The sequence below is a fragment of the Myodes glareolus genome, chromosome 21, assembly GCF_982192425.1.
Source record: "Myodes glareolus chromosome 21, mMyoGla1.1, whole genome shotgun sequence".
Taxonomy (NCBI): Eukaryota; Metazoa; Chordata; class Mammalia; order Rodentia; family Cricetidae; genus Myodes; species Myodes glareolus.
In genome coordinates, this window is record NC_142046.1 from 1,092,784 (window position 1) to 1,164,269 (window position 71,486).

Consider the following 71,486-nt stretch of genomic DNA (forward strand, 5'->3'; position numbering starts at 1 on the left):
ACGCATGTGAGTTTCTTCCTAATGCTTGCAAGTAGCTTAAGGCACTTTCAAAGGAAAGTGATTTTCTCTGAAAGGACAGCATTTAGAAAGTGAAGCAACACTCCATTCACTTCGCACAGTGAATTGAAGTGTTGGAACAGACTGCTTCTCTTTCAGAGAAACGCATGTGAGTTTCTTCCTAATGCTTGCAAGTAGCTCAAGGAACTTTCAAAGGAAAGTGATTTTCTCTGAAAGGACAGCATTTAGAAAGTGAAGCAACACTCCATTCATTTCGAGCAGTGAATTGAAGTGTTGGAACAGACTGCTTCTCTTTCAGAGAAACGCATGTGAGTTTCTGGTGAATGCTTGTAAATAGCTTAAGGCACTTTCAAAGGAAAGTGATTTTCTCTGAAAGGACAGCATTTAGAAAGTGAAGCAACACTCCATTCACTTCGCACAGTGAATTGAAGTGTTGGAACAGACTGCTTCTCTTTCAGAGAAATGCATGTGAGTTTCTGTTGAATGCTTGTAAGTAGCTTAAGGCACTTTCAAAGGAAAGTGATTTTCTCTGAAAGGACAGCATTTAGAAAGTGAAGCATCACTCCATTCACTTCGCACAGTGAATTGAAGTGTTGGAACAGACTGCTTCTCTTTCAGATAAACGCATGTGAGTTTCTTCCTAATGCTTGCAAGTAGCTTAAGGCACTTTCAAAGGAAAGTGATTTTCTCTGAAAGAACAGCATTTAGAAAGTGAAGCAACACTCCATTCACTTAGCAAGAGAATTGAAGTGTTGGAACAGATTGCTTCTCTTTCAGAGAAATGCATGTGAGTTTCTGTTGAATGCTTGTAAGTAGCTTAAGGCACTTTCAAAGGAAAGAGATTTTCTCTGAAAGGACAGCTGTTAGAAAGTGAAGCAACACTCCATTCACTTCGCACAGTGAATTGAAGTATTGGAACAGACTGCTTCTCTTTCAGAGAAACTCATGTGAGTTTCTGGTGAATGCTTGTAAGTATCTTAAGGCACTTTCAAAGGAAAGTGATTTTCTCTGAAAGGACAGCATTTAGAAAGTGAAGCATCACTCCATTCACTTCGCACAGTGAATTGAAGTGTTGGAACAGACTGCTTCTCTTTCATAGAAACGCATTAGTGTTTCTTGTGAATGCTTGCAAGTAGCTTAAGGCACTTTCAAAGGAAAGTGATTTTCTCTGAAATGACAGCATTTAGAAAGTGAAGCAACACTCCATTCACATCGCATGGTGAATTGAAGTGTTGGAACAGACTGCTTCTCTTTCAGAAAAACGCATGTGAGTTTCTGATGAATGCTTGTAAGTAGCTTAAGGCACTTTCAAAGGAAAGTGATTTTCTCTGAAAGGACAGCATTTAGAAAGTGAAGCAACACTCCATTCACTTCGCACATTGAATTGAAGTGGTGGAACAGACTTCTTCTCTTTCAGAGAAACGCATGTGAGTTTCTGTTGAATGCTTGTAAGTAGCTTAAGGCACTTTCAAAGGAAAGTGATTTTCTCTGAAAGGACAGCATTTAGAAAGTGAAACAACACTCCATTCACTTCGCACAGTGAATTGAAGTGTTGGAACAGACTGCTTCTATTTCAGAGAAACGCATGTATGTTTCCTGTGAATGCTTGAAAGTAGCTTAAGGCACTTTCAAAGGAAAGTGATTTTCTCTGAAAGGACAGCATTTAGAAAGTGAAGCAACACTCCATTCACTTCGCACAGAGAATTGAAGTGTTGTAACAGACTGCTTCTCTTTCAGAGAAATGCATGTGAGTTTCTGTTGAATGCTTGTAAGTAGCTTAAGGCACTTTCAAAGGAAAGTGATTTTCTCTGAAAGGACAGCATTTAGAAAGTGAAGCAACACTCCATTCACTTCGCACAGTGAATTGAAGTGTTGGAACAGACTGCTTCTCTTTCAGAGAAACGCATGTGAGTTTCTGTTGAATGCTTTTAAGTAGCTTAAGGCACTTTCAAAGAAAAGTGATTTTCTCTGAAAGGACAGCATTTAGAAAGTGAAGCAACACTCCATTCACTTCGCACATTGAATTGAAGTGTTGGAACAGACTGATTCTCTTTCAGAGAAACGCATGTGAGTTTCTTCCTAATGCTTGCAAGTAGCTTAAGGCACTTTCAAAGGAAAGTGATTTTCTCTGAAAGGACAGCATTTAGAAAGTGAAGCAACACTCCATTCACTTCGCACAGTGAATTGAAGTGTTGGAACAGACTGCTTCTCTTTCAGAGAAACGCATGTGAGTTTCTTCCTAATGCTTGCAAGTAGCTCAAGGAACTTTCAAAGGAAAGTGATTTTCTCTGAAAGGACAGCATTTAGAAAGTGAAGCAACACTCCATTCATTTCGAGCAGTGAATTGAAGTGTTGGAACAGACTGCTTCTCTTTCAGAGAAACGCATGTGAGTTTCTGGTGAATGCTTGTAAGTAGCTTAAGGCACTTTCAAAGGAAAGTGATTTTCTCTGAAAGGACAGCATTTAGAAAGTGAAGCAACACTCCATTCACTTCGCACAGTGAATTGAAGTGTTGGAACAGACTGCTTCTCTTTCAGAGAAATGCATGTGAGTTTCTGTTGAATGCTTGTAAGTAGCTTAAGGCACTTTCAAAGGAAAGTGATTTTCTCTGAAAGGACAGCATTTAGAAAGTGAAGCAACACTCCATTCACTTCGCACAGTGAATTGAAGTATTGGAACAGACTGCTTCTCTTTCAGAGAAACTCATGTGAGTTTCTGGTGAATGCTTGTAAGTATCTTAAGGCACTTTCAAAGGAAAGTGATTTTCTCTGAAAGGACAGCATTTAGAAAGTGAAGCATCACTCCATTCACTTCGCACAGTGAATTGAAGTGTTGGAACAGACTGCTTCTCTTTCATAGAAACGCATTAGTGTTTCTTGTGAATGCTTGCAAGTAGCTTAAGGCACTTTCAAAGGAAAGTGATTTTCTCTGAAAGGACAGCATTTAGAAAGTGAAGCAACACTCCATTCACATCGCATGGTGAATTGAAGTGTTGGAACAGACTGCTTCTCTTTCAGAGAAACGCATGTGAGTTTCTGATGAATGCTTGTAAGTAGCTTAAGGCACTTTCAAAGGAAAGTGATTTTCTCTGAAAGGACAGCATTTAGAAAGTGAAGCAACACTCCATTCACTTCGCACATTGAATTGAAGTGGTGGAACAGACTTCTTCTCTTTCAGAGAAACGCATGTGAGTTTCTGTTGAATGCTTGTAAGTAGCTTAAGGCACTTTCAAAAGAAAGTGATTTTCTCTGAAAGGACAGCATTTAGAAAGTGAAACAACACTCCATTCACTTCGCACAGTGAATTGAAGTGTTGGAACACACTGCTTCTATTTCAGAGAAACGCATGTATGTTTCCTGTGAATGCTTGAAAGTAGCTTAAGGCACTTTCAAAGGAAAGTGATTTTCTCTGAAAGGACAGCATTTAGAAAGTGAAGTAACATTCCATTCACTTCGGACAGTGAATTGAAGTGTTGGAACAGACTGCTTCTCTTTCAGAGAAATGCATGTGAGTTTCTGTTGAATGCTTGTAAGTAGCTCAAGGCTCTTTCAAAGGAAAGTGATTTTCTCTGAAAGGACAGCATTTAGAAAGTAAAGCAACACTCCATTCCCTTCGTGCAATGAATTGAAGTGTTGGAACAGACTGCTTCTCTTTCATAGAAACGCATTAGTGTTTCTTGTGAATGCTTGCAAGTAGCTTAAGGCACTTTCAAAGGAAAGTGATTTTCTCTGAAAGGACAGCATTTAGAAAGTGAAACAAACACTCCATTCACTTCGCACAGAGAATTGGAGTGTTGTAACAGACTGCTTCTCTTTCAGAGAAATGCATGTGAGTTTCTGTTGAATGCTTGTAAGTAGCTTAAGACACTTTCAAAGGAAAGTGATTTTCTCTGAAAGGACAGCATTTAGAAAGTGAAGCAACACTCCATTCACTTCGCACAGTGAATTGAAGTGTTGGAACAGACTGCTTCTCTTTCAGAGAAACGCATGTGCGTTTCTTCCTAATGCTTGCAAGTAGCTTAAGGCACTTTCAAAGGAAAGTGATTTTCTCTGAAAGGACAGCATTTAGAAAGTGAAGCAACACTCCATTCACTTCGCATAGTGAATTGAAGTGTTGGAACAGACTGCTTCTCTTTCAGAGAAACGCATGTGAATTTCTGGTGAATGCTTGTAAGTAGCTTAAGGCACTTTCAAAGGAAAGTGATTTTCTCTGAAAGGACAGCATTTAGAAAGTGAAGCAACACTCCATTCAGTTCGTGCAGTGAATTGAAGTGTTGGAACAGAGTGCTTCTCTTTCATATAAACGCATTATTGTTTCTTGTGAATGCTTGCAAGTTGCTTAAGGCACTTTCAAAGTAAAGTGATTTTCTCTGAAAGGACAGCATTTAGAAAGTGAAGCAACACTCCATTCACTTCGCACAGTGAATTGAAGTGTTGGAACAGACTGCTTCTCTTTCAGAGAAATGCATATGAGTTTCTGTTGAATGCTTGTAAGTAGCTTAAGGCACTTTCAAAGGAAAGTGATTTTCTCTGAAAGGACAGCATTTAGAAAGTGAAGCAACACTCCATTCACTTCGCACATTGAATTGAAGTGGTGGAACAGACTGCTTCTCTTTCAGAGAAACGCATGTGAGTTTCTGTTGAATGCTTGTAAGTAGCTTAAGGCACTTTCAAAGGAAAGTGATTTTCTCTGAAAGGACAGCATTTAGAAAGTAAGGCAACACTCCATTCATTTCACACAGTGAATTGAAGTGTTCGAACAGATTGCTTCTCTTTCAGAGAAACGCATGTGAGTTTCTGTTGAATGCTTGCAAGTAGCTTAAGGCACTTTCAAAGTAAAGTGATTTTCTCTGAAAGGACAGCATTTAGAAAGTGAAGCAACACTCCATTCACTTCGCACAGCGAATTGAGGTGTTGGAACAGACTGCTTCTCTTTCAGAGAAACGCATGTGAGTTTCTTCCTAATGCTTGCAAGTAGCTTAAGGCACTTTCAAAGGAAAGTGATTTTCTCTGAAAGGACAGCATTTAGAAAGTGAAGCAACACTCCATTCACTTCGCACAGTGAATTGAAGTGTTGGAACAGACTGCTTCTCTTTCAGAGAAACGCATGTGAGTTTCTTCCTAATGCTTGCAAGTAGCTTAAGGCACTTTCAAAGGAAAGTGATTTTCTCTGAAAGAACAGCATTTAGAAAGTGAAGCAACACTCCATTCACTTAGCAAGAGAATTGATGTGTTGGAACAGATTGCTTCTCTTTCAGAGAAATGCATGTGAGTTTCTGTTGAATGCTTGTAAGTAGCTTAAGGCACTTTCAAAGGAAAGAGATTTTCTCTGAAAGGACAGCATTTAGAAAGTGAAGCAACACTCCATTCACTTCGCACAGTGAATTGAAGTATTGGAACAGACTGCTTCTCTTTCAGAGAAACTCATGTGAGTTTCTGGTGAATGCTTGTAAGTATCTTAAGGCACTTTCAAAGGAAAGTGATTTTCTCTGAAAGGACAGCATTTAGAAAGTGAAGCAACACTCCCTTCACTTCGCAGAGTGAATTGAAGTGTTGGAACAGACTGCTTTTCTTTCAGAGAAACGCATGTGAGTTTCTGGTGAATGCTTGTAAGTAGCTTAAGGCACTTTCAAAGGAAAGTGATTTTCTCTGAAAGGACAGCATTTAGAAAGTGAAGCAACACTCCATTCCGTTCGTGCAGTGAATTGAAGTGTTGGAACAGAGTGCTTCTCTTTCATATAAACGCATTAGTGTTTCTTGTGAATGCTTACAAGTTGCTTAAGGCACTTTCAAAGGAAAGTTTTTTCTCTGAAAGGACAGCATTTAGAAAGTGAGGTAACACTCCATTCACTTCGCACAGTGAATTGAAGTGTTGGAACAGACTGCTTCTCTTTCAGAGAAACGCATGTGAGTTAATTCCTAATGCTTGTAAGTAGCTTAAGGCACTTTCAAAGGAAAGTGATTTTCTCTGAAAGGACAGCATTTAGAAAGTGAAGCAACACTCCATTCACTTCGCACAGTGAATTGAAGTGTTGGAACAGACTGCTTCTCGTTCAGAAAAACGCATGTGAGTTTCTTCCTAATGCTTGCAAGTAGCTTAAGGCACTTTCAAAGGAAAGTGATTTTCTCTGAAAGAACAGCATTTAGAAAGTGAAGCAACACTCCATTCACTTCGCAAGAGAATTGAAGTGTTGGAACAGACTGCTTCTCTTTCAGAGAAATGCATGTGAGTTTCTGTTGAATGCTTGTAAGTAGCTCAAGGCTCTTTCAAAGGAAAGTGATTTTCTCTGAAAGGACAGCATTTAGAAAGTAAAGCAACACTCCATTCCCTTCGTGCAATGAATTGAAGTGTTGGAACAGACTGCTTCTCTTTCATAGAAACGCGTTAGTGTTTCTTGTGAATGCTTGCAAGTAGCTTAAGGCACTTTCAAAGGAAAGTGATTTTCTCTGAAAGGACAGCATTTAGAAAGTGAAACAACAATCCATTCACTTCGCACAGAGAATTGAAGTGTTGGAACAGACTGCTTCTCTTTCAGAGAAATGCATGTGAGTTTCTGTTGAATGCTTGTAAGTAGCTTAAGGCACTTTCAAAGGAAAGTGATTTTCTCTGAAAGGACAGCATTTAGAAAGTGAAGCAACACTCCATTCACTTCGCACAGTGAATTGAAGTGTTGGAACAGACTGCTTCTCTTTCAGAGAAACGCATGTGAGTTTCTTCCTAATGCTTGCAAGTAGCTTAAGGCACTTTCAAAGGAAAGTGATTTTCTCTGAAAGGACAGCATTTAGAAAGTGAAGAAACACTCCATTCACTTCGCACAGTGAATTGAAGTGTTGGAACAGACTGCTTCTCTTTCAGAGAAACGCATGTGAGTTTCTTCCTAATGCTTGCAAGTAGCTTAAGGCACTTTCAAAGGAAAGTGATTTTCTCTGAAAGAACAGCATTTAGAAAGTGGAGCAACACTCCATTCACTTAGCAAGAGAATTGAAGTGTTGGAACAGACTGCTTCTCTTTCAGAGAAACTCAGGTGAGTTTCTGGTGAATGCTTGTAAGTATCTTAAGGCACTTTCAAAGGAAAGTGATTTTCTCTGAAAGGACAGCATTTAGAAAGTGAAGCATCACTCCATTCACTTCGCACAGTGAATTGAAGTGTTGGAACAGACTGCTTCTCTTTCAGAGAAACGCATGTGAGTTTCTGATGAATGCTTGTAAGTAGCTTAAGGCACTTTCAAAGGAAAGTGATTTTCTCTGAAAGGACAGCATTTAGAAAGTGAAGCAACACTCCATTCACTTCGCACATTGAATTGAAGTGGTGGAACAGACTTCTTCTCTTTCAGAGAAACGCATGTGAGTTTCTGTTGAATGCTTGTAAGTAGCTTAAGGCACTTTCAAAAGAAAGTGATTTTCTCTGAAAGGACAGCATTTAGAAAGTGAAACAACACTCCATTCACTTCGCACAGTGAATTGAAGTGTTGGAACAGACTGCTTCTATTTCAGAGAAACGCATGTATGTTTCCTGTGAATGCTTGAAAGTAGCTTAAGGCACTTTCAAAGGAAAGTGATTTTCTCTGAAAGGACAGCATTTAGAAAGTGAAGTAACATTCCATTCACTTCGGACAGTGAATTGAAGTGTTGGAACAGACTGCTTCTCTTTCAGAGAAATGCATGTGAGTTTCTGTTGAATGCTTGTAAGTAGCTCAAGGCTCTTTCAAAGGAAAGTGATTTTCTCTGAAAGGACAGCATTTAGAAAGTAAAGCAACACTCCATTCCCTTCGTGCAATGAATTGAAGTGTTGGAACAGACTGCTTCTCTTTCATAGAAATGCATTAGTGTTTCTTGTGAATGCTTGCAAGTAGCTTAAGGCACTTTCAAAGGAAAGTGATTTTCTCTGAAAGGACAGCATTTAGAAAGTGAAACAAACACTCCATTCTCTTCGCACAGAGAATTGAAGTGTTGTAACAGACTGCTTCTCTTTCAGAGAAATGCATGTGAGTTTCTGTTGAATGCTTGTAAGTATCTTAAGGCACTTTCAAAGGAAAGTGATTTTCTCTGAAAGGACAGCATTTAGAAAGTGAAGCAACACTCCATTCACTTCGCACAGTGAATTGAAGTGTTGGAACAGACTGCTTCTCTTTCAGAGAAACGCATGTGCGTTTCTTCCTAATGCTTGCAAGTAGCTTAAGGCACTTTCAAAGGAAAGTGATTTTCTCTGAAAGGACAGCATTTAGAAAGTGAAGCAACACTCCATTCACTTCGCATAGTGAATTGAAGTGTTGGAACAGACTGCTTCTCTTTCAGAGAAACGCATGTGAATTTCTGGTGAATGCTTGTAAGTAGCTTAAGGCACTTTCAAAGGAAAGTGATTTTCTCTGAAAGGACAGCATTTAGAAAGTGAAGCAACACTCCATTCAGTTCGTGCAGTGAATTGAAGTGTTGGAACAGAGTGCTTCTCTTTCATATAAACGCATTAGTGTTTCTTGTGAATGCTTGCAAGTTGCTTAAGGCACTTTCAAAGTAAAGTGATTTTCTCTGAAAGGACAGCATTTAGAAAGTGAAGCAACACTCCATTCACTTCGCACATTGAATTGAAGTGGTGGAACAGACTGCTTCTCTTTCAGAGAAACGCATGTGAGTTTCTGTTGAATGCTTGTAAGTAGCTTAAGGCACTTTCAAAGGAAAGTGATTTTCTCTGAAAGGACAGCATTTAGAAAGTAAGGCAACACTCCATTCATTTCACACAGTGAATTGAAGTGTTCGAACAGATTGCTTCTCTTTCAGAGAAACGCATGTGAGTTTCTGTTGAATGCTTGCAAGTAGCTTAAGGCACTTTCAAAGTAAAGTGATTTTCTCTGAAAGGACAGCATTTAGAAAGTGAAGCAACACTCCATTCACTTCGCACAGCGAATTGAAGTGTTGGAACAGACTGCTTCTCTTTCAGAGAAACGCATGTGAGTTTCTTCCTAATGCTTGCAAGTAGCTTAAGGCACTTTCAAAGGAAAGTGATTTTCTCTGAAAGGACAGCATTTAGAAAGTGAAGCAACACTCCATTCACTTCGCACAGTGAATTGAAGTGTTGGAACAGACTGCTTCTCTTTCAGAGAAACGCATGTGAGTTTCTTCCTAATGCTTGCAAGTAGCTTAAGGCACTTTCAAAGGAAAGTGATTTTCTCTGAAAGAACAGCATTTAGAAAGTGAAGCAACACTCCATTCACTTAGCAAGAGAATTGATGTGTTGGAACAGATTGCTTCTCTTTCAGAGAAATGCATGTGAGTTTCTGTTGAATGCTTGTAAGTAGCTTAAGGCACTTTCAAAGGAAAGAGATTTTCTCTGAAAGGACAGCTGTTAGAGAGTGAAGCAACACTCCATTCACTTCGCACAGTGAATTGAAGTATTGGAACAGACTGCTTCTCTTTCAGAGAAACTCATGTGAGTTTCTGGTGAATGCTTGTAAGTATCTTAAGGCACTTTCAAAGGAAAGTGATTTTCTCTGAAAGGACAGCATTTAGAAAGTGAAGCAACACTTCCTTCACTTCGCAGAGTGAATTGAAGTGTTGGAACAGACTGCTTTTCTTTCAGAGAAACGCATGTGAGTTTCTGGTGAATGCTTGTAAGTAGCTTAAGGCACTTTCAAAGGAAAGTGATTTTCTCTGAAAGGACAGCATTTAGAAAGTGAAGCAACACTCCATTCCCTTCGTGCAGTGAATTGAAGTGTTGGAACAGAGTGCTTCTCTTTCATATAAACGCATTAGTGTTTCTTGTGAATGCTTACAAGTTGCTTAAGGCACTTTCAAAGGAAAGTTTTTTCTCTGAAAGGACAGCATTTAGAAAGTGAGGTAACACTCCATTCACTTCGCACAGTGAATTGAAGTGTTGGAACAGACTGCTTCTCTTTCAGAGAAACGCATGTGAGTTAATTCCTAATGCTTGTAAGTAGCTTAAGGCACTTTCAAAGGAAAGTGATTTTCTCTGAAAGGACAGCATTTAGAAAGTGAAGCAACACTCCATTCACTTCGCACAGTGAATTGAAGTGTTGGAACAGACTGCTTCTCGTTCAGAAAAACGCATGTGAGTTTCTTCCTAATGCTTGCAAGTAGCTTAAGGCACTTTCAAAGGAAAGTGATTTTCTCTGAAAGAACAGCATTTAGAAAGTGAAGCAACACTCCATTCACTTCGCAAGAGAATTGAAGTGTTGGAACAGACTGCTTCTCTTTCAGAGAAATGCATGTGAGTTTCTGTTGAATGCTTGTAAGTAGCTCAAGGCTCTTTCAAAGGAAAGTGATTTTCTCTGAAAGGACAGCATTTAGAAAGTAAAGCAACACTCCATTCCCTTCGTGCAATGAATTGAAGTGTTGGAACAGACTGCTTCTCTTTCATAGAAACGCGTTAGTCTTTCTTGTGAATGCTTGCAAGTAGCTTAAGGCACTTTCAAAGGAAAGTGATTTTCTCTGAAAGGACAGCATTTAGAAAGTGAAACAACAATCCATTCACTTCGCACAGAGAATTGAAGTATTGGAACAGAGTGCTTCTCTTTCAGAGAAATGCATGTGAGTTTCTGTTGAATGCTTGTAAGTAGCTTAAGGCACTTTCAAAGGAAAGTGATTTTCTCTGAAAGGACAGCATTTAGAAAGTGAAGCAACACTCCATTCACTTCGCACAGTGAATTGAAGTGTTGGAACAGACTGCTTCTCTTTCAGAGAAACGCATGTGAGTTTCTTCCTAATGCTTGCAAGTAGCTTAAGGCACTTTCAAAGGAAAGTGATTTTCTCTGAAAGGACAGCATTTAGAAAGTGAAGAAACACTCCATTCACTTCGCACAGTGAATTGAAGTGTTGGAACAGACTGCTTCTCTTTCAGAGAAACGCATGTGAGTTTCTTCCTAATGCTTGCAAGTAGCTTAAGGCACTTTCAAAGGAAAGTGATTTTCTCTGAAAGAACAGCATTTAGAAAGTGGAGCAACACTCCATTCACTTAGCAAGAGAATTGAAGTGTTGGAACAGACTGCTTCTCTTTCAGAGAAACTCATGTGAGTTTCTGGTGAATGCTTGTAAGTATCTTAAGGCACTTTCAAAGGAAAGTGATTTTCTCTGAAAGGACAGCATTTAGAAAGTGAAGCATCACTCCATTCACTTCGCACAGTGAATTGAAGTGTTGGAACAGACTGCTTCTCTTTCATAGAAACGCATTAGTGTTTCTTGTGAATGCTTGCAAGTAGCTTAAGGCACTTTCAAAGGAAAGTGATTTTCTCTGAAAGGACAGCATTTAGAAAGTGAAGCAACACTCCATTCACATCGCATGGTGAATTGAAGTGTTGGAACAGACTGCTTCTCTTTCAGAGAAACGCATGTGAGTTTCTGATGAATGCTTGTAAGTAGCTTAAGGCACTTTCAAAGGAAAGTGATTTTCTCTGAAAGGACAGCATTTAGAAAGTGAAGCAACACTCCATTCACTTCGCACATTGAATTGAAGTGGTGGAACAGACTTCTTCTCTTTCAGAGAAACGCATGTGAGTTTCTGTTGAATGCTTGTAAGTAGCTTAAGGCACTTTCAAAGGAAAGTGATTTTCTCTGAAAGGACAGCATTTAGAAAGTGAAACAACACTCCATTCACTTCGCACAGTGAATTGAAGTGTTGGAACAGACTGCTTCTATTTCAGAGAAACGCATGTATGTTTCCTGTGAATGCTTGAAAGTAGCTTAAGGCACTTTCAAAGGAAAGTGATTTTCTCTGAAAGGACAGCATTTAGAAAGTGAAGTAACATTCCATTCACTTCGGACAGTGAATTTAAGTGTTCGAACAGACTGCTTCTCTTTCAGAGAAATGCATGTGAGTTTCTGTTGAATGCTTGTAAGTAGCTCAAGGCTCTTTCAAAGGAAAGTGATTTTCTCTGAAAGGACAGCATTTAGAAAGTAAAGCAACACTCCATTCCCTTCGTGCAATGAATTGAAGTGTTGGAACAGACTGCTTCTCTTTCATAGAAACGCATTAGTGTTTCTTGTGAATGCTTGCAAGTAGCTTAAGGCACTTTCAAAGGAAAGTGATTTTCTCTGAAAGGACAGCATTTAGAAAGTGAAACAAACACTCCATTCACTTCGCACAGAGAATTGAAGTGTTGTAACAGACTGCTTCTCTTTCAGAAAAATGCATGTGAGTTTCTGTTGAATGCTTGTAAGTAGCTTAAGGCACTTTCAAAGGAAAGTGATTTTCTCTGAAAGGACAGCATTTAGAAAGTGAAGCAACACTCCATTCACTTCGCACAGTGAATTGAAGTGTTGGATCAGACTGCTTCTCTTTCAGAGAAACGCATGTGCGTTTCTTCCTAATGCTTGCAAGTAGCTTAAGGCACTTTCAAAGGAAAGTGATTTTCTCTGAAAGGACAGCATTTAGAAAGTGAAGCAACACTCCATTCACTTCGCATAGTGAATTGAAGTGTTGGAACAGACTGCTTCTCTTTCAGAGAAACGCATGTGAATTTCTGGTGAATGCTTGTAAGTAGCTTAAGGCACTTTCAAAGGAAAGTGATTTTCTCTGAAAGGACAGCATTTAGAAAGTGAAGCAACACTCCATTCAGTTCGTGCAGTGAATTGAAGTGTTGGAACAGAGTGCTTCTCTTTCATATAAACGCATTAGTGTTTCTTGTGAATGCTTGCAAGTTGCTTAAGGCACTTTCAAAGTAAAGTGATTTTCTCTGAAAGGACAGCATTTAGAAAGTGAAGCAACACTCCATTCACTTCGCACAGTGAATTGAAGTGTTGGAACAGACTGCTTCTCTTTCAGAGAAATGCATATGAGTTTCTGTTGAATGCTTGTAAGTAGCTTAAGGCACTTTCAAAGGAAAGTGATTTTCTCTGAAAGGACAGCATTTAGAAAGTGAAGCAACACTCCATTCACTTCGCACATTGAATTGAAGTGTTGGAACAGACTGCTTCTCTTTCAGAGAAACGCATGTGAGTTTCTGTTGAATGCTTGTAAGTAGCTTAAGGCACTTTCAAAGGAAAGTGATTTTCTCTGAAAGGACAGCATTTAGAAAGTAAGGCAACACTCCATTCATTTCACACAGTGAATTGAAGTGTTCGAACAGATTGCTTCTCTTTCAGAGAAACGCATGTGAGTTTCTGTTGAATGCTTGCAAGTAGCTTAAGGCAATTTCAAAGGAAAGTGATTTTCTCTGAAAGGACAGCATTTAGAAAGTGAAGCAACACTCCATTCACTTCGCACAGCGAATTGAAGTGTTGGAACAGACTGCTTCTCTTTCAGAGAAACGCATGTGAGTTTCTTCCTAATGCTTGCAAGTAGCTTAAGGCACTTTCAAAGGAAAGTGATTTTCTCTGAAAGGACAGCATTTAGAAAGTGAAGCAACACTCCATTCACTTCGCACAGTGAATTGAAGTATTGGAACAGACTGCTTCTCTTTCAGAGAAACGCATGTGAGTTTCTGGTGAATGCTTGTAAGTATCTTAAGGCACTTTCAAAGGAAAGTGATTTTCTCTGAAAGGACAGCATTTAGAAAGTGAAGCAACACTCCATTCACTTCGCAGAGTGAATTGAAGTGTTGGAACAGACTGCTTTTCTTTCAGAGAAACGCATGTGAGTTTCTGGTGAATGCTTGTAAGTAGCTTAAGGCACTTTCAAAGGAAAGTGATTTTCTCTGAAAGGACAGCATTTAGAAAGTGAAGCAACACTCCATTCCCTTCGTGCAGTGAATTGAAGTGTTGGAACAGAGTGCGTCTCTTTCATATAAACGCATTAGTGTTTCTTGTGAATGCTTACAAGTTGCTTAAGGCACTTTCAAAGGAAAGTTTTTTCTCTGAAAGGACAGCATTTAGAAAGTGAGGTAACACTCCATTCACTTCGCACAGTGAATTGAAGTGTTGGAACAGACTGCTTCTCTTTCAGAGAAACGCATGTGAGTTTCTTCCTAATGCTTGTAAGTAGCTTAAGGCACTTTCAAAGGAAAGTGATTTTCTCTGAAAGGACAGCATTTAGAAAGTGAAGCAACACTCCATTCACTTCGCACAGTGAATTGAAGTGTTGGAACAGACTGCTTCTCGTTCAGAAAAACGCATGTGAGTTTCTTCCTAATGCTTGCAAGTAGCTTAAGGCACTTTCAAAGGAAAGTGATTTTCTCTGAAAGAACAGCATTTAGAAAGTGAAGCAACACTCCATTCACTTCGCAAGAGAATTGAAGTGTTGGAACAGACTGCTTCTCTTTCAGAGAAATGCATGTGAGTTTCTGTTGAATGCTTGTAAGTAGCTCAAGGCTCTTTCAAAGGAAAGTGATTTTCTCTGAAAGGACAGCATTTAGAAAGTAAAGCAACACTCCATTCCCTTCGTGCAATGAATTGAAGTGTTGGAACAGACTGCTTCTCTTTCATAGAAACGCATTAGTGTTTCTTGTGAATGCTTGCAAGTAGCTTAAGGCACTTTCAAAGGAAAGTGATTTTCTCTGAAAGGACAGCATTTAGAAAGTGAAACAACAATCCATTCACTTCGCACAGAGAATTGAAGTGTTGGAACAGACTGCTTCTCTTTCAGAGAAATGCATGTGAGTTTCTGTTGAATGTTTGTAAGTAGCTTAAGGCACTTTCAAAGGAAAGTGATTTTCTCTAAAGGACAGCATTTAGAAAGTGAAGCAACACTCAATTCACTTCGCACAGTGAATTGAAGTGTTGGAACAGACTGCTTCTCTTTCAGAGAAACGCATGTGAGTTTCTTCCTAATGCTTGCAAGTAGCTTAAGGCACTTTCAAAGGAAAGTGATTTTCTCTGAAAGGACAGCATTTAGAAAGTGAAGAAACACTCCATTCACTTCGCACAGTGAATTGAAGTGTTGGAACAGACTGATTCTCTTTCAGAGAAACGCATGTGAGTTTCTTCCTAATGCTTGCAAGTAGCTTAAGGCACTTTCAAAGGAAAGTGATTTTCTCTGAAAGAACAGCATTTAGAAAGTGAAGCAACGCTCCATTCACTTCGCAATGGAATTGAAGTGTTGGAACAGATTGCTTCTCTTTCAGAGAAATGCATGTGAGTTTCTGTTGAATGCTTGTAAGTAGCTTAAGGCACATTCAAAGGAAAGGGATTTTCTCTGAAAGGACAGCATTTAGAAAGTGAAGCAACACTCCATTCACTTCACACAGTGAATTGAAGTGTTGGAACAGACTGCTTCTCTTTCAGAGAAATGCATGTGAGTTTCTGTTGAATGCTTGTAAGTAGCTCAAGGCTCTTTCAAAGGAAAGTGATTTTCTCTGAAAGGACAGCATTTAGAAAGTAAGCAACACTCCATTCCCTTCGCGCAATGAATTGAAGTGTTGGAACAGACTGCTTCTCTTTCATAGAAACGCATTAGTGTTTCTTGTGAATGCTTGCAAGTAGCTTAAGGCACTTTCAAAGGAAAGTGATTTTCTCTGAAAGGACAGCATTTAGAAAGTGAAGCAACACTCCATTCACATCGCATGGTGAATTGAAGTGTTGGAACAGACTGCTTCTCTTTCAGAGAAACGCATGTGAGTTTCTGATGAATGCTTGTAAGTAGCTTAAGGCACTTTCAAAGGAAAGTGATTTTCTCTGAAAGGACAGCATTTAGAAAGTGAAGCAACACTCCATTCACTTCGCACATTGAATTGAAGTAGTGGAACAGACTGCTTCTCTTTCAGAGAAACGCATGTGAGTTTCTGTTGAATGCTTGTAAGTAGCTTAAGGCACTTTCAAAGGAAAGTGATTTTCTCTGAAAAGACAGCATTTAGAAAGTGAGGCAACACTCCATTCACTTCACACAGTGAACTGAAGTGTTGGAACAGATTGCTTCTCTTTCAAAGAAACGCATGTGAGTTTCTTCCTAATGCTTGCAAGTAGCTTAAGGCACTTTCAAAGGAAAGTGATTTTCTCTGAAAGGACAGCATTTAGAAAGTGAAACAACACTCCATTCACTTCGCACAGTGAATTGAAGTGTTGAAACAGACTGCTTCTATTTCAGAGAAACGCATGTATTTTTCCTGTGAATGCTTGAAAGTAGCTTAAGGCACTTTCAAAGGAAAGTGATTTTCTCTGAAAGGACAGCATTTAGAAAGTGAAGTAACATTCCATTCACTTCGGACAGTGAATTGAAGTGTTGGAACAGACTGCTTCTCTTTCAGAGAAATGCATGTGAGTTTCTGGTGAATGCTTGTAAGTAGCTCAAGGTTCTTTCAAAGGAAAGTGATTTTCTCTGAAAGGACAGCATTTAGAAAGTAAAGCAACACTCCATTCTCTTCGTGCAATGAATTGAAGTGTTGGAACAGACTGCTTCTCTTTCATAGAAACGCATTAGTGTTTCTTGTGAATGCTTGCAAGTAGCTTAAGGCACTTTCAAAGGAAAGTGATTTTCTCTGAAAGGACAGCATTTAGAAAGTGAAACAAACACTCCATTCACTTCGCACAGAGAATTGAAGTGTTGTAACAGACTGCTTCTCTTTCAGAGAAATGCATGTGAGTTTCTGTTGAATGTTTGTAAGTAGCTTAAGGCACTTTCAAAGGAAAGTGATTTTCTCTGAAAGGACAGCATTTAGAAAGTGAAGCAACACTCAATTCACTTCGCACAGAGAATTGAAGTGTTGGAACAGACTGCTTCTCTTTCAGAGAAACGCATGTGCCTTTCTTCCTAATGCTTGCAAGTAGCTTAAGGCACTTTCAAAGGAAAGTGATTTTCTCTGAAAGGACAGCATTTAGAAAGTGAAGCAACACTCCATTCACTTCGCATAGTGAATTGAAGTGTTGGAACAGACTGCTTCTCTTTCAGAGAAACGCATGTGAATTTCTGGTGAATGCTTGTAAGTAGCTTAAGGCACTTTCAAAGGAAAGTGATTTTCTCTGAAAGGACAGCATTTAGAAAGTGAAGCAACACTCCATTCAGTTCGTGCAGTGAATTGAAGTGTTGGAACAGAGTGCTTCTCTTTCATATAAACGCATTAGTGTTTCTTGTGAATGCTTGCAAGTTGCTTAAGGCACTTTCAAAGTAAAGTGATTTTCTCTGAAAGGACATAATTTAGAAAGTGAAGCAACACTCCATTCACTTCGCACAGTGAATTGAAGTGTTGGAACAGACTGCTTCTCTTTCAGAGAAATGCATATGAGTTTCTGTTGAATGCTTGTAAGTAGCTAAAGGCACTTTCAAAGGAAAGTGATTTTCTCTGAAAGGACAGCATTTAGAAAGTGAAGCAACACTCCATTCACTTCGCACATTGAATTGAATTGGTGGAACAGACTGCTTCTCTTTCAGAGAAACGCATGTGAGTTTCTGTTGAATGCTTGTAAGTAGCTTAAGGCACTTTCAAAGGAAAGTGATTTTTTCTCAAAGGACAGCATTATAAAGTGAGGCAACACTCCATTCATTTCACACAGTGAAATGAAGTGTTCAAACAGATTGCTTCTCTTTCAGAGAAACGCATGTGAGTTTCTGTTGAATGCTTGCAAGTAGCTTAAGGCACTTTCAAAGGAAAGTGATTTTCTCTGAAAGGACAGCATTTAGAAAGTGAAGCAACACTCCATTCACTTCGCACAGCGAATTGAAGTGTTGGAACAGACTGCTTCTCTTTCAGAGAAACGCATGTGAGTTTCTTCCTAACGCTTGCAAGTAGCTTAAGGCACTTTCAAAGGAAAGTGATTTTCTCTGAAAGGACAGCATTTAGAAAGTGAAGCAACACTCCATTCATTTCGAACAGTGAATTGAAGTGTTGGAACAGACTGCTTCTCTTTCAGAGAAACGCATGTGAGTTTCTGGTGAATGCTTGTAAGTAGCTTAAGGCACTTTCAAAGGAAAGTGATTTTCTCTGAAAGGACAGCATTTAGAAAGTGAAGCAACACTCCATTCACTTCGCACAGTGAATTGAAGTGTTGGAACAGACTGCTTCTCTTTCAGAGAAATGCATGTGAGTTTCTGTTGAATGCTTGTAAGTAGCTTAAGGCACTTTCAAAGGAAAGTGATTTTCTCTGAAAGGACAGCATTTAGAAAGTGAAGCAACACTCCATTCACTTCGCAGAGTGAATTGAAGTATTGGAACAGACTGCTTCTCTTTCAGAGAAACTCATGTGAGTTTCTGGTGAATGCTTGTAAGTAGCTTAAGGCACTTTCAAAGGAAAGTGATTTTCTCTGAAAGGACAGCATTTAGAAAGTGAAGCAACACTCCATTCCCTTCGTGCAGTGAATTGAAGTGTTGGAACAGAGTGCTTCTCTTTCATATAAACCCATTAGTGTTTCTTGTGAATGCTTACAAGTTGATTAAGGCACTTTCAAAGGAAAGTTTTTTTCTCTGAAAGGACAGCATTTAGAAAGTGAAGCAACACTCCATTCACTTCGCACATTGAATTGAAGTGTTGGAACAGACTGCTTCTCTTTCAGAGAAACGCATATGAGTTTCTGTTGAATGCTTGTAAGTAGCTTAAGGCACTTTCAAAGGAAAGTGATTTTCTCTGAAAGGACAGCATTTAGAAAGTGAAGCAACACTCCATTCACTTCGCACAGTGAATTGAAGTGTTGGAACAGACTGCTTCTCTTTCAGAGAAACGCATGTGAGTTTCATGCTAATGCTTGAAAGTATCTTAAGGCACTTTCAAAGGAAAGTGATTTTCTCTGAAAGGACAGCATTTAGAAAGTGAAGCAACACTCCATTCCCTTCGTGCAGTGAATTGAAGTGTTGGAACAGAGTTCTTCTCTTTCATATAAACGCATTAGTGTTTCTTGTGAATGCTTGCAAGTAGCTTAAGGCACTTTCAAAGGAAAGTGATTTTCTCTGAAAGGACAGCATTTAGAAAGTGAAGCAACACTCCATTCACTTCGCACAGTGAATTGAAGTGTTGGAACAGACTGCTTCTCTTTCAGAGAAACGCATGTGAGTTTCTATTGAATGCTTGTAAGTAGCTTAAGGCACTTTCAAAGGAAAGTGATTTTCTCTGAAAGGACAGCATTTAGAAAGTGAAGCAACACTCCATTCACTTCGCACAGTGAATTGAAGTGTTGGAACAGACTGCTTCTCTTTCAGAGAAACGCATGTGAGTTTCTATTGAATGCTTGTAAGTAGCTTAAGGCACTATCAAAGAAAAGTGATTTTCTCTGAAAGGACAGCATTTAGAAAGTGAAGCAACACTCCATTCACTTCGCACAGTGAATTGAAGTGTTGGAACAGACTGCTTCTTTTTCAGAGAAATGCATGTGAGTTTCTGTTGAATGCTTGTAAGTAGCTCAAGGCTCTTTCAAAGGAAAGTGATTTTCTCTGAAAGGACAGCATTTAGAAAGTAAAGCAACACTCCATTCCCTTCGTGCAATGAATTGAAGTGTTGGAAGAGACTGCTTCTCTTTCAGAGAAACGCATGTGAGTTTCTGTTGAATGCTTGTAAGTTGCTTAAGGCACTTTCAAAGGAAAGTGATTTTCTCTGATAGGACAGCATTTAGAAAGTGAGGCAACACTCCATTCACTTTTCACAGTGAATTGAAGTGTTCGAACAGATTGCTTCTCTTTCAGAGAAACGCATGTGAGTTTCTGTTGAGTGCTTGCAAGTAGTTTAAGGCACTTTCAAAGGAAAGTGATTTTCTCTGAAAGGACAGCATTTAGAAAGTGAAGCAACACTCCATTCACTTCGCACAGTGAATTGAAGTGTTGGAACAGACTGCTTCTCTTTCAGAGAAACGTATGTGAGTTTCTTCCTAATGCTTGCAAGTAGCTTAAGGCACTTTCAAAGGAAAGTGATTTTCTCTGAAAGGACAGCATTTAGAAAGTGAAGCAACACTCCATTCATTTCGCACAGTGAATTGAAGTGTTGGAACAGACTGCTTTTCTTTCAGAAAAACGCATGTGAGTTTCTGGTGAATGCTTGTAAGTAGCTTAAGGCACTTTCAAAGGAAAGTGATTTTCTCTGAAAGGACAGCATTTAGAAAGTGACGCAACACTCCATTCACTTCGCACAGTGAATTGAAGTGTTGGAACAGACTGCTTCTCTTTCAGAGAAATGCAAGTGAGTTTCTGTTGAATGCTTGTAAGTAGCTTAAGGCACTTTCAAAGGAAAGTGATTTTCTCTGAAAGGACAGCATTTAGAAAGTGAAGCAACACTCCATTCACTTCGCAGAGTGAATTGAAGTATTGGAGCAGACTGCTTCTCTTTCAGAGAAACTCATGTGAGTTTCTGGTGAATGCTTGTAAGTATCTTAAGGCACTTTCAAAGGAAAGTGATTTTCTCTGAAAGGACAGCATTTAGAAAGTGAAGCAACACTCCATTCACTTCGCACAGTGAATTGAAGTGTTGGAACAGACTGCTTCTCCTTCAGAGAAACGCATGTGAGTTTCTGGTGAATGCTTGTAAGTAGCTTAAGGCACATTCAAAGGAAAGTGATTTTCTCTGAAAGGACAGCATTTAGAAAGTGAAGCAACACTCCATTCCCTTCGTGCAGTGAATTGAAGTGTTGGAACAGAGTGCTTCTCTTTCATATAAACGCATTAGTGTTTCTTGTGAATGCTTACAAGTTGCTTAAGGCACTTTCAAAGGAAAGTTTTTTTCTCTGAAAGGACATCATTTAGAAAGTGAGGTAACACTCCATTCACTTCGCACAGTAAAATGAAGTGTTGGAACAGACTGCATCTCTTTCAGAAAAACGCATGTGAGTTTCTTCCTAATGCTTGCAAGTAGCTTAAGGCACTTTCAAAGGAAAGTGATTTTCTCTGACAGGACAGCATTTAGAAAGTGAAGCAACACTCCATTCACTTCGCACCGTGAATTGAAGTGTTGGAACAGACTGCTTCTATTTCAGAGAAACGCATGTGAGTTTCTTCCTAATGCTTGCAAGTAGCTTAAGGCACATTCAAAGGAAAGTGATTTTCTCTGAAAGAACAGTATTTAGAAAGTGAAGCAACACTCCATTCCCTTCGTGCAGTGAATTGAAGTGTTGGAACAGAGTGCGTCTCTTTCATATAAACGCATTAGTGTTTCTTGTGAATGCTTACAAGTTGCTTAAGGCACTTTCAAAGGAAAGTTTTTTCTCTGAAAGGACAGCATTTAGAAAGTGAGGTAACACTCCATTCACTTCGCACAGTGAATTGAAGTGTTGGAACAGACTGCTTCTCTTTCAGAGAAACGCATGTGAGTTTCTTCCTAATGCTTGTAAGTAGCTTAAGGCACTTTCAAAGGAAAGTGATTTTCTCTGAAAGGACAGCATTTAGAAAGTGAATCAACACTCCATTCACTTCGCACAGTGAATTGAAGTGTTGGAACAGACTGCTTCTCGTTCAGAAAAACGCATGTGAGTTTCTTCCTAATGCTTGCAAGTAGCTTAAGGCACTTTCAAAGGAAAGTGATTTTCTCTGAAAGAACAGCATTTAGAAAGTGAAGCAACACTCCATTCACTTCGCAAGAGTATTGAAGTGTTGGAACAGACTGCTTCTCTTTCAGAGAAATGCATGTGAGTTTCTGTTGAATGCTTGTAAGTAGCTCAAGGCTCTTTCAAAGGAAAGTGATTTTCTCTGAAAGGACAGCATTTAGAAAGTAAAGCAACACTCCATTCCCTTCGTGCAATGAATTGAAGTGTTGGAACACACTGCTTCTCTTTCATAGAAACGCATTAGTGTTTCTTGTGAATGCTTGCAAGTAGCTTAAGGCACTTTCAAAGGAAAGTGATTTTCTCTGAAAGGACAGCATTTAGAAAGTGAAACAACAATCCATTCACTTCGCACAGAGAATTGAAGTGTTGGAACAGACTGCTTCTCTTTCAGAGAAATGCATGTGAGTTTCTGTTGAATGTTTGTAAGTAGCTTAAGGCACTTTCAAAGGAAAGTGATTTTCTCTAAAGGACAGCATTTAGAAAGTGAAGCAACACTCCATTCACTTCGCACAGTGAATTGAAGTGTTGGAACAGACTGCTTCTCTTTCAGAGAAATGCATGTGAGTTTCTGTTGAATGCTTGTAAGTAGCTTAAGGCACTTTCAAAGGAAAGTGATTTTCTCTGAAAGGACAGCATTTAGAAAGTGAAGCAACACTCCATTCACTTCGCAGAGTGAATTGAAGTATTGGAACAGACTGCTTCTCTTTCAGAGAAACTCATGTGAGTTTCTGGTGAATGCTTGTAAGTAGCTTAAGGCACTTTCAAAGGAAAGTGATTTTCTCTGAAAGGACAGCATTTAGAAAGTGAAGCAACACTCCATTCCCTTCGTGCAGTGAATTGAAGTGTTGGAACAGAGTGCTTCTCTTTCATATAAACCCATTAGTGTTTCTTGTGAATGCTTACAAGTTGATTAAGGCACTTTCAAAGGAAAGTTTTTTTCTCTGAAAGGACAGCATTTAGAAAGTGAAGCAACACTCCATTCACTTCGCACATTGAATTGAAGTGTTGGAACAGACTGCTTCTCTTTCAGAGAAACGCATATGAGTTTCTGTTGAATGCTTGTAAGTAGCTTAAGGCACTTTCAAAGGAAAGTGATTTTCTCTGAAAGGACAGCATTTAGAAAGTGAAGCAACACTCCATTCACTTCGCACAGTGAATTGAAGTGTTGGAACAGACTGCTTCTCTTTCAGAGAAACGCATGTGAGTTTCATGCTAATGCTTGAAAGTATCTTAAGGCACTTTCAAAGGAAAGTGATTTTCTCTGAAAGGACAGCATTTAGAAAGTGAAGCAACACTCCATTCCCTTCGTGCAGTGAATTGAAGTGTTGGAACAGAGTTCTTCTCTTTCATATAAACGCATTAGTGTTTCTTGTGAATGCTTGCAAGTAGCTTAAGGCACTTTCAAAGGAAAGTGATTTTCTCTGAAAGGACAGCATTTAGAAAGTGAAGCAACACTCCATTCACTTCGCACAGTGAATTGAAGTGTTGGAACAGACTGCTTCTCTTTCAGAGAAACGCATGTGAGTTTCTATTGAATGCTTGTAAGTAGCTTAAGGCACTTTCAAAGGAAAGTGATTTTCTCTGAAAGGACAGCATTTAGAAAGTGAAGCAACACTCCATTCACTTCGCACAGTGAATTGAAGTGTTGGAACAGACTGCTTCTCTTTCAGAGAAACGCATGTGAGTTTCTATTGAATGCTTGTAAGTAGCTTAAGGCACTATCAAAGAAAAGTGATTTTCTCTGAAAGGACAGCATTTAGAAAGTGAAGCAACACTCCATTCACTTCGCACAGTGAATTGAAGTGTTGGAACAGACTGCTTCTTTTTCAGAGAAATGCATGTGAGTTTCTGTTGAATGCTTGTAAGTAGCTCAAGGCTCTTTCAAAGGAAAGTGATTTTCTCTGAAAGGACAGCATTTAGAAAGTAAAGCAACACTCCATTCCCTTCGTGCAATGAATTGAAGTGTTGGAAGAGACTGCTTCTCTTTCAGAGAAACGCATGTGAGTTTCTGTTGAATGCTTGTAAGTTGCTTAAGGCACTTTCAAAGGAAAGTGATTTTCTCTGATAGGACAGCATTTAGAAAGTGAGGCAACACTCCATTCACTTTTCACAGTGAATTGAAGTGTTCGAACAGATTGCTTCTCTTTCAGAGAAACGCATGTGAGTTTCTGTTGAGTGCTTGCAAGTAGTTTAAGGCACTTTCAAAGGAAAGTGATTTTCTCTGAAAGGACAGCATTTAGAAAGTGAAGCAACACTCCATTCACTTCGCACAGTGAATTGAAGTGTTGGAACAGACTGCTTCTCTTTCAGAGAAACGTATGTGAGTTTCTTCCTAATGCTTGCAAGTAGCTTAAGGCACTTTCAAAGGAAAGTGATTTTCTCTGAAAGGACAGCATTTAGAAAGTGAAGCAACACTCCATTCATTTCGCACAGTGAATTGAAGTGTTGGAACAGACTGCTTTTCTTTCAGAAAAACGCATGTGAGTTTCTGGTGAATGCTTGTAAGTAGCTTAAGGCACTTTCAAAGGAAAGTGATTTTCTCTGAAAGGACAGCATTTAGAAAGTGACGCAACACTCCATTCACTTCGCACAGTGAATTGAAGTGTTGGAACAGACTGCTTCTCTTTCAGAGAAATGCAAGTGAGTTTCTGTTGAATGCTTGTAAGTAGCTTAAGGCACTTTCAAAGGAAAGTGATTTTCTCTGAAAGGACAGCATTTAGAAAGTGAAGCAACACTCCATTCACTTCGCAGAGTGAATTGAAGTATTGGAGCAGACTGCTTCTCTTTCAGAGAAACTCATGTGAGTTTCTGGTGAATGCTTGTAAGTATCTTAAGGCACTTTCAAAGGAAAGTGATTTTCTCTGAAAGGACAGCATTTAGAAAGTGAAGCAACACTCCATTCACTTCGCACAGTGAATTGAAGTGTTGGAACAGACTGCTTCTCCTTCAGAGAAACGCATGTGAGTTTCTGGTGAATGCTTGTAAGTAGCTTAAGGCACATTCAAAGGAAAGTGATTTTCTCTGAAAGGACAGCATTTAGAAAGTGAAGCAACACTCCATTCCCTTCGTGCAGTGAATTGAAGTGTTGGAACAGAGTGCTTCTCTTTCATATAAACGCATTAGTGTTTCTTGTGAATGCTTACAAGTTGCTTAAGGCACTTTCAAAGGAAAGTTTTTTTCTCTGAAAGGACATCATTTAGAAAGTGAGGTAACACTCCATTCACTTCGCACAGTAAAATGAAGTGTTGGAACAGACTGCATCTCTTTCAGAAAAACGCATGTGAGTTTCTTCCTAATGCTTGCAAGTAGCTTAAGGCACTTTCAAAGGAAAGTGATTTTCTCTGACAGGACAGCATTTAGAAAGTGAAGCAACACTCCATTCACTTCGCACCGTGAATTGAAGTGTTGGAACAGACTGCTTCTATTTCAGAGAAACGCATGTGAGTTTCTTCCTAATGCTTGCAAGTAGCTTAAGGCACATTCAAAGGAAAGTGATTTTCTCTGAAAGAACAGTATTTAGAAAGTGAAGCAACACTCCATTCCCTTCGTGCAGTGAATTGAAGTGTTGGAACAGAGTGCGTCTCTTTCATATAAACGCATTAGTGTTTCTTGTGAATGCTTACAAGTTGCTTAAGGCACTTTCAAAGGAAAGTTTTTTCTCTGAAAGGACAGCATTTAGAAAGTGAGGTAACACTCCATTCACTTCGCACAGTGAATTGAAGTGTTGGAACAGACTGCTTCTCTTTCAGAGAAACGCATGTGAGTTTCTTCCTAATGCTTGTAAGTAGCTTAAGGCACTTTCAAAGGAAAGTGATTTTCTCTGAAAGGACAGCATTTAGAAAGTGAATCAACACTCCATTCACTTCGCACAGTGAATTGAAGTGTTGGAACAGACTGCTTCTCGTTCAGAAAAACGCATGTGAGTTTCTTCCTAATGCTTGCAAGTAGCTTAAGGCACTTTCAAAGGAAAGTGATTTTCTCTGAAAGAACAGCATTTAGAAAGTGAAGCAACACTCCATTCACTTCGCAAGAGTATTGAAGTGTTGGAACAGACTGCTTCTCTTTCAGAGAAATGCATGTGAGTTTCTGTTGAATGCTTGTAAGTAGCTCAAGGCTCTTTCAAAGGAAAGTGATTTTCTCTGAAAGGACAGCATTTAGAAAGTAAAGCAACACTCCATTCCCTTCGTGCAATGAATTGAAGTGTTGGAACACACTGCTTCTCTTTCATAGAAACGCATTAGTGTTTCTTGTGAATGCTTGCAAGTAGCTTAAGGCACTTTCAAAGGAAAGTGATTTTCTCTGAAAGGACAGCATTTAGAAAGTGAAACAACAATCCATTCACTTCGCACAGAGAATTGAAGTGTTGGAACAGACTGCTTCTCTTTCAGAGAAATGCATGTGAGTTTCTGTTGAATGTTTGTAAGTAGCTTAAGGCACTTTCAAAGGAAAGTGATTTTCTCTAAAGGACAGCATTTAGAAAGTGAAGCAACACTCAATTCACTTCGCACAGTGAATTGAAGTGTTGGAACAGACTGCTTCTCTTTCAGAGAAACGCATGTGAGTTTCTTCCTAATGCTTGCAAGTAGCTTAAGGCACTTTCAAAGGAAAGTGATTTTCTCTGAAAGGACAGCATTTAGAAAGTGAAGAAACACTCCATTCACTTCGCACAGTGAATTGAAGTGTTGGAACAGACTGATTCTCTTTCTGAGAAACGCATGTGAGTTTCTTCCTAATGCTTGCAAGTAGCTTAAGGCACTTTCAAAGGAAAGTGATTTTCTCTGAAAGAACAGCATTTAGAAAGTGAAGCAACGCTCCATTCACTTCGCAATGGAATTGAAGTGTTGGAACAGATTGCTTCTCTTTCAGAGAAATGCATGTGAGTTTCTGTTGAATGCTTGTAAGTAGCTTAAGGCACATTCAAAGGAAAGGGATTTTCTCTGAAAGGACAGCATTTAGAAAGTGAAGCAACACTCCATTCACTTCACACAGTGAATTGAAGTGTTGGAACAGACTGCTTCTCTTTCAGAGAAATGCATGTGAGTTTCTGTTGAATGCTTGTAAGTAGCTCAAGGCTCTTTCAAAGGAAAGTGATTTTCTCTGAAAGGACAGCATTTAGAAAGTAAGCAACACTCCATTCCCTTCGCGCAATGAATTGAAGTGTTGGAACAGACTGCTTCTCTTTCATAGAAACGCATTAGTGTTTCTTGTGAATGCTTGCAAGTAGCTTAAGGCACTTTCAAAGGAAAGTGATTTTCTCTGAAAGGACAGCATTTAGAAAGTGAAGCAACACTCCATTCACATCGCATGGTGAATTGAAGTGTTGGAACAGACTGCTTCTCTTTCAGAGAAACGCATGTGAGTTTCTGATGAATGCTTGTAAGTAGCTTAAGGCACTTTCAAAGGAAAGTGATTTTCTCTGAAAGGACAGCATTTAGAAAGTGAAGCAACACTCCATTCACTTCGCACATTGAATTGAAGTGGTGGAACAGACTGCTTCTCTTTCAGAGAAACGCATGTGAGTTTCTGTTGAATGCTTGTAAGTAGCTTAAGGCACTTTCAAAGGAAAGTGATTTTCTCTGAAAAGACAGCATTTAGAAAGTGAGGCAACACTCCATTCACTTCACACAGTGAACTGAAGTGTTGGAACAGATTGCTTCTCTTTCAAAGAAACGCATGTGAGTTTCTTCCTAATGCTTGCAAGTAGCTTAAGGCACTTTCAAAGGAAAGTGATTTTCTCTGAAAGGACAGCATTTAGAAAGTGAAACAACACTCCATTCACTTCGCACAGTGAATTGAAGTGTTGAAACAGACTGCTTCTATTTCAGAGAAACGCATGTATTTTTCCTGTGAATGCTTGAAAGTAGCTTAAGGCACTTTCAAAGGAAAGTGATTTTCTCTGAAAGGACAGCATTTAGAAAGTGAAGTAACATTCCATTCACTTCGGACAGTGAATTGAAGTGTTGGAACAGACTGCTTCTCTTTCAGAGAAATGCATGTGAGTTTCTGGTGAATGCTTGTAAGTAGCTCAAGGCTCTTTCAAAGGAAAGTGATTTTCTCTGAAAGGACAGCATTTAGAAAGTAAAGCAACACTCCATTCTCTTCGTGCAATGAATTGAAGTGTTGGAACAGACTGCTTCTCTTTCATAGAAACGCATTAGTGTTTCTTGTGAATGCTTGCAAGTAGCTTAAGGCACTTTCAAAGGAAAGTGATTTTCTCTGAAAGGACAGCATTTAGAAAGTGAAACAAACACTCCATTCACTTCGCACAGAGAATTGAAGTGTTGTAACAGACTGCTTCTCTTTCAGAGAAATGCATGTGTGTTTCTGTTGAATGTTTGTAAGTAGCTTAAGGCACTTTCAAAGGAAAGTGATTTTCTCTGAAAGGACAGCATTTAGAAAGTGAAGCAACACTCAATTCACTTTGCACAGTGAATTGAAGTGTTGGAACAGACTGCTTCTCTTTCAGAGAAACGCATGTGCCTTTCTTCCTAATGCTTGCAAGTAGCTTAAGGCACTTTCAAAGGAAAGTGATTTTCTCTGAAAGGACAGCATTTAGAAAGTGAAGCAACACTCCATTCACTTCGCATAGTGAATTGAAGTGTTGGAACAGACTGCTTCTCTTTCAGAGAAACGCATGTGAATTTCTGGTGAATGCTTGTAAGTAGCTTAAGGCACTTTCAAAGGAAAGTGATTTTCTCTGAAAGGACAGCATTTAGAAAGTGAAGCAACACTCCATTCAGTTCGTGCAGTGAATTGAAGTGTTGGAACAGAGTGCTTCTCTTTCATATAAACGCATTAGTGTTTCTTGTGAATGCTTGCAAGTTGCTTAAGGCACTTTCAAAGTAAAGTGATTTTCTCTGAAAGGACATAATTTAGAAAGTGAAGCAACACTCCATTCACTTCGCACAGTGAATTGAAGTGTTGGAACAGACTGCTTCTCTTTCAGAGAAATGCATATGAGTTTCTGTTGAATGCTTGTAAGTAGCTTAAGGCACTTTCAAAGGAAAGTGATTTTCTCTGAAAGGACAGCATTTAGAAAGTGAAACAACACTCCATTCACTTCGCACAGTGAATTGAAGTGTTGAAACAGACTGCTTCTATTTCAGAGAAACGCATGTATTTTTCCTGTGAATGCTTGAAAGTAGCTTAAGGCACTTTCAAAGGAAAGTGATTTTCTCTGAAAGGACAGCATTTAGAAAGTGAAGTAACATTCCATTCACTTCGGACAGTGAATTGAAGTGTTGGAACAGACTGCTTCTCTTTCAGAGAAATGCATGTGAGTTTCTGGTGAATGCTTGTAAGTAGCTCAAGGCTCTTTCAAAGGAAAGTGATTTTCTCTGAAAGGACAGCATTTAGAAAGTAAAGCAACACTCCATTCTCTTCGTGCAATGAATTGAAGTGTTGGAACAGACTGCTTCTCTTTCATAGAAACGCATTAGTGTTTCTTGTGAATGCTTGCAAGTAGCTTAAGGCACTTTCAAAGGAAAGTGATTTTCTCTGAAAGGACAGCATTTAGAAAGTGAAACAAACACTCCATTCACTTCGCACAGAGAATTGAAGTGTTGTAACAGACTGCTTCTCTTTCAGAGAAATGCATGTGTGTTTCTGTTGAATGTTTGTAAGTAGCTTAAGGCACTTTCAAAGGAAAGTGATTTTCTCTGAAAGGACAGCATTTAGAAAGTGAAGCAACACTCAATTCACTTTGCACAGTGAATTGAAGTGTTGGAACAGACTGCTTCTCTTTCAGAGAAACGCATGTGCCTTTCTTCCTAATGCTTGCAAGTAGCTTAAGGCACTTTCAAAGGAAAGTGATTTTCTCTGAAAGGACAGCATTTAGAAAGTGAAGCAACACTCCATTCACTTCGCATAGTGAATTGAAGTGTTGGAACAGACTGCTTCTCTTTCAGAGAAACGCATGTGAATTTCTGGTGAATGCTTGTAAGTAGCTTAAGGCACTTTCAAAGGAAAGTGATTTTCTCTGAAAGGACAGCATTTAGAAAGTGAAGCAACACTCCATTCAGTTCGTGCAGTGAATTGAAGTGTTGGAACAGAGTGCTTCTCTTTCATATAAACGCATTAGTGTTTCTTGTGAATGCTTGCAAGTTGCTTAAGGCACTTTCAAAGTAAAGTGATTTTCTCTGAAAGGACATAATTTAGAAAGTGAAGCAACACTCCATTCACTTCGCACAGTGAATTGAAGTGTTGGAACAGACTGCTTCTCTTTCAGAGAAATGCATATGAGTTTCTGTTGAATGCTTGTAAGTAGCTAAAGGCACTTTCAAAGGAAAGTGATTTTCTCTGAAAGGACAGCATTTAGAAAGTGAAGCAACACTCCATTCACTTCGCACATTGAATTGAATTGGTGGAACAGACTGCTTCTCTTTCAGAGAAACGCATGTGAGTTTCTGTTGAATGCTTGTAAGTAGCTTAAGGCACTTTCAAAGGAAAGTGATTTTTTCTCAAAGGACAGCATTATAAAGTGAGGCAACACTCCATTCATTTCACACAGTGAAATGAAGTGTTCAAACAGATTGCTTCTCTTTCAGAGAAACGCATGTGAGTTTCTGTTGAATGCTTGCAAGTAGCTTAAGGCACTTTCAAAGGAAAGTGATTTTCTCTGAAAGGACAGCATTTAGAAAGTGAAGCAACACTCCATTCACTTCGCACAGCGAATTGAAGTGTTGGAAAAGACTGCTTCTCTTTCAGAGAAACGCATGTGAGTTTCTTCCTAACGCTTGCAAGTAGCTTAAGGCACTTTCAAAGGAAAGTGATTTTCTCTGAAAGGACAGCATTTAGAAAGTGAAGCAACACTCCATTCATTTCGAACAGTGAATTGAAGTGTTGGAACAGACTGCTTCTCTTTCAGAGAAACGCATGTGAGTTTCTGGTGAATGCTTGTAAGTAGCTTAAGGCACTTTCAAAGGAAAGTGATTTTCTCTGAAAGGACAGCATTTAGAAAGTGAAGCAACACTCCATTCACTTCGCACAGTGAATTGAAGTGTTGGAACAGACTGCTTCTCTTTCAGAGAAATGCATGTGAGTTTCTGTTGAATGCTTGTAAGTAGCTTAAGGCACTTTCAAAGGAAAGTGATTTTCTCTGAAAGGACAGCATTTAGAAAGTGAAGCAACACTCCATTCACTTCGCAGAGTGAATTGAAGTATTGGAACAGACTGCTTCTCTTTCAGAGAAACTCATGTGAGTTTCTGGTGAATGCTTGTAAGTAGCTTAAGGCACTTTCAAAGGAAAGTGATTTTCTCTGAAAGGACAGCATTTAGAAAGTGAAGCAACACTCCATTCCCTTCGTGCAGTGAATTGAAGTGTTGGAACAGAGTGCTTCTCTTTCATATAAACCCATTAGTGTTTCTTGTGAATGCTTACATGTTGCTTAAGGCACTTTCAAAGGAAAGTTTTTTTCTCTGAAAGGACAGCATTTAGAAAGTGAAGCAACACTCAATTCACTTTGCACAGTGAATTGAAGTGTTGGAACAGACTGCTTCTCTTTCAGAGAAACGCATGTGCCTTTCTTCCTAATGCTTGCAAGTAGCTTAAGGCACTTTCAAAGGAAAGTGATTTTCTCTGAAAGGACAGCATTTAGAAAGTGAAGCAACACTCCATTCACTTCGCATAGTGAATTGAAGTGTTGGAACAGACTGCTTCTCTTTCAGAGAAACGCATGTGAATTTCTGGTGAATGCTTGTAAGTAGCTTAAGGCACTTTCAAAGGAAAGTGATTTTCTCTGAAAGGACAGCATTTAGAAAGTGAAGCAACACTCCATTCAGTTCGTGCAGTGAATTGAAGTGTTGGAACAGAGTGCTTCTCTTTCATATAAACGCATTAGTGTTTCTTGTGAATGCTTGCAAGTTGCTTAAGGCACTTTCAAAGTAAAGTGATTTTCTCTGAAAGGACATAATTTAGAAAGTGAAGCAACACTCCATTCACTTCGCACAGTGAATTGAAGTGTTGGAACAGACTGCTTCTCTTTCAGAGAAATGCATATGAGTTTCTGTTGAATGCTTGTAAGTAGCTAAAGGCACTTTCAAAGGAAAGTGATTTTCTCTGAAAGGACAGCATTTAGAAAGTGAAGCAACACTCCATTCACTTCGCACATTGAATTGAATTGGTGGAACAGACTGCTTCTCTTTCAGAGAAACGCATGTGAGTTTCTGTTGAATGCTTGTAAGTAGCTTAAGGCACTTTCAAAGGAAAGTGATTTTTTCTCAAAGGACAGCATTATAAAGTGAGGCAACACTCCATTCATTTCACACAGTGAAATGAAGTGTTCAAACAGATTGCTTCTCTTTCAGAGAAACGCATGTGAGTTTCTGTTGAATGCTTGCAAGTAGCTTAAGGCACTTTCAAAGGAAAGTGATTTTCTCTGAAAGGACAGCATTTAGAAAGTGAAGCAACACTCCATTCACTTCGCACAGCGAATTGAAGTGTTGGAAAAGACTGCTTCTCTTTCAGAGAAACGCATGTGAGTTTCTTCCTAACGCTTGCAAGTAGCTTAAGGCACTTTCAAAGGAAAGTGATTTTCTCTGAAAGGACAGCATTTAGAAAGTGAAGCAACACTCCATTCATTTCGAACAGTGAATTGAAGTGTTGGAACAGACTGCTTCTCTTTCAGAGAAACGCATGTGAGTTTCTGGTGAATGCTTGTAAGTAGCTTAAGGCACTTTCAAAGGAAAGTGATTTTCTCTGAAAGGACAGCATTTAGAAAGTGAAGCAACACTCCATTCACTTCGCACAGTGAATTGAAGTGTTGGAACAGACTGCTTCTCTTTCAGAGAAATGCATGTGAGTTTCTGTTGAATGCTTGTAAGTAGCTTAAGGCACTTTCAAAGGAAAGTGATTTTCTCTGAAAGGACAGCATTTAGAAAGTGAAGCAACACTCCATTCACTTCGCAGAGTGAATTGAAGTATTGGAACAGACTGCTTCTCTTTCAGAGAAACTCATGTGAGTTTCTGGTGAATGCTTGTAAGTAGCTTAAGGCACTTTCAAAGGAAAGTGATTTTCTCTGAAAGGACAGCATTTAGAAAGTGAAGCAACACTCCATTCCCTTCGTGCAGTGAATTGAAGTGTTGGAACAGAGTGCTTCTCTTTCATATAAACCCATTAGTGTTTCTTGTGAATGCTTACAAGTTGCTTAAGGCACTTTCAAAGGAAAGTTTTTTTCTCTGAAAGGACAGCATTTAGAAAGTGAAGCAACACTCCATTCACTTCGCACATTGAATTGAAGTGTTGGAACAGACTGCTTCTCTTTCAGAGAAACGCATATGAGTTTCTGTTGAATGCTTGTAAGTAGCTTAAGGCACTTTCAAAGGAAAGTGATTTTCTCTGAAAGGACAGCATTTAGAAAGTGAAGCAACACTCCATTCACTTCGCACAGTGAATTGAAGTGTTGGAACAGACTGCTTCTCTTTCAGAGAAACGCATGTGAGTTTCATCCTAATGCTTGAAAGTATCTTAAGGCACTTTCAAAGGAAAGTGATTTTCTCTGAAAGGACAGCATTTAGAAAGTGAAGCAACACTCCATTCCCTTCGTGCAGTGAATTGAAGTGTTGGAACAGAGTTCTTCTCTTTCATATAAACGCATTAGTGTTTCTTGTGAATGCTTGCAAGTAGCTTAAGGCACTTTCAAAGGAAAGTGATTTTCTCTGAAAGGACAGCATTTAGAAAGTGAAGCAACACTCCATTCACTTCGCACAGTGAATTGAAGTGTTGGAACAGACTGCTTCTCTTTCAGAGAAACGCATGTGAGTTTCTATTGAATGCTTGTAAGTAGCTTAAGGCACTTTCAAAGGAAAGTGATTTTCTCTGAAAGGACAGCATTTAGAAAGTGACGCAACACTCCATTCACTTCGCACAGTGAATTGAAGTGTTGGAACAGACTGCTTCTCTTTCAGAGAAACGCATGTGAGTTTCTTCCTAATGCTTGCAAGTAGCTTAAGGCACTATCAAAGAAAAGTGATTTTCTCTGAAAGGACAGCATTTAGAAAGTGAAGCAACACTCCATTCACTTCGCACAGTGAATTGAAGTGTTGGAACAGACTGCTTCTTTTTCAGAGAAATGCATGTGAGTTTCTGTTGAATGCTTGTAAGTAGCTCAAGGCTCTTTCAAAGGAAAGTGATTTTCTCTGAAAGGACAGCATTTAGAAAGTAAAGCAACACTCCATTCCCTTCGTGCAATGAATTGAAGTGTTGGAAGAGACTGCTTCTCTTTCAGAGAAACGCATGTGAGTTTCTGTTGAATGCTTGTAAGTTGCTTAAGGCACTTTCAAAGGAAAGTGATTTTCTCTGATAGGACAGCATTTAGAAAGTGAGGCAACACTCCATTCACTTTTCACAGTGAATTGAAGTGTTCGAACAGATTGCTTCTCTTTCAGAGAAACGCATGTGAGTTTCTGTTGAGTGCTTGCAAGTAGTTTAAGGCACTTTCAAAGGAAAGTGATTTTCTCTGAAAGGACAGCATTTAGAAAGTGAAGCAACACTCCATTCACTTCGCACAGTGAATTGAAGTGTTGGAACAGACTGCTTCTCTTTCAGAGAAACGTATGTGAGTTTCTTCCTAATGCTTGCAAGTAGCTTAAGGCACTTTCAAAGGAAAGTGATTTTCTCTGAAAGGACAGCATTTAGAAAGTGAAGCAACACTCCATTCATTTCGCACAGTGAATTGAAGTGTTGGAACAGACTGCTTCTCTTTCAGAAAAACGCATGTGAGTTTCTGGTGAATGCTTGTAAGTAGCTTAAGGCACTTTCAAAGGAAAGTGATTTTCTCTGAAAGGACAGCATTTAGAAAGTGAAGCAACACTCCATTCACTTCGCACAGTGAATTGAAGTGTTGGAACAGACTGCTTCTCTTTCAGAGAAATGCATGTGAGTTTCTGTTGAATGCTTGTAAGTAGCTTAAGGCACTTTCAAAGGAAAGTGATTTTCTCTGAAAGGACAGCATTTAGAAAGTGAAGCAACACTCCATTCACTTCGCAGAGTGAATTGAAGTATTGGAACAAACTGCTTCTCTTTCAGAGAAACTCATGTGAGTTTCTGGTGAATGCTTGTAAGTATCTTAAGGCACTTTCAAAGGAAAGTGATTTTCTCTGAAAGGACAGCATTTAGAAAGTGAAGCAACACTCCATTCACTTCGCACAGTGAATTGAAGTGTTGGAACAGACTGCTTCTCCTTCAGAGAAACGCATGTGAGTTTCTGGTGAATGCTTGTAAGTAGCTTAAGGCACATTCAAAGGAAAGTGATTTTCTCTGAAAGGACAGCATTTAGAAAGTGAAGCAACACTCATTCCCTTCGTGCAGTGAATTGAAGTGTTGGAACAGAGTGCTTCTCTTTCATATAAACGCATTAGTGTTTCTTGTGAATGCTTACAAGTTGCTTAAGGCACTTTCAAAGGAAAGTTTTTTTCTCTGAAAGGACATCATTTAGAAAGTGAGGTAGCACTCCATTCACTTCGCACAGTAAAATGAAGTGTTGGAACAGACTGCATCTCTTTCAGAAAAACGCATGTGAGTTTCTTCCTAATGCTTGCAAGTAGCTTAAGGCACTTTCAAAGGAAAGTGATTTTCTCTGACAGGACAGCATTTAGAAAGTGAAGCAACACTCCATTCACTTCGCACCGTGAATTGAAGTGTTGGAACAGACTGCTTCTATTTCAGAGAAACGCATGTGAGTTTCTTCCTAATGCTTGCAAGTAGCTTAAGGCACATTCAAAGGAAAGTTATTTTCTCTGAAAGAACAGTATTTAGAAAGTGAAGCAACACTCCATTCACTTCTCAAGAGAATTGAAGTGTTGGAACAGATTGCTTCTCTTTCAGAGAAATGCATGTGAGTTTCTGTTGAATGCTTGTAAGTAGCTTAAGGCACATTCAAAGGAAAGGGATTTTCTCTGAAAGGACAGCATTTAGAAAGTGAAGCAACACTCCATTCTCTTCACACAGTGAATTGAAGTGTTGGAACAGACTGCTTCTCTTTCAGAGAAATGCATGTGAGTTTCTGTTGAATGCTTGCAAGTAGCTCAAGGCTCTTTCAAAGGAAAGTGATTTTCTCTGAAAGGACAGCATTTAGAAAGTAAAGCAACACTCCATTCCCTTCGCGCAATGAATTGAAGTGTTGGAACAGACTGCTTCTCTTTCATAGAAACGCATTAGTGTTTCTTGTGAATGCTTGCAAGTAGCTTAAGGCACTTTCAAAGGAAAGTGATTTTCTCTGAAAGGACAGCATTTAGAAAGTGAAGCAACACTCCATTCACTTCGCACAGTTAATTGAAGTGTTGGAACAGACTGCTTCTCTTTCAGAGAAACGCATGTGAGTTTCTTCCTAATGCTTGCAAGTAGCTTAAGGCACTTTCAAAGGAAAGTGATTTTCTCTGAAAGGACAGCATTTAGAAAGTGAAGCAACACTCCATTCACTTCGCACAGAGAATTGAAGTGTTGGAACAGATTTCTTCACTTTCAGAGAAATGCATGTGAGTTTCTGTTGAATGCTTGTAAGTAGCTTAAGGCACATTCAAAGGAAAGGGATTTTCTTTGAAAGGGACAGCATTTAGAAAGTGAAGCAACACTCCATTCACTTCTCACAGGGAATTGAAGTGTTGGAACAGACTGCTTCTCTTTCAGAGAAACGCATGTGAGTTTTTTGTGAATGCTTGAAAGTAGTTTAAGGCACTTTCAATGGAAAGTGATTTTCTCTGAAAGGACAGCATTTAGAAAGTGAGGCAACACTCCATTCACTTCGCACAGTGAATTGAAGTGTTGGAACAGACTGCTTCTCTTTCAGAGAAACGCATGTGAGTTTCATCCTAATGCTTGCAAGTAGCTTAAGGCACTTTCAAAGGAAAGTGATTTTCTCTGAAAGGACAGCATTTAGAAAGTGAAGCAACACTCCATTAACTTTGCACAGTGAATTGAAGTGTTGGAACAGACTGCTTCTATTTCAGAGAAACGCATGTGTGTTTCCTGTGAATGCTTGAAAGTAGCTTAAGGCACTTTCAAAGGAAAGTGATTTTCTCTGAAAGGATAGAATTTAGAAAGTGAGGTAACACTCCATTCACTTCGCACAGTGAATTGAAGTGTTGGAACAGACTGCTTCTCTTTCAGAAAAACGCACGTGAGTTTCTTCCTAATGCTTGCAAGTAGCTTAAGGCACTTTCAAAGGAAAGTGATTTTCTCTGAAAGGACAGCATTTAGAAAGTGAAGCAACACTCCATTCACTTCGCACAGTGAATTGAAGTGTTGGAACAGACTGCTTCTCTTTCAGAGAAACGCATGTGAGTTTCTTCCTAATGCTTGCAAGTAGCTTAAGGCACTTTCAAAGCAAAGTGATTTTCTCTGAAAGGACAGCATTTAGAAAGTGAAGCAACACTCCATTCACTTCGCACAGAGAATTGAAGTGTTGGAACAGATTGCTTCTCTTTCAGAGAAATGCATGTGAGTTTCTGTTGAATGCTTGTAAGTAGCTTAAGGCACATTCAAAGGAAAGGGATTTTCTCTGAAAGGACAGCATTTAGAAAGTGAAGCAACACTCCATTCCCTTCGTGCAGTAAATTGAAGTGTTGGAACAGAGTGCTTCTCTTTCATAGAAACGCATTAGTGTTTCTTGTGAATGCTTGCAAGTTGCTTAAGGCACTTTCAAAGGAAAGTGATTTTCTCTGAAAGGACAGCATTTAGAAAGTGAAGCAACACTCCATTCAGTTTATACAGTGAATTGAAGTGTTGGAACAGACTGCTTCTCTTTCAGAGAAATGCATGTGAGTTTCTGTTGAATGCTTGTAAGTACCTTAAGGCTCTTTCAAAGGAAAGTGATTTTCTCTGAAAGGACAGCATTTAGAAAGTGAAGCAACACTCCATTCACTTCGCACAGTGAATTGAAGTGTTGGAACAGACTGCTTCTCTTTCAGAGAAATGCATGTGAGTTTCATCCTAATGCTTGAAAGTAGCTTAAGGCACTTTCAAAGTAAAGTGATTTTCTCTGAAAGGACAGCATTTAGAAAGTGAAGCAACACTCCATTCACTTCGCACAGCGAATTGAAGTGTTGGAACAGAGTTCTTCTCTTTCACATAAACGCATTAGTGTTTCTTGTGAATGCTTACAAGTTGCTTAAGGCACTTTCAAAGGAAAGTTTTTTTCTCTGAAAGGACAGCGTTCAGAAAGTGAGGTAACACTCCATTCACTTCGCACAGTGAATTGAAGTGTTGGAACAGACTGCTTCTCTTTCAGAAAAACACATGTGAGTTTCTTCCTAATGTTTGCAAGTAGCTTAAGGCACTTTCAAAGGAAAGTGATTTTCTCTGAAAGGACAGCATTTAGAAAGTGAAGCAACACTCCATTCACTTTATATAGTGAATTGAAGTGTTGGAACAGACTGCTTCTCTTTCAGAGAAATGCATGTGAGTTTCTGTTGAATGCTTGTTAGTAGCTTAAGGCTCTTTCAAAGGAAAGTGATTTTCTCTGAAAGGACAGCATTTAGAAAGTGAAGCAACACTCCATTCACTTCGCACAATGAATTGAAGTGTTGGAACAGACTGCTTCTCTTTCAGAGAAACGCATGTGAGTTTCATCCTAATGCTTGAAAGTAGCTTAAGGCACTTTCAAAGGAAAGTGATTTTTTCTGAAAGGACAGCATTTAGAAAGTGAAGCAACACTCCATTCACTTCGCAGATTGAATTGAAGTATTGGAACAGACTGCTTCTCTTTCAGAGAAACTCATGTGAGTTTCTGGTGAATGCTTGTAAGTATCTTAAGGCACTTTCAAAGGAAAGTGATTTTCTCTGAAAGGACAGCATTTAGAAAGTGAAGCAACACTCCATTCACTTCGCACAGTGAATTGAAGTGTTGGAACAGACTGCTTCTCTTTCAGAGAAACGCATGTGAGTTTCTGGTGAATGCTTGTAAGTAGCTTAAGGCACTTTCAAAGGAAAGTGATTTTCTCTGAAAGGACAGCATTTAGAAAGTGAAGCAACACTCCATTCCCTTCGTGCAGTGAATTGAAGTGTTGGAACAGAGTGCTTCTCTTTCATATAAACGCATTAGTGTTTCTTGTGAATGCTTACAAGTTGCTTAAGGCACTTTCAAAGGAAAGTTTTTTTCTATGAAAGGACAGAATTTAGAAAGTGAGGTAACACTCCATTCACTTCGCACAGTGAATTGAAGTGTTGGAACAGACTGCTTCTCTTTCAGAAAAACGCACGTGAGTTTCTTCCTAATGCTTGCAAGTAGCTTAAGGCACTTTCAAAGGAAAGTGATTTTCTCTGAAAGGACAGCATTTAGAAAGTGAAGCAACACTCCATTCACTTCGCACAGTGAATTGAAGTGTTGGAACAGACTGCTTCTCTTTCAGAGAAACGCATGTGAGTTTCTTCCTTATGCTTGCAAGTAGCTTAAGGCACTTTCAAAGGAAAGTGATTTTCTCTGAAAGGACAGCATTTAGAAAGTAAAGCAACACTCCAATCCCTTCGTGCAATGAATTGAAGTGTTGGAACAGACTGCTTCTCTTTCATAGAAACGCATTAGTGTTTCTTGTGAATGCTTGCAAGTAGCTTAAGGCACTTTCAAATTAAAGTGATTTTCTCTGAAAGGACAGCATTTAGAAAGTGAAGCAACACTCCATTCACTTCGCAAGAGAATTGAAGTGTTGGAACAGATTGCTTCTCTTTCAGAGAAATGCATGTGAGTTTCTGTTGAATGCTTGTAAGTAGCTTAAGGCACATTCAAAGGAAAGGGATTTTCTCTGAAAGGACAGCATTTAGAAAGTGAAGCAACACTCCATTCACTTCACACAGTGAATTGAAGTGTTGGAACAGACTGCTTCTCTTTCAGAGAAATGCATGTGAGCTTCTGTTGAATGCTTGTAAGTAGCTCAAGGCTCTTTCAAAGGAAAGTGATTTTCTCTGAAAGGACAGCATTTAGAAAGTGAAGCAACACTCCATTCCCTTCGTGCAATGAATTGAAGTGTTGGAACAGACTGCTTCTCTTTCATAGAAACGCATTAGTGTTTCTTGTGAATGCTTTCAAGTAGCTTAAGGCACTTTCAAGGGAAAGTGATTTTCTCTGAAAGGACAGCATTTAGAAAGTGAGGCAACACTCCATTCACTTCGCACAGTGAATTGAAGTGTTGGAACAGACTGCTTCTCTTTCAGAGAAACGCATGTGAGTTTCTTCCTAATGCTTGCAAGTAGCTTAAGGCACTTTCAAAGGAAAGTGATTTTCTCTGAAAGGACAGCATTTAGAAAGTGAAGCAACACTCCATTCACTTAGCACAGTGAACTGAAGTGTTGGAACAGACTGCTTCTCTTTCAGAGAAACGCATGTGAGTTTCTTCCTAATGCTTGCAAGTAGCTTAAGGCACTTTCAAAGGAAAGTGATTTTCTCTGAAAGGACAGCATTTAGAAAGTAAAGCAACACTCCATTCACTTCGCACAGTGAATTGAAGTGTTGGAACAGACTGCTTCTCTTTCAGAGAAACGCATGTGAGTTTCTGGTGAATGCTTGTAAGTAGCTTAAGGCACTTTCAAAGGAAAGTGGTTTTCTCTGAATGAACAGCATTTAGAAAGGGAAGCAACACTCCATTCCCTTCGTGCAGTGAATTGAAGTGTTGGAACAGAGTGCTTCTCTTTCATATAAACGCATTAGTGTTTCTTGTGAATGCTTGCAAGTTGCTTAAGGCACTTTCAAATAAAGTGATTTTCTCTGAAAGGACATAATTTAGAAAGTGAAGCAACACTCCATTCACTTCGCACAGTGAATTGAAGTGTTGGAACAGACTGCTTCTCTTTCAGAGAAACGCATGTGAGTTTCTGGTGAATGCTTGAAAGTAGCTTGAGGCACTTTCAAAGGAAAGTGATTTTCTCTGAAAGGACAGTATTTAGAAAGTGAAGAAACACTCCATTCCCTTCGTGCAGTGAATTGAAGTGTTGGAACAGACTGCTTCTCTTTCATAGAAACGCATTAGTGTTTCTTGTGAATGCTTACAAGTTGCTTAAGGCACTTTCAAAGGAAAGTTTTTTTCTCTGAAAGGACAGCGTTCAGAAAGTGAGGTAACACTCCATTCACTTCGCACAGTGAATTGAAGTGTTGGAACAGACTGCTTCTCTTTCAGAAAAACACATGTGAGTTTCTTCCTAATGTTTGCAAGTAGCTTAAGGCACTTTCAAAGGAAAGTGATTTTCTCTGAAAGGACAGCATTTAGAAAGTGAAGCAACACTCCATTCACTTCGCACAGTGAATTGAAGTGTTGGAACAGACTGCTTCTCTTTCAGAGAAACGCATGTGAGTTTCTTCCTAATGCTTGCAAGTAGCTTAAGGCACTTTCGAAGCAAAGTGATTTTCTCTGAAAGGACAGCATTTAGAAAGTGAAGCAACACTCCATTCACTTCGCACAGAGAATTGAAGTGTTGGAACAGATTGCTTCTCTTTCAGAGAAATGCATGTGAGTTTCTGTTGAATGCTTGTAAGTAGCTTAAGGCACATTCAAAGGAAAGGGATTTTCTCTGAAAGGACAGCATTTAGAAAGTGAAGCAACACTCCATTCACTTCGCACAGTGAATTGAAGTGTTGGAACAGACTGCTTCTCTTTCAGAGAAACGCATGTGAGTTTTTTGTGAATGCTTGAAAGTAGTTTAAGGCACTTTCAATGGAAAGTGATTTTCTCTGAAAGGACAGCATTTAGAAAGTGAGGCAACACTCCATTCACTTCGCACAGTGAATTGAAGTGTTGGAACAGACTGCTTCTCTTTCATAGAAACGCATTAGTATTTCTTGTGAATGCTTGCAAATAGCTTAAGGCACTTTCAAAGGTAAGTGATTTTCTCTGAAAGGACAGCATTTAGAAAGTGAAGCAACACTCCATTCACTTCGCACAGAGAATTGAAGTGTTGGAACAGACTGCTTCTCTTTCAGAGAAACGCATGTGAGTTTCTTCCTAATGCTTGCAAGTAGCTTAAGGCACTTTCAAAGGAAAGTGATTTTCTCTGAAAGGACAGCATTTAGAAAGTAAAGCAACACTCCATTCACTTCGCACAGTGAATTGAAGTGTTGGAACAGACTGCTTCTCTTTCAGAGAAACGCATGTGAGTTTCTGGTGAATGCTTGTAAATAGCTTAAGGCACTTTCAAAGGAAAGTGGTTTTCTCTGAAAGGACAGCATTTAGAAAGGGAAGCAACACTCCATTCCCTTCGTGCAGTGAATTGAAGTGTTGGAACAGAGTGCTTCTCTTTCATATAAACGCATTAGTGTTTCTTGTGAATGCTTGCAAGTTGCTTATGGCACTTTCAAAGTAAAGTGATTTTCTCTGAAAGGACATCATTTAGAAAGTGAAGCAACACTCCATTCACTTCTCACAGTGAATTGAAGTGTTGGAACAGACTGCTTCTCTTTCAGAGAAACGCATGTGAGTTTCTGTTGAATGCTTGTAAGTAGCTTAAGGCACTTTCAAAGGAAAGTGATTTTCTCTGAAAGGACAGCATTTAGAAAGTGAAGCAACACTCCATTCCCTTCGTGCAGTAAATTGAAGTGTTGGAACAGAGTGCTTCTCTTTCATAGATACGCATTAGTGTTTCTTGTGAATGCTTCGAAGTTGCTTAAGGCACTTTCAAAGGAAAGTGATTTTCTCTGAAAGGACAGCATTTAGAAAGTGAAGCAACACTCCATTCACTTTATATAGTGAATTGAAGTGTTGGAACAGACTGCTTCTCTTTCAGAGAAACGCATGTGAGTTTCATCCTAATGCTTGAAAGTAGCTTAAGGTACTTTCAAAAGAAAGTGATTTTCTCTGAAAGGACAGCATTTAGAAAGTGAAGCAACACTCCATTCCCTTCGTGCAGTGAATTGAAGGGTTGGAACAGAGTTCTTCTCTTTCATATAAACGCATTAGTGTTTCTTGTGAATGCTTGCAATTTGCTTAAGGCACTTTCAAAGGAAAGTGATTTTCTCTGAAAGGACAGCATTTCGAAAGTGAAGCAACACTCCATTCACTTCGCACAGTGAATTGAAGTGTTTGAACAGACTGCTTCTGTTTCAGAGAAACGCATGTGAGTTTCTATTGAATGCTTGTAAGTAGCTTAAGGCACTTTCAAAGGAATGTGATTTTCTGTGATAGGACAGCATTTAGAAAGTGAAGCAACACTCCATTCACTTCACACAGTGAATTGAAGTGTTGGAACAGACTGCTTCTCTTTCAGAGAAATGCATGTGAGCTTCTTCCTAGCAAGTAGCTTAAGGCACTTTCAAAGGAAAGTGATTTTCTCTGAAAGGACAGCATTTAGAAAGTGAAGCAACACTCCATTCACTTCGCACAGTGAATTGAAGTGTTGGAACAGACTGCTTCTTTTTCAGAGAAATGCATGTGAGTTTCTGTTGAATGCTTGTAAGTAACTCAAGGCTCTTTCAAAGGAAAGTGATTTGCTCTGAAAGGACAGCATTTAGAAAGTAAAGCAACACTCCATTCCCTTCGTGCAATGAATTGAAGTGTTGGAACAGACTGCTTCTCTTTCATAGAAACTCATTAGTGTTTCTTGTGAATGCTTGCAAGTAGCTTATGGCACTTTCAAAGGAAAGTGATTTTCTCTGAATGGACAGCATTTAGAAAGTGAAGCAACACTCCATTCACTTCGCACAGAGAATTGAAGTGTTGGAACAGATTGCTTCTCTTTCAGAGAAATGCATGTGAGTTTCTGTTGAATGCTTGTAAGTAGCTTAAGGCACATTCAAAGAAAAGGGATTTTCTCTGAAAGGACAGCATTTAGAAAGTGAAGCAACACTCCATTCACTTCGCACAGTGAATTGAAGTGTTGGAACAGACTGCTTCTCTTTCAGAGAAACGCATGTGAGTTTTTTGTGAATGCTTGAAATTAGTTTAAGGCACTTTCAATGGAAAGTGATTTTCTCTGAAAGGACAGCATTTAGAAAGTGAGGCAACACTCCATTCACTTCGCACAGTGAATTGAAGTGTTGGAACAGACTGCTTCTCTTTCAGAGAAACGCATGTGAGTTTCTTCCTAATGCTTGCAAGTAGCTTAAGGCACTTTCAAGGAAAGTGATTTTCTCTGAAAGAACAGCATTTAGAAAGTGAAGCAACACTCCATTCACTTCACACAGTAAATTGAAGTGTTGGAACAGACTGCTTCTATTTCAGAGAAACGCATGTGTGTTTCCTGTGAATGCTTGAAAGTAGCTTAAGGCACTTTCAAAGGAAAGTGATTTTCTCTGAAAGGACAGCATTTGGAAAGTGAAGTAACATTCCATTCACTTCGCACAGTGAATTGAAGTGTTGGAACAGACTGCTTCTCTTTCAGAGAAATGCATGTGAGTTTCTGTTCAATGCTTGTAAGTAGCTCAAGGCTCTTTCAAAGGAAAGTGATTTTCTCTGAAAGGACAGCATTTAGAAAGTAAAGCAACACTCCATTCCCTTCGTGCAATGAATTGAAGTGTTGGAACAGACAGCTTCTGTTTCATAGAAACGCATGTGAGTTTCTTCCTAATGCTTGCAAATAGCTTAAGGCACTTTCAAAGGTAAGTGATTTTCTCTGAAAGGACAGCATTTAGAAAGTGAAGCAACACTCCATTCACTTCGCACAGAGAATTGAAGTGTTGGAACAGACTGCTTCTCTTTCAGAGAAATGCATGTGAGTTTCTGTTGAATGCTTGTAAGTAGCTTAAGGCACTTTCAAAGGAAAGTGATTTTCTCTGAAAGGACATCATTTAGAAAGTGAAGCATCAGTCCATTCACTTCGCAGAGTGAATTGAAGTGTTGGAACCGACTGCTTCTCTTTCAGAGAAACGCATATGAGTTTCTTCCTAATGCTTGTAAGTAGCTTAAGGCACTTTCAATGGAAAGTGATTTTCTCTGAAAGGACAGCATTTAGAAAGTGAAGCAACACTCCATTCACTTCGCAAGTGAATTGAAGTGTTGGAACAGACTGCTTCTCTTTCAGAGAAACGCATGTGAGTTTCTGGTGAATGCTTGTAAGTAGCTTAAGGCACTTTCAAAGGAAAGTGATTTTCTCTGAAAGGACAGCATTTAGAAAGTGAAGCAACACTCCATTCCCTTCGTGCAGTGAATTGAAGTGTTGGAACAGAGTGCTTCTCTTTCATATAAACGCATTAGTGTTTCTTGTGAATGCTTGTAAGTTGCTTAAGGCACTTTCAAAGGAAAGTGATTTTCTCTGAAAGGACAGCATTTAGAAAGTGAAGCAACACTCCATTCACTTTGTACAGTGAATTGAAGTGTTAGAACAGACTGCTTCTCTTTCAGAGAAATGCATGTGAGTTTCTGTTGAATGCTTGTAAATAGCTTAAGGCTCTTTCAAAGGAATGTGATTTTCTCTGAAAGGACAGCATTTAGAAAGTAAAGCAACACTCCATTCCCTTCGCGCAATGAATTGAAGTGTTGGAACAGACTGCTTCTCTTTCATAGAAACGCATTAGTGTTTCTTGTGAATGCTTGCAAGTAGCTTAAGGCACTTTCAAAGGAAAGTGATTTTCTCTGAAAGGACAGCATTTAGAAAGTGAAGCAACACTCCATTCACTTCGCACAGAGAATTGAAGTGTTGGAACAGATTTCATCCCTTTCAGAGAAATGCATGTGAGTTTCTGTTGAATGCTTGTAAGTAGCTTAAGGCACATTCAAAGGAAAGGGATTTTCTCTGAAAGGACATCATTTAGAAAGTGAAGCAACACTCCATTCACTTCGCACAGTGAATTGAAGTGTTGGAACAGACTGCTTCTCTTTCAGAGAAACGCATGTGAGTTTCTTCCTAATGCTTGCAAGTAGCTTAAGGCACTTTCAAAGGAAAGTGATTTTCTCTGAAAGGACAGCATTTAGAAAGTGAAGCAACACTCCATTCACTTCGCACAGTGAATTCAAGTGTTGGAACAGACTGCTTCTCTTTCAGAGAAATGCATGTGAGTTACTGTTGAATGCTTGTAAGTAGCTTAAGGCACTTTCAAAGGAAAGTGATTTTCTCTGAAAGGACAGCATTTCGAAAGTGAGGCAACACTCCATTCACTTCGCACAGTGAATTGAAGTGTTGGAACAGATTGCTTCTCTTTCAGAGAAACACATGTGAGTTTCTGGTGAATGCTTGTAAGTAGCTTAAGGCAATTTCAAAGGAACGTGATTTTCTCGGAAAGGACAGCATTTAGAAAGTGAAGCAACACTCCATTCACTTCGCACAGAGAATTGAAGTGTTGGAACAGATTTCATCCCTTTCAGAGAAATGCATGTGAGTTTCTGTTGAATGCTTGTAAATAGCTTAAGGCACATTCAAAGGAAAGGGATTTTCTCTGAAAGGACAGCATTTAAAAAGTGAAGCAACACTCCATTCACTTCGCACAGTGAATTGAAGTGTTGGAACAGACTGCTTCTCTTTCAGAGAAACGCATGTGAGTTTCTTCCTAATGCTTGCAAGTAGCTTAAGGCACTTTCAAAGGAAAGTGATTTTCTCTGAAAGGACTGCATTTAGAAAGTGAAGCAACACTCCATTCACTTCGCACAGTGAATTGAAGTCTTGGAACAGACTGCTTCTCTTTCATAGAAACACATTAGTGTTTCTTGTGAATGCTTGCAAGTAGCTTAAGGCACTTTCAAAGGAAAGTGATTTTCTCTGAAAGGACAGCATTTAGAAAGTGAAGCAACACTCCATTCACTTCGCAAGTGAATTGAAGTGTTGGAACAGACTGCTTCTCTTTCAGAGAAACGCATGTGAGTTTCTTGTGAATGCTTGCAATTTGCTTAAGGCACTCTCAAAGGAAAGTGATTTTCTCTGAAAGGACAGCATTTAGAAACTGACGCAACACTCCATTCACTTCACACAGTGAATTGAAGAGTTGGAACAGACTGCTTCTCTTTAAGAGAAACGCATGTGAGTTTCTGTTCAATACTTGTAAGTAGCTTAAGGCTCTTTCAAAGGAAAGTGATTTTCTCTGAAAGGACAGCATTTAGAAAGTAAAGCAACACTCCATTCCCTTTGCGCAATGAATTGAAGTGTTGGAACAGTCTGCTTCTCTTTCATAGAAACGCATTATTTTTTCTTGTGAATGCTTGCAAGTAGCTTAAGGCACTTTCGAAGGAAAGTGATTTTCTCTGAAAGGACAGCATTTAGAAAGTTAGGCAACACTCTATTCACTTCACACAGTGAATTGAAGTGTTGGAACAGACTGCTTCTCTTTCAGAGAAACGCATGTGAGTTTCTTCCTAATGCTTGCAAGTAGCTTAAGGCACTATCAAAGGAAAGTGATTTTCTCTGAAAGGACAGCATTTAGAAAGTGAAGCAACACTCCATTCACTTCGCACAGTGAATTGAAGTGTTGGAACAGACTGCTTCTCTTTCAGAGAAACGCATGTGAGTTTTTTATGAATGCTTGAAAGTAATTTAAGGCACTTTCAAAGGAAAGTGATTTTCTCTGAAAGGACAGAATTTAGAAAGTGAAGCAACACTCCATTCACTTCGCACAGTGAATTGAGGTGTTGGAACAGAGTGCTTCTCTTTCATATAAACGCATTAGTGTTTCTTGTGAATGCTTGCAAGTTGCTTAAGGCACTTTCAAAGGAATGTGATTTTCTCTGAAAGGACATAATTTAGAAAGTGAAGCAACACTCCATTCACTTCGCACAGTGAATTGAAGTGTTGGAACAGACTGCTTCCCTTTCAGAGAAATGCATGTGAGTTTCTGTTGAATGCTTGTAAGGAGCTTAAGGCACTTTCAAAGGAAAGTGATTTTTTCCGAATGGACAGCATTTAGAAAGTGAAGCAACACTCCATTCACTTCGCACATTGAATTGAAGTGTTGGAACAGACTGCATCTCTTTCAGAGAAACGCATGTGAGTTTCTGTTGAATGCTTGTAAGTAGCTTAAAGCACTTTCAAAGGAAAGTGATTTTCTCTGAAAGGACAGCATTTAGAAAGTGAGGCAACACTCCATTCACTTCACACAGTGAATTGAAGTGTTGGAACAGACTGCTTCTCTTTCAGAGAAACGCATGTGTGTTTCTTCCTAATGCTTGCAAGTAGCTTAAGGCACTTTCAAAGGAAAGTGATTTTCTCTGAAAGGAAAGCATTTAGAAAGTGAAGCAATACTCCATTCACTTCGCACAGTGAATTGAAGTGGTGGAACAGACTGCTTCTCTTTCAGAGAAACGCATGTGAGTTCCTTCCTAATGCTTGCAAGTAGCTTAAGGCACTTTCAAAGGAAAGTGATTTTCTCTGAAAGGACAGCATTTAGAAAGTGAAGCAACACTCCATTCACTTCACACAGTGAATTGAAGTGTTGGAACAGACTGCTTCTCTTTAAGAGAAACGCATGTGAGTTTTTTGTGAATGCTTGAAAGTAGTTTAAGGCACTTTCAAAGGAAAGTGATTTTCTCTGAAAGGGCAGCATTTAGAAAGTGAAGCAACACTCCATTCACTTCGCACAGTGAATTGAATTATTGGAACAGACTGCTTCTCTTTCAGAGAAACGCATGTGAGTTTCTTCCTAATGCTTGCAAGTTGCTTAAGGCACTCTCAAAGGAAAGTGATTTTCTCTGAAAGGACAGCATTTAGAAACTGACGCAACACTCCATTCACTTCGCCCAGTGAATTGAAAGTTGGAACAGACTGCTTCTCTTTAAGAGAAACGCATGTGAGTTTATTGTGAATACTTGAAAGTAGTTAAAGGCACTCTCAAAGGAAAGTGATATTCTCTGAAAGGACAGAATTTAGAAAGTGAAGCAACACTCCCTTCACTACGGACAGTGAATTGAAGTGTTGGAACAGACTGCTTCTCTTTCAGAGAAACGCATGTGAGTTTCTGGTGAATGCTTGTAAGTAGCTTAAGGCACTTTCAAAGAAAAGTGATTTTCTCTGAAAGGACAGCATTTAGAAAGTGAAGCAACACTCCATTCCCTTCGTGCAGTGAATTGAAGTGTTGGAACAGAGTGCTTCTCTTTCATAGAAACGCATTAGTGTTTCTTGTGAATGCTTGCAAGTTGCTTAAGGCACTTTCAAAGGAAAGTGATTTTCTCTGAAAGGACAGCATTTAGAAAGTGAAGCAACACTCCATTCACTTTGTACAGTGAATTGAAGTGTTGGAACAGACTTCTTCTCTTTCAGAGAAATGCATGTGAGTTTCTTCCTAATGCTTACAAGTAGCTTATGGCATTTTCAAAGGAAAGTGTTTTTCTCAGAAAGGACAGTTTTTAGAAAGTGAAGCAACACTAAATTCACTTCGCACAGTGAATTGAAGTGTTGGAACAGACTGCCTCTCTTTCAGAGCAATGCATGTGAGTTTCTGGTGAATGCTTGTAAGTAGCTTAAGGCAATTTCAAAGTAACATGATTTTCTCTGAAAGGACAGCATTTAGAAAGTGAAGTAACATTCCATTCACTTCACACAGTGAATTGAAATGCTGGAACAGACTGCTTCTCTTTCAGAGAAACGCATATGTGTTTCCTGTGAATGCTAGAAAGTAGCTTAAGGCACTTTCAAAGGAAAGTGATTTTCTCTGAAAGGACAGCGTTTAGAAAGTGAAGCAACACTCCATTCACTTTGTACAGTGAATTGAAGTGTTGGAACAGACTGCTTCTCTTTCAGAGAAATGCATGTGAGTTTCTGTTCAATGCTTGTAAGTAGCTTAAGGCTCTTTCAAAGGAAAGTGATTTTCTCTGAAAGGACAGCATTTAGAAAGTAAAGCAACACTCCATTCCCTTTGCGCAATGAATTGAAGTGTTGGAACAGACTGCTTCTCTTTCATAGAAACGCATTATTTTTTCTTGTGAATGCTTGCAAGTAGCTTAAGGCACTTTCAAAGGAAAGTGATTTTCTCTGAAAGGACAGCATTTAGAAAGTGAGGCAACACTCTATTCACTTCACACAGTGAATTGAAGTGTTGGAACAGACTGCTTCTCTTTCAGAGAAACGCATGTGAGTTTCTTGTGAATGCTTGCAAGTTGCTTAAGGCACTTTCAAAGGAAAGGGATTTTCTCTGAAAGGACAGCATTTAGAAACTGAAGCAACACTCCATTCACTTCACACAGTGAAATGAAGTGTTGGAACAGACTGCTTCTCTTTAAGAGAAACGCATGTGAATTTTTTGTGAATACTTGAAAGTAGTTTAAGGCACTTTCAAAGGAAAGTGATTTTCTCTGAAAGGACAGAATTTAGAAAGTGAAGCAACACTCCATTCACTTCGCACAGTGAATTGAAGTGTTGGAACAGACTGCTTCTCTTTCACAGAAACGCATGTGAGTTTCTGGTGAATGCTTGAAAGTAGTTTAAGGCACTTTCAATGGAAAGTGATTTTCTCTGAAAGGACAGAATTTAGAAAGTGAAGCAACACTCCATTCACTTCGCACAGTGAATTGAAGTGTTGGAACAGACTGCTTCTCTTTCAGAGAAATGCATGTGAGTTTCGATTGAATGCTTGTAAGAAGCTTAAAGCACTTTCAAAGGAAAGTGATTTTCTCTGAAAGGACAGCATTTCGAAAGTGAGGCAACACTCCATTCACTTTGCACAGTGAATTGAAGTGTTGGAACAGATTGCTTCTCTTTCAGAGAAACAAATGTGAGTTTCTGGTGAATGCTTGTAAGTAGCTTAAGGCAATTTCAAAGGAACATGATTTTCTCAGAAAGGACAGCATTTAGAAGGTGAAGTAACATTCCATTCACTTCGCAAAGTGAATTGAAGCGTTGGAACAGACTGCTTCTCTTTCAGAGAAATGCATGTGAGTTTCTGTTGAATGCTTGTAAGTAGCTCAAGGCTCTTTCAAAGTAAAGTGATTTTCTCTGAAAGGACAGCATTTAGAAAGTAAAGCAACACTCCATTCCCTTCACGCAATGAATTGAAGTGTTGGAACAGACTGCTTCTCTTTCATAGAATCGCATTACTGTTTCTTGTGAATGCTTGCAAGTAGCTTAAGGCACTTTCAAAGGAAAGTGATTTTCTCTGAAAGGACAGCATTTAGAAAGTGAAGCAACACTCCATTCACTTTGCACAGTGAATTGAAGTGTTGGAACAGACTGCTTCTCTTTCAGAGAAATGCATGTGAGTTTCTTCCTAATGCTTGCAAGTAGCTTAAGGCACTATCAAAAGAAAGTGATTTTCTCTGAAAGGACAGCATTTAGAAAGTGAAGCAACACTCCATTCACTTCGCACAGTGAATTGAAGTGTTGGAACAGACTGCTTCTCTATCAGAGAAACGCATGTGAGTTTCTTCCTAATGCTTGCAAGTAGCCTAAGGCACTTTCAAAGGAAAGTGATTTTCTCTAAAAGGACAGCATTTAGAAAGTGAAGCAACACTCCATTCACTTCGCAGAGTGAATTGAAGTGTTGGAACAGACTGCTTCTCCTTCAGAGAAAAGCATGTGACTTTCTGGTGAATGCTTGTAATTAGCTTAAGGCACTATCAAAGGAAAGTGATTTTCTCTGAAAGGACAGCATTTAGAAAGTGAAGCAACACTCCATTCACTTCGCACAGTGAACTGAAGTGATGGAACAGACTGCTTCTCTTTCAGAGAAATGCATGTGAGTTTCTGTTAAATGCTTGTAAGTAGCTTAAGGGACTTTCAAAGGAAAGTGATTTTCTCTGAAAGGACAGCATTTAGAAAGTGAAGCAACACTCCATTCACTTCGCACAGTGAATTGAAGTGTTGGAACAGACTGCTTCTCTTTCAGAGAAATGCATGTGAGTTTCTGCTGAATGCTTGTAATTAGCTTATGGCACTTTCAAAGGAAAGTGATTTTCTCTGAAAGGACAGCATTTCGAAAGTGAGGCAACACTCCATTCACTTCGCACAGTGAATTGAAGTGTTGGATCAGACTGCTTCTCTTTCAGAGAAACGCATGTGAGTTTCTTCCTAATGCTTGCAAGTAGCTTAAGGCACTTTCAAAGGAAAGTGATTTTCTCTGAAAGGACAGCATTTAGAAAGTGAAGCAACACTCCATTCACTTCGCACAGTGAATTGAAGTGTTGGAACAGACTGCTTCTCTTTCAGAGAAACGCATGTGAGTTTCTTCCTAATGCTTGCATGGAGCTTAAGGCATTTTCAAAGGAAAGTGATTTTCTGTGAAAGAACAGCCTTTAGAAAGTGAAACAACACTCCATTCACTTCGCACAGTGAATTGAAGTGTTGGAACAGACTGCTTCTCTTTCAGAGAAACGCATGTGAGTTTTTTATGAATGCTTGAAAGTAGTTTAAGGCACTTTCAAAGGAAAGTGATTTTCTCTGAAAGGACAGAATTTAGAAAGTGAAGCAACACTCCATTCACTTTGCACAGTGAATTGAAGTATTGGAACAGACTGCTTCTCTTTCAGAGAAATGCATGTGAGTTTCTGTTGAATGCTTGTTATTAGCTTAAGGCACTTTCAAAGGAAAGTAATTTTCTCTGAAAGGACAGCATTTAGAAAGTGAAGCAACACTCCATTCAGTTTACACAGTGAATTGAAGTGTTGGAACAGACTGCTTCTCTTTCAGAGAAACGCATGTGAGTTTCTTCCTAATGCTTGCAAGTAGCTTATGGCATTTTCAAAGGAAAGTGATTTTCTCAGAAAGGACAGTTTTTAGAAAGTGAAGCAACACTAAATTCACTTCGCACAGTGAATTGAAGTGTTGGAGCAGACTGCTTCTCTTTCAGAGAAACGCATGTGAGTTTTTTTGAATGCTTGAAAGTAGTTTAAGGCACTTTCAATGGAAAGTGATTTTCTCTGAAAGGACAGAATTTAGAAAGTGAAGCAACACTCCATTCACTTCGCACAGTGAATGAAGTGTTGGAACAGGCTGCTTCTCTTTCAGAGAAATGCATGTGAGTTTCTGTTGAATGCTTGTAAGTAGCTTAAGGCACTTTCAAAGGAAAGTGATTTTCTCTGAAAGGACAGCATTTCGAAAGTGAGGCAACACTCCATTCACTTTGCACAGTGAATTGAAGTGTTGGAACAGATTGCTTCTCTTTCAGAGAAACTCATGTGAGTTTCTGGTGAGTGCTTGTAAGTAGCTTAAGGTAATTTCAAAGGAACGTGATTTTCTCTGAAAGGACAGCATTTAGAAAGTGAAGTAACATTCCATTCACTTCGCACAGTGAATTGAAATGCTGGAACAGACTGCTTCTCTTTCAGAGAAACGCATGTGTGTTTCCTGTGAATGCTAGAAATTAGCTTAAGGCACTTTCAAAGGAAAGTGATTTTCTCTGAAAGGACAGAATTTAGAAAGTGAAGCAACACTCCATTCACTTTGTACAGTGAATTGAAGTGTTGGAACAGACTGCTTCTCTTTCAGAGAAATGCATGTGAGTTTCTGTTCAATGCTTGTAAGTAGCTTAAGGCTCTTTCAAAGGAAAGTGATTTTCTCTGAAAGGACAGCATTTAGAAAGTAAAGCAACACTCCATTCCCTTTGCGCAATGAATTGAAGTGTTGGAACAGACTGCTTCTCTTTCAGAGAAACGCATTATTTTTTCTTGTGAATGCTTGCAAGTAGCTTAAGGCACTTTCGAAGGAAAGTGATTTTCTCTGAAAGGACAGCATTTAGAAAGTGAGGCAACACTCTATTCACTTCACACAGTGAATTGAAGTGTTGGAACAGACTGCTTCTCTTTCAGAGAAACGCATGTGAGTTTCTTCCTAATGCTTGCAAGTAGCTTAAGGCACTATCAAAGGAAAGTGATTTTCTCTGAAAGGACAGCATTTAGAAAGTGAAGCAACACTCCATTCACTTCGCACAGTGAATTGAAGTGTTGGAACAGACTGCTTCTCTTTCAGAGAAACGCATGGGAGTTTTTTATTAATGCTTGAAAGTAGTTTAAGGCACTTTCAAAGGAAAGTGATTTTCTCTGAAAGGACAGAATTTAGAAAGTGAAGCAACACTCCATTCACTTCGCACAGTGAATTGAGGTGTTGGAACAGAGTGCATCTCTTTCATATAAACGCATTAGTGTTTCTTGTGAATGCTTGCAAGTTGCTTAAAGCACTTTCAAAGGAATGTGATTTTCTCTGAAAGGACATAATTTAGAAATTGAAGCAACACTCCATTCACTTCGCACAGTGAATTGAAGTGTTGGAACAGACTGCTTCCCTTTCAGAGAAATGCATGTGAGTTTCTGTTGAATGCTTGTAAGTAGCTTAAGGCACTTTCAAAGGAAAGTGATTTTTTCCGAAAGGACAGCATTTAGAAAGTGAAGCAACACTCCATTCACTTCGCACATTGAATTGAAGTGTTGGAACAGACTGCATCTCTTTCAGAGAAACGCATGTGAGTTTCTGTTGAATGCTTGTAAGTAGCTTAAGGCACTTTCAAAGGAAAGTGATTTTCTCTGAAAGGACAGCATTTAGAAAGTGAGGCAACACTCCATTCACTTCACACAGTGAATTGAAGTGTTGGAACAGACTGCTTCTCTTTCAGAGAAACGCATGTGAGTTTCTTCCTAATGCTTGCAAGTAGCTTAAGGCACTTTCAAAGGAAAGTGATTTTCTCTGAAAGGACAGCATTTAGAAAGTGAGGCAATACTCCATTCACTTCGCACAGTGAATTGAAGTGTTGGAACAGACTGCTTCTCTTTCAGAGAAACGCATGTGAGTTTCTTCCTAATGCTTGCAAGTAGCTTAAGGCACTTTCAAAGGAAAGTGATTTTCTCTGAAAGGACAGCATTTAGAAAGTGAAGCAACACTCCATTCACTTCACACAGTGAATTGAAGTGTTGGAAAAGACTGCTTCTCTTTCAGAGAAACGCATGTGAGTTTCTTGTGAATGCTTGCAAGTTGCTTAAGGCACTTTCAAAGGAAAGGGATTTTCTCTGTAAGGAAAGCATTTAGAAACTGAAGCAACACTCCATTCACTTCACACAGTGAATTGAACTGTTGGAACAGACTGCTTCTCTTTAAGAGAAACACATGTGAGTTTTTTGTGAATGCTTGAAAGTAGTTTAAGGCACTTTCAAAGGAAAGTGATTTTCTCAGAAAGGACAGAATTTAGAAAGTGAAGCAACACTCCATTCACTTCGCACAGTGAATTGAAGTATTGGAACAGACTACTTCTCTTTCAAAGAAACGCATGTGAGTTTCTGGTGAATGCTTGAAAGTAGTTTAAGGCACTTTCAATGGAAAGTGATTTTCTCTGAAAGGACAGAATTTAGAAAGTGAAGCAACACTCCATTCACTTCGCACAGTGAATTGAAGTGTTGGAACAGACTGCTTCTCTTTCAGAGAAATGCACGTGAGTTTCTGTTGAATGCTTGTAAGTAGCTTAAGGCACATTCAAAGGAAAGGGATTTTCTCTGAAAGGACAGCATTTAGAAAGTGAAGCAACACTCCATTCACTTCGCACAGTGAATTGAAGTGTTGGAACAGACTGCTTCTCTATCAGAGAAACGCATGTGAGTTTCTTCCTAATGCTTGCAAGTAGCTTAAGGCACTTTCGAAGGAAAGTGATTTTCTCTGAAAGGACAGCATTTAGAAAGTGAAGCAACACTCCATTCACTTCGCACAGTGAATTGAAGTGTTGGAACAGACTGCTTCTCTTTCAGAGAAACGCATGTGACTTTCTGGTGAATGCTTGTAATTAGCTTAAGGCACTTTCAAAGGAAAGTGATTTTCTCTGAAAGGACAGCATTTAGAAAGTGAAGCAACACTCCATTCACTTCGCACAGTGAACTGAAGTGATGGAACAGACTGCTTCTCTTTCAGAGAAATGCATGTGAGTTTCTGTTGAATGCTTGTAAGTAGCTTAAGGGACTTTCAAAGGAAAGTGATTTTCTCTGAAAGGACAGCATTTAGAAAGTGAAGCAACACTCCATTCACTTCGCACAGTGAATTGAAGTGTTGGAACAGACTGCTTCTCTTTCAGAGAAATGCATGTGAGTTTCTGTTGAATGCTTGTAATTAGCTTATGGCACTTTCAAAGGAAAGTGATTTTCTCTGAAAGGACAGCATTTCGAAACTGAGGCAACACTCCATTCACTTCGCACAGTGAATTGAAGTGTTGGAACAGACTGCTTCTCTTTCAGAGAAACGCATGTGAGTTTCTTCCTAATGCTTGCAAGTAGCTTAAGGCACTTTCAAAGGAAAGTGATTTTCTCTGAAAGGACAGCATTTAGAAAGTGAAGCAACACTCCATTCACTTCGCACAGTGAATTGAAGTGTTGGAACAGACTGCTTCTCTTTCAGAGAAACGCATGTGAGTTTCTTCCTAATGCTTGCATGTAGCTTAAGGCACTTTCAAAGGAAAGTGATTTTCTCTGAAAGAACAGCCTTTAGAAAGTGAAGCAACACTCCATTCACTTCGCACAGTGAATTGAAGTGTTGGAACAGACTGCTTCTCTTTCAGAGAAACGCATGTGAGTTTTTTATGAATGCTTGAAAGTAGTTTAAGGCACTTTCAAAGGAAAGTGATTTTCTTTGAAAGGACAGAATTTAGAAAGTGAAGCAACACTCCATTCACTTTGCACAGTGAATTGAAGTATTGGAACAGACTGCTTCTCTTTCAGAGAAATGCATGTGAGTTTCTGTTGAATGCTTGTTATTAGCTTAAGGCACTTTCAAAGGAAAGTAATTTTCTCTGAAAGGACAGCATTTAGAAAGTGAAGCAACACTCCATTCAGTTTGCACAGTGAATTGAAGTGTTGGAACAGACTGCTTCTCTTTCAGAAAAACGCCTGTGTGTTTCCTGTGAATGCTAGAAAGTAGCTTAAGGCACTTTCAAAGGTAAGTGATTTTCTCTGAAAGGACAGCATTTAGAAAGTGAAGTAACATTCCATTCACTTCGCACAGTGAATTGAAGTGTTGGAACAGACTGCTTCTCTTTCAGAGAAATGCATGTGAGTTTCTGTTGCATGCTTGTAAGTAGCTTAAGGCACTTTCAAAGGAAAGTGATTTTCTCTGAAAGGACAGCATTTAGAAAGTAAAGCAACACTCCATTCCCTTCGCGCAATGAATTGAAGTGTTGGAACAGACTGCTTCTCTTTCATAGAAACGCATTAGTGTTTCTTGTGAATGCTTACAAGTAGCTTAAGGCACTTTCAAAAGAAAGTGATTTTCTCTGAAAGGACAGCATTTAGAAAGTGAAGCAACACTCCATTCACTTCACACAGAGAATTGAAGTGTTGGAACAGATTGCTTCTCTTTCAGAGAAATGCATGTGAGTTTCTGTTGAATGCTTGTAAGTAGCTTAAGGCACTTTCAAAGGAAAGGGATTTTCTCTGAAAGGACAGCATTTAGAAAGTGAGGCAACACTCCATTCACTTCGCACAGTGAATTTAAATGTTGGAACAGACTGCTTCTCTTTCAAAGAAACGCATGTGAGTTTCTTCCTAATGCTTGCAAGTAGCTTAAGGCACTTTCAAAGGAAAGTGATTTTCTCTGAAAGGACAGCATTGAGAAAGTGAAGCAACACTCCATTCACTTCGCAGAATGAATTGAAGTGTTGGAACAGACTGCTTCTCTTTCAGAGAAACGCATGTGAGTTTCTTCCTAATGCTTGCAAGTAGCTTAAGGCACTTTCAAAGGAAAGTGATTTTCTCTGAAAGAACAGCATTTAGAAAGTGAAGCAACACTCCATTCACTTCGCACAGTGAATTGAAGTGTTGGAACAGACTGCTTCTCTTTCAGAGAAACGCATGTGAGTTTCTGTTAAATGCTTGTAAGTAGCTTAAGGCACTTTCAAAGAAAAGTGATTTTCTCTGAAAGGACAGCATTTAGAAAGTGAGGCAACACTCCATTCACTTCACACAGTGAATTGAAGTGTTGGAACAGACTGCTTCTCTTTCAGAGAAACGCATGTGAGTTTCTTCCTAATGCTTGCAAGTAGCTTAAGGCACTAACAAAGGAACGTGATTTTCTCTGAAAGGACAGCATTTAGAAAGTGAAGCAACACTCCATTCACTTTGCACAGTGAATTGAAGTGTTGGAACAGACGGCTTCTCTTTCAGAGAAATGCATGTGAGTTTCTGTTGAATGACTGTAATTAGCTTTAGGCACTTTCAAAGGAAAGTGATTTTCTCTGAAAAAACAGCATTTAGAAAGTGAAGCAACACTCCATTCACTTTGCACAGTGAATTGAAGTGTTGGAACAGACTGCTTCTCTTTCAGAGAAACGCATGTGAGTTTCTTCCTAATGCTTGCAAGTAGCTTATGGCACTTTCAAAGGAAAGTGATTTTCTCTGAAAGGACAGCATTTAGAAAGTGAATCAACACTAAATTCACTTTGTACAGTGAATTGAAGTGTTGGAACAGACTGCTTCTCTTTCAGAGAAACGCATCTGAGTTTCTGTTGAATGCTTGTAAGTAGCTCAAGGCTCTTTCAAAGGAAAGTGATTTTCTCTGAAAGGACAGCATTTAGAAAGTAAAGCAACACTCCATTCCCTTCGCGCAATGAATTTAAGTGTTGGAACAGACTGCTTCTCTTTCATAGAAACGCATTAGTGTTTCTTGTGAATGCTTGCAAGTAGCTTCAGGCACTTTCAAAGGAAAGTGATTTTCTCTGAAAGGACAGCATTTAGAAAGTGAAGCAACACTCCATTCACTTCGCACAGTGAATTGAAGTGTTGGAACAGACTGCTTCTCTTTCAGAGAAACGCATTAGTGTTTCTTGTGAATGCTTGCAAGTAGTTTAAGGCGCTTTCAAAGGAAAGTGATTTTCTCTGAAAGAACAGCATTTACAAAGTGAAGTAACACTCCATATACTTTGTACAGTGAATTGATGTGTTGGAACAGACCGCTTCTCTTTCAGAGAAACGCATGTGAGTTTTTTGAGAATGCTTGGAAGAAGTTTAAGGCACTTTCAATGGAAAGTGATTTTATCAGAAAGGACAGAATTTAGAATGTGAAGGAACACTCCTTCACTTCGCACAGTGAATTGAAGTGTTGGACAGACTGCTTCTCTTTCAGAGAAATGCATGTGAGTTTCTGTTGAATGCTTGTAAGTAGCTTAAGGCACTTTCAAAGGAAAGTGATTTTCTCTGAAAGGACAGCATTTAGAAAGGGAAGCAACACTCCATTCCCTTCGTGCAGTGAATTGAAGTGTTGGAACAGACTGCTTGTCTTTCATAGAAACGCATTAGTATTTCTTCTGAATGCTTGCAAGTACCTTAAGCACTTTCAAAGGAAAGTGATTTTCACTGAAAGGACAGCATTTAGAAAGTGAAGCAACACTCCATTCACTTTGCACAGTGAATTGAAGTGTTGGAACAGACTGCTTCTCTTTCAGAAAAACGCATGTGAGTTTCTTCCTAATGCTTGCAAGTAGCTTAAGGCACTTTCAAAGGAAAGTGATTTTCTCTGAAAGGACAGCATTTAGAAAGTGAATCAACACTCCCTTCACTTCGCACAGTGAATTGAAGTGTTGGAACAGACTGCTTCTCTTTCAGAGAAATGCATGTGAGTTTCTGTTGAATGCTTGTAAGTAGCTTAAGGCACTTTCAAAGGAAAGTGATTTTCTCTGAAAGGACAGATTTAGAAAGTGAGGCAACACTCCATTCACTTCACACAGTGAATTGAAGTGTTGGAACAGACTGCTTCTCTTTCAGAGAAACGCATGTATGTTTCTTCCTAATGCTTGCAAGTAGCTTAAGGCACTTTCAAAGGAAAGTGATTTTCTCTGAAAGGACAGCATTTAGAAAGTGAAGCAACACTCCATTCACTTCGCACAGAGAATTGAAGTGTTGGAACAGATTGCTTCTCTTTCAGAGAAATGCATGTGAGTTTCTGTTGAATGCTTGTAGGTAGCTTAAGGCACTTTCAAAGGAAAGTGATTTTCTCTGAACGGACAGCATTTAGAAAGTGAAGCAACACTCCATTCACTTCGCACAGTGAATTGAAGTGTTGGAACAGACTGCTTCTCTTTCAGAGAAACGCAAGTGAGTTTCTGGTGAATGCTTGTAAGTAGCTTAAGGCACTTTCAAAGGAAAGTGATTTTCTCTGAAAGGACAGCATTTAGAAAGTGAAGCAACACTCCATTCCCTTCGTGCAGTGAATTGAAGTGTTGGAACAGAGTGCTTCTCTTTCATAGAAACGCATTAGTGTATCTTGAGAATGCTTGCAAGTAGCTTAAGGCACTTTCAAAGGAAAGTGATTTTCTCTGAAAGGACAGCATTTAGAAAGTGAAGCAACACTCCATTCACTTCGCACAGTGAATTGAAGTGTTGGAACAGACTGCTTCTCTTTCAGAGAAATGCATGTGAGTTTCTGTTGAATGCTTGTAAGTAGCTTAAGGCACTTTCAAAGGAAAGTGATTTTCTCTGAAAGGACAGCATTTCGAAAGTGAGGCAACACTCCATTCACTTTGCACAGTGAATTGAAGTGTTGGAACGGACTGCTTCTCTTTCAGAAAAACGCATGTGTGTTTCCTGTGAATGCTAGAAAGTAGCTTAAGGCACTTTCAAAGGAAAGTGATTTTCTCTGAAAGGACAGCATTTCGAAAGTGAGGCAACACTCCATTCACTTCGCACAGAGAATTGAAGTGTTGGAACAGATTGCTTCTCTTTCAGAGAAATGCATGTGAGTTTCTGTTGAATGCTTGTAAATAGCTTAAGCCCCATTCAAAGGAAAGGGATTTTCTCTGAAAGGACAGCATTTAGAAAGTGAAGCAACACTCCATTCACTTCGCACAGTAAATTGAAGTGTTGGAACAGACTGCTTCTCTTTCAGAGAAACGCATGTGAGTTTTTTGTGAATGCTTGAAAGTAGTTTAAGGCACTTTCAATGGAAAGTGATTTTCTTTGAAAGGACAGCATTTAGAAAGTGAGGCAACACTCCATTCACTTCGCACAATGAATTGAAGTGTTGGAACAGACTGCTTCTCTTTCTGAGAAACGCATGTGAGTTTCTTTTGGATGCTTGTAAATAGCTTAAGGCACTTTCAAAGGAAAGTGATTTTCACTGAAAGGACAGCATTTAGAAAGTGAAGCAACACTCCATTCACTTTGCACAGTGAATTGAAGTGTTGGAACAGACTGCTTCTCTTTCAGAAAAACGCATGTGAGTTTCTTCCTAATGCTTGCAAGTAGCTTAAGGCACTTTCAAAGGAAAGTGATTTTCTCTGAAAGGACAGCATTTAGAAAGTGAATCAACACTCCCTTCACTTCGCACAGTGAATTGAAGTGTTGGAACAGACTGCTTCTCTTTCAGAGAAATGCATGTGAGTTTCTGTTGAATGCTTGTAAGTAGCTTAAGGCACTTTCAAAGGAAAGTGATTTTCTCTGAAAGGACAGATTTAGAAAGTGAGGCAACACTCCATTCACTTCACACAGTGAATTGAAGTGTTGGAACAGACTGCTTCTCTTTCAGAGAAACGCATGTATGTTTCTTCCTAATGCTTGCAAGTAGCTTAAGGCACTTTCAAAGGAAAGTGATTTTCTCTGAAAGGACAGCATTTAGAAAGTGAAGCAACACTCCATTCACTTCGCACAGTGAATTGAAGTGTTGGAACAGACTGCTTCTCTTTCAGAGAAATGCATGTGAGTTTCTGTTGAATGCTTGTAAGTAGCTTAAGGCACTTTCAATGGAAAGTGATTTTCTCTGAAAGGACAGCATTTCGAAAGTGAGGCAACACTCCATTCACTTTGCACAGTGAATTGAAGTGTTGGAACGGACTGCTTCTCTTTCAGAAAAACGCATGTGTGTTTCCTGTGAATGCTAGAAAGTAGCTTAAGGCACTTTCAAAGGTAAGTGATTTTCTCTGAAAGGACAGCATTTAGAAAGTGAAGTAACATTCCATTCACTTTGCACAGTGAATTGAAGTGTTGGAACAGACTGCTTCTCTTTCAGAGAAATGCATGTGAGTTTCTGTTGTTTGCTTGTAAGTAGCTTAAGGCACTTTCAAAGGAAAGTGATTTTCTCTGAAAGGACAGCATTTAGAAAGTAAAGCAACACTCCATTCCCTTCGCGCAATGAATTGAAGTGTTGGAACAGACTGCTTCTCTTTCATAGAAATTCATTAGTGTTTCTTGTGAGTGCTTGCAAGTAGCTTAAGGCACTTTCAAAGGAAAGTGATTTTCTCTGAAAGGACAGCATTTAGAAAGTGAGGCAACACTCCATTCACTTCGCACAATGAATTGAAGTGTTGGAACAGACTGCTTCTCTTTCTGAGAAACGCATGTGAGTTTCTTTTGGATGCTTGTAAATAGCTTAAGGCACTTTCAAAGGAAAGTGATTTTCACTGAAAGGACAGCATTTAGAAAGTGAAGCAACACTCCATTCACTTTGCACAGTGAATTGAAGTGTTGGAACAGACTGCTTCTCTTTCAGAAAAACGCATGTGAGTTTCTTCCTAATGCTTGCAAGTAGCTTAAGGCACTTTCAAAGGAAAGTGATTTTCTCTGAAAGGACAGCATTTAGAAAGTGAATCAACACTCCCTTCACTTCGCACAGTGAATTGAAGTGTTGGAACAGACTGCTTCTCTTTCAGAGAAATGCATGTGAGTTTCTGTTGAATGCTTGTAAGTAGCTTAAGGCACTTTCAAAGGAAAGTGATTTTCTCTGAAAGGACAGATTTAGAAAGTGAGGCAACACTCCATTCACTTCACCCAGTGAATTGAAGTGTTGGAACAGACTGCTTCTCTTTCAGAGAAACGCATGTATGTTTCTTCCTAATGCTTGCAAGTAGCTTAAGGCACTTTCAAAGGAAAGTGATTTTCTCTGAAAGGACAGCATTTAGAAAGTGAAGCAACACTCCATTCACTTCGCACAGTGAATTGAAGTGTTGGAACAGACTGCTTCTCTTTCAGAGAAATGCATGTGAGTTTCTGTTGAATGCTTGTAAGTAGCTTAAGGCACTTTCAAAGGAAAGTGATTTTCTCTGAAAGGACAGCATTTCGAAAGTGAGGCAACACTCCATTCACTTTGCACAGTGAATTGAAGTGTTGGAACAGACTGCTTCTCTTTCAGAAAAACGCATGTGTGTTTCCTGTGAATGCTAGAAAGTAGCTTAAGGCACTTTCAAAGGTAAGTGATTTTCTCTGAAAGGACAGCATTTAGAAAGTGAAGTGACATTCCATTCACTTCGCACAGTGAATTGAAGTGTTGGAACAGACTGCTTCTCTTTCAGAGAAATGCATGTGAGTTTCTGTTGAATGCTTGTAAGTAGCTTAAGGCACTTTCAAAGGAAAGTGATTTTCTCTGAAAGGACAGCATTTAGAAAGTAAAGCAACACTCCATTCCCTTCGCGCAATGAATTGAAGTGTTGGAACAGACTGCTTCTCTTTCATAGAAACGCATTAGTGTTTCTTGTGAATGCTTGCAAGTAGCTTAAGGCACTTTCAAAGGAAAGTGATTTTCTCTGAAAGGACAGGATTTAGAAAGTGAAGCAACACTCCATTCACTTCACACAGAGAATTGAAGTGTTGGAACAGATTGCTTCTCTTTCAGAGAAATGCATGTGAGTTTCTGTTGAATGCTTGTAAGTAGCTTAAGGCACTTTCAAAGGAAAGGGATTTTCTCTGAAAGGACAGCATTTAGAAAGTGAGGCAACACTCCAGTCACTTCGCACAGTGAATTGAAGTGTTGGAACAGACTTCTTCTCTTTCAAAGAAACGCATGTGAGTTTCTTCCTAATGCTTGCAAGTAGCTTAAGGCACTTTCAAAGGAGAGTGATTTTCTCTGAAAGGACAGCATTTAGAAAGTGAAGCAACACTCCATTCACTTCGCACAGTGAATTGAAGTGTTGGAACAGACTGCTTCTCTTTCAGAGAAACGCATGTGAGTTTCGTCCTAATGCTTGCAAGTAGCTTAAGGCACTTTCAAAGGAAAGTGATTTTCTCTGAAAGAACAGCATTTAGAAAGTGAAGCAACACTCCATTCACTTCGCACAGTGAATTGAAGTGTTGGAACAGACTGCTTCTCTTTCAGAGAAACACATGTGAGTTTCTGTTAAATGCTTGTAAGTAGCTTAAGGCACTTTCAAAGGAAAGTGATTTTCTCTGAAAGGACAGCATTTAGAATGTGAGGCAACACTCCCTTCACTTCACACAGTGAATTGAAGTGTTGGAACAGACTGTTTCTCTTTCAAAGAAACGCATGTGAGTTTCTTCCTAATGCTTTCAAGTAGCTTAAGGCACTTTCAAAGGAAAGTGATTTTCTCTGAAAGGACAGCATTTAGAAAGTGAAGCAACACTCCATTCACTTCGCACAGTGAATTGAAGTGTTGGAACAGACTGCTTCTCTTTCAGAGAAACGCATGTGAGATTTTTGAGAATGTTTGAAAGTAGTTTAAGGCAATTTCAATAGAAAGTGATTTTCTCTGAAAGGACAGAATTTAGAATGTGAAGGAACACTCCTTCACTTTGCACAGTGAATTGAAGTGTTGGAACAGACTGCTTCTCTTTCAGAGAAATGCATGTGAGTTTCTGTTGAATGCTAGTAAGTAGCTTAAGGCACTTTCAAAGGAAAGTGATTTTCTCTGAAAGGACAGCATTTAGAAAGGGAAGCAACACTCCATTCCCTTCGTGCAGTGAATTGAAGTGTTGGAACAGACTGCTTCTCTTTCATAGAAACGCATTAGTATTTCTTGTGAATGCTTGCAAGTAGCTTAAGGCACTTTCAAAGGAAAGTCATTTTCTCTGAACGGACAGCATTTAGAAAGTGAAGCAACACTCCATTCACTTCGCACAGTGAATTGAAGTGTTGGAACAGACTGCTTCTCTTTCAGAGAAACGCATGTGAGTTTATGTTAAATGCTTGTAAGTAGCTTAAGGCACTTTCAAAGGAAAGTGATTTTCTCTGAAAGGACAGCATTTAGAAAGTGAGGCAATACTCCATTCACTTCACAGAGTGAATTGAAATGTTGGAACAGACTGTTTCTCTTTCAGAGAAATGCATGTGAGTTTCTTCCTAATGCTTGCCAGTAGCTTAAGGCATTAACAAAGGAACATGATTTTCTCTGAAAGGACAGCATTTAGAAAGTGAAGCAACACTCCATTCACTTTGCACAGTGAATTGAAGTGTTGGAACAGACTGCTTCTATTTCAGAGAAACGCATGTGAGTTTCTTCCTAATGCTTGCAAGTAGCTTATGGCACTTTCAAAGGAAAGTGATTTTCTCTGAAAGGACAGCATTTAGAAAGTGAAGCAACACTAAATTCACTTTGTACAGTAAATTGAAGTGTTGGAACAGACTGGTTCTCTTTCAGAGAAACGCATCTGAGTTTCTGTTGAATGCTTGTAAGTAGCTCAAGGCTCTTTCAAAGGAAAGTGATTTTCTCTGAAAGGACAGTATTTAGAAAGTAAAGCAACACTCCATTCCCTTCGCGCAATGAATTGAAGTGTTGGAACAGACTGCTTCTCTTTCATAGAAACGCATTAGTGTTTCTTGTGAATGCTTGCAAGTAGCTTAAGGCACTTTCAAAGGAAAGTGATTTTCTCTGAAAGGACAGCATTTAGAAAGTGAAGCAACACTCCATTCACTTCGCACAGAGAATTGAAGTGTTGGAACAGATTGCTTCTCTTTCAGAGAAATGCATGTGAGTTTCTGTTGAATGCTTGTAAGTAGCTTAAGGCACATTCAAAGAAAAGGGATTTTCTCTGAAAGGACAGCATTTAGAAAGTGAAGCAACACTCCATTCATTTCGCACAGTGAATTGAAGTGTTGGAACAGACTGCTTCTCTTTCAGAGAAACGCATGTGAGTTTTTTGTGAATGCTTGAAAGTAGTTTAAGGCGCTTTCAATGGAAAGTGATTTTCTCTGAAAGGACAGCATTTAGAAAGTGAGGCAACACTCCATTCACTTCGCACAGTGAATTGAAGTGTTGGTACAGACTGCTTCTCTTTCAGAGAAACGCATGTGAGTTTCTTCCTAATGCTTGCAAGTAGCTTAAGGCACTTTCAAAGGAAAGTGATTTTCTCTGAAAGGACAGCATTTAGAAAGTAAAGCAACACTCCATTCACTTCGCACAGTGAATTGAAGTGTTGGAACAGACTGCTTCTCTTTCAGAGAAACGCATGTGAGTTTCTTCCTAATGCTTGCAAGTAGCTTAAGGCACTTTCAAAGGAAAGTGATTTTCTCTGAAAGAACAGCATTTAGAAAGTGAAGCAACACTCCATTCACTTTGTACAGTGAATTGATGTGTTGGAACAGACTGCTTCTCTTTCAGAGAAACGCATGTTAGTTTCTTCCTAATGCTTGCAAGTAGCTTAAGGCACTTTCAAAGGAAAGTGAATTTCTCTGAAAGGACAGCATTTCGAAAGTGAGGCAACACTCCATTCACTTCGCACAGAGAATTGAAGTGTTGGAACAGATTGCTTCTCTTTCAGAGAAATGCATGTGAGTTTCTGTTGAATGCTTGTAAGTAGCTTAAGCCACATTCAAAGGAAAGGGATTCTCTCTGAAAGGACACCATTTAGAAAGTGAAGCAACACTCCATTCACTTCGCACAGTGAATTGAAGTGTTGGAACAGACTGCTTCTCTTTCAGAGAAACGCATGTGAGTTTTTTGTGAATGCTTGAAAGTAGTTTAAGGCACTTTCAAAGAAAAGTGATTTTCACTGAAAGGACAGCATTTAGAAAGTGAAGCAACACTCCATTAACTTTGCACAGTGAATTGAAGTATTGGAAAAGACTGCTTCTCTTTCAGAGAAACGCATGTGAGTTTCTTCCTAATGCTTGCAAGTAGCTTAAGGCACTTTCAAAGGAAAGTGATTTTCTCTGAAAGGACAGAATTTAGAAAGTGAATCAACACTCCCTTCACTTCGCACAGTGAATTGAAGTGTTGGAACAGACTGCTTCTCTTTCAGAGAAATGCATGTGAGTTTCTTTGAATGCTTGTAAGTAGCTCAAGGCTCTTTCAAAGGAAAGTGATTTTTTCTGAAAGGACAGCATTTAGAAAGTAAAGTAACACTCCATTCCCTTCGTGCAATGAATTGAAGTGTTGGAACAGACTGCTTCTCTTTCAGAGAAACGCATGTGAGTTTCTTCCTAATGCTTGCAAGTAGCTTAAGGCACTTTCAAAGGAAAGTGATTTTCTCTGAAAGGACAGAATTTAGAAAGTGAAGCAACACTCCATTCACTTTGCACAGTGAACTGAAGAGTTGGAACAGACTGCTTCTCTTTCAGAGAAATGCATGTGAGTTTCTGTTGAATGCTTGTAATTAGCATAAGGCACTTTCAAAGGAAATTGATTATCTCTGAAAGGACAGAATTTAGAAAGTCAAGCAACACTCCATTACCTTCGTGCAGTGAATTGAAGTGTTGGAGCAGAGTGCTTCTCTTTCATAGAAACGCATTAGTGTTTCTTTTGAATGCTTGCAAGTTGCTTAAGGCACTTTCAAAGGAAAGTGATTTTCTCTGAAAGGACAGCATTTAGAAAATGAAGCAACACTCCATTCACTTCGCACAGTGAATTGAAGTGTTGGAACAGACTGCTACTCTTTCAGAGAAACGCATGTGAGTGTTTTGTGAATGCTTGAAAGTAGTTTAAGGCACTTTCAAAGGAAAGTGATTTTCTTTGAAAGGACAGAATTTAGAAAGTGAAGCAACACTCCATTCACTTCGCACAGTGAATTGAAGGGTTGGAACAGATTGCTTCTCTTTCAGAGAAATTCATGTGAGTTTTTGTTGAATGCTTGTAAGTAGCTTAAGGCACTTTTAAAGGAAAGTGATTTTCTCTGAAAGGACAGCATTTAGAAAGTGAAGCAACACTCCATTCACTTCGCACAGTGAATTGAAGTGTTGGAACAGACTGCTTGTCTTTCATAGAAACGCATTAGTGTTTCTTGTGAATGCTTGCAAGTAGTTTAAGGCACTTTCAAAGGAAAGTGATTTTCTCTGAAAAGACAGAATTTAGAAAGTGAAGCAACACTCCATTCACTTCGCACAGTGATTTGAAGTGATGGAACAGACTGCTTCTCTTTCACAGAAACGCATGTGAGTTTCTGTTGAATGCTTGTAGTAGCTTAAGGCGCTTTCAAACAAAGTGATTTTCTCTGAAAGGACAGCATTTAGAAAGTGAAGCAACACTCCATTCACTTCGCACAGTGAATTGAAGTGTTGGAACAGACTGCTTCTCTTTCAGAGAAACGCATGTGAGTTTCTTCCTAATGCTTGCAAGTAGCTTAAGGCACTTTAAAGGAAAGTGATTTTCTCTGAAAGGACTGCATTTAGAAAGTGAGGCAACACTCCATTCACTTCGCACAGTGAATTGAAGTGTTGGAACAGACTGCTTCTCTTTCAGGGAAACGCATGTGAGTTTTTTATGAATGCTTGAAAGTAGTTTAAGGCACTTTCAAAGGAAAGTGATTTTCTCTGAAAGGACAGAATTTAGAAAGTGAAGCAACACTCCATTCACTTTGCACAGTGAACTGAAGTGTTGGAACAGACTGTTTCTCTTTCAGAGAAATCCATGTGAGTTTCTGTTGAATGCTTGTAAGTAGCTTAAGGCACTTTCAAAGGAAAGTGATTTTCTCTGAAAGGACAGCATTTAGAAAGTGAGGCAACACTCCATTCACATCGAACAGTGAATTGAAGTTTTGGAACAGACTGCTTCTCTTTCAGGGAAACGCATGTGAGTTTCTTATGAATGCTTGAAAGTAGTTTAAGGCACTTCCAAAGGAAAGTGATTTTCTCTGAAAGGACAGAATTTAGAAAGTGAAGCAACACTCCATTCACTTTACACAGTGAACTGTAGTGTTGGAACAGACTGCTTCTCTTTCAGAGAAATGCATGTGAGTTTCTGTTGAATGCTTGTAATTAGCTTTAGGCACTTTCAAAGGAAAGTGATTTTCTCTGAAAGGACAGCATTTAGAAAGTGAAGCAACACTCCATTCACTTTGCACAGTGAATTGAATTGTTGGAACAGACTGCTTCTCTTTCAGAGAAACGCATGTGAGTTTCTGGTGAATGCTTGTAAGTAGCTAAAGTCACTTTCAAAGGAAAGTGATTTTCTCTGAAAGGACAGCATTTAGAAAGTCAAGCAACACTCAATTCCCTTCGTGCAGTGAATTAAAGTGTTGGAACAGAGTGCTACTCTTTCATAGAAACGCATTAGTGTTTCTTGTGAATGCTTGCAAGTTGCTTAAGGCACTTTCAAATGAAAGTGATTTTCTCTGAAAGACAGCATTTAGAAAGTGAAGCAACACTCCATTCACTTCGCACAGTGTATTGAAGTGTTGGAACAGACTGTTTCTCTTTCAGAGAAATGCATGTGAGTTTTTTGTGAATGCTTGAAAGTAGTTTAAGGCACTTTCAAAGGAAAGTGATATTCTCTGAAAGGACAGAATTTAGAAAGCGAAGCAACACTCCATTCACTTCGCACCGTGAATTGAAGTGTTGGAACAGACTGCTTGTCTTTCATAGAAACGCATTAGTGTTTCTTGTGAAGGCTTGCAAGTAGTTTAAGGCACTTTCAAAGGAAAATGATTTTCTCTGAAATGACAGAATTTAGAAAGTGAAGCAATACACCCTTCACTTCGCACAGTGAATTGAAGTGTTGGAACAGACTGCTTCTCTTTCAGAGAAACGCATGTGAGTTTCTGTTGAATGCTTGCAAGTAGCTTAAGGCACTTTAAAGGAAAGTGATTTTCTCTGAAAGTACAGCATTTAGAAAGTGAGGCAACACTCCATTCACTTCGCACAGTGAATTGAAGTGTTGGAACAGACTGCTTCTCTTTCAGGGAAACGCATGTGAGTTTTTTATGAATGCTTGAAAGTAGTTTAAGGCACTTTCAAAGGAAAGTGATTTTCTCTGAAAGGACAGAATTTAGAAAGTGAAGCAACACTCCATTCACTTTGCACAGTGAACTGAAGTGTTGGAACTGACTGTTTCTCTTTCAGAGAAATCCATGTGAGTTTCTGTTGAATGCTTGTAAGTAGCTTAAGGCACTTTCAAAGGAAAGTGATTTTCTCTGAAAGGACAGCATTTAGAAAGTGAGGCAACACTCCATTCACATCGCACAGTGAATTGAAGAGTTGGAACAGACTGCTTCTCTTTCAGGGAAACGCATGTGAGTTTCTTATGAATGCTTGAAAGTAGTTTAAGGCACTTCCAAAGGAAAGTGATTTTCTCTGAAAGGACAGAATTTAGAAAGTGAAGCAACACTCCATTCACTTTACACAATGAACTGTAGTGTTGGAACAGACTGCTTCTCTTTCAGAGAAATGCATGTGAGTTTCTGTTGAATGCTTGTAATTAGCTTAAGGCACTTTCAAAGTAAAGTGATTTTCTCTGAAAGGACAGCATTTAGAAAGTGAAGCAACACTCCATTCACTTTGCACAGTGAATTGAATTGTTGGAACAGACTGCTTCTCTTTCAGAGAAACGCATGTGAGTTTCTGGTGAATGCTTGTAAGTAGCTTAAGGCACTTTCAAAGGAAAGTGATTTTCTCTGAAAGGACAGCGTTTAGAAAGTCAAGCAACACTCAATTCCCTTCGTGCAGTGAATTGAAGTGTTGGAACAGAGTGCTACTCTTTCATAGAAACGCATTAGTGTTTCTTGTGAATGCTTGCAAGTTGCTTAAGGCACTTTCAAATGAAAGTGATTTTCTCTGAAAGGACAGCATTTAGAAAGTGAAGCAACACTCCATTCACTTCGCACAGTGAATTGAAGTGTTGGAACCGACTGCTTCTCTTTCAGAGAAACGCATGTGAGTTTTTTGTGAATGCTTGAAAGTAGTTTAAGGCACTTTCAAAGGAAAGTGATATTCTCTGAAAGGACAGAATTTAGAAAGTGAAGCAACACTCCATTCACTTCGCACAGTGAATTGAAGTCTTGGAACAGACTGCTTCTCTTTCAGAGAAACGCATGTGAGTTTCTGTTGAATGCTTGTAAGTAGCTTAAGGCACTTTCAAAGGAAAGTGATTTTCTCTGAAAGTACAGCATTTAGAAAGTGAAGCAACACTCCATTCACTTCGCACAGTGAATTGCAGTGTTGGAACAGACTGCTTCTCTTTCAGAGAAACGCATGTGAGTTTCTTCCTAATGCTTGCAAGTAGCTTAAGGCACTTTCAAAGGAAAGTGATTTTCTCTGAAAGGACAGCATTTAGAAAGTGAAGCAACACTCCATTCACTTCACACAGTGAATTGAAGTGTTGGAACAGACTGCTTCTCTTTCAGAGAAACGCATGTGAGTTTCTGGTGAATGCTTGTAAGTAGCTTACGGCACTTTCAAACAAAGTGATTTTCTCTGAAAGGACAGCATTTAGAAAGTGAAGCAACAATCCATTCACTTCGCACAGTGAATTGAAGTGTTGGAACAGACTGCTTCTCTTTCAGAGAAACGCATGTGAGTTTCTGGTGAATGCTTGTAAGTAGCTTAAGGCACATTCAAAGGAAAGTGATTTTCTCTAAAAGGACAGCATTTAGAAAGTCAAGCAACACTCCATTCCCTTCGTGCAGTGAATTGAAGTGTTGGAACAGAGTGCTACACTTTCATAGAAATGCATTAGTGTTTCTTGTGAATGCTTGCAAGTTGCTTAAGGCACTTTCAAATGAACGTGATTTTCTCTGAAAGGACAGCATTTAGATACTGAAGCAAAAATCTATTCACTTCGCACAGTGAATTGAAGTGTTGGAACAGCCTGCTTCTCTTTCAGAGAAACGCATGTGAGTTTTTTGTGAATGCTTGAAAGGAGTTTAAGGCACTTTCAAAGGAAAGTGATTTTCTCTGAAAGGACAGAATTTAGAAAGTGAAGCAACACTTCTTTTACTTCGCACATTGAATTGAAGTGATGGAACAGACTGCTTCTCTTTCAGAGAAACGCATGTGAGTTTCTGTTGAATGCTTGTAAGTAGCTTAAGGCACTTTCAAAGGAAAGTGATTTTCTCTGAAAGGACAGCATTTAGAAAGTGAGGCAACACTCCATTCACTTCACACAGTGAATTGAAGTTTTGGAACAGACTGCTTCTCTTTCAGAGAAACGCATGTGAGTTTCTTCCTAATGCTTGCAAGTAGCTTAAGGCATTTTCAAAGAAAGTGATTTTCTCTGAAAGGACAGCATTTAGAAAGTGAAGCAACACTCCATTCACTTCGCACAGTGAATTGAAGTGTTGGGACAGACTGCATCTTTTTCAGAGAAATGCATGTGAGTTTCTTTGAATGCTTGTAAGTAGCTCAAGGCTCTTTCAAAGGAAAGTGATTTTTTCTGAAAGGACAGCATTTAGAAAGTAAAGAAACACTCCATTCCCTTCGTGCAATGAATTGAAGTGTTGGAACAGACTGCTTCTCTTTCATAGAAACGCATTAGTGTTTCT